The following is a 72,089-nucleotide window of genomic DNA, read 5'->3' as shown; positions in this document are numbered from 1 at the left end:
TAGAATCCAGAGGAAAGGATGGAAATCCAGAAGTTCAGGGACCATCCCAACCCACTGTAAGAAAGAGCAAGGAGAAAAGAAAATAGAAGTGGAAAGCAAGGAAGGCTAACACTGCATAGAAAGCCAAAGCTTCATGTACTCACTGTAAAAAGGAGGGGCATGATGATGAGCATTGTTGGATTCTGCATCCAAAGCTGAGACCTAAGAAGTCTGAGGGAAAGAAGAAGAAGGCAGCTACAATATTCAAAGAGATTTGGGGTCAAACTCGGGAGATGAAACAACTATAGCAGCCACAGGTAAAAAAGGTAATAATTCTGAAGCATCTACTAGTAATTTTGCTCAATCTGTTATTGATGAAGAAAATAAGAGAAAAAAACATGAGCTTTTCCATATTCAAGTTATTTCCAAAAATCAAAAGATTGATACTTTGTTTGATAGTGGTTCACAAGTAAATTTGATTTCTGAAGCAATTGTAAAGAAATTCAGATTAGAAACTACACCTCACAAGAAACCATACCCATTAGGATGGTTGAATGATAAAGCACAACTACAAGTGACTAGACAGTGCAAACTCAAGTTTTCTTTTGGGTCAGCATTTGTAGATGAGGTTGAGTTAGAAATAATTCCTTTGGATATATGTGGAATTGTTTTAGGAAGTCCTTACTTGTATGATAGAAAGGCTATTTTCTATAGAGCTGAGAACAAGTATCTACTTCTTAAAGATGGAATCGAATACTTTGTAAGAGCTCATAAGCTCAAGAATAATTATACTCTCATAAACTCAGGACAGATGAAAAGAATGATAAATTCATGCAAACAATTCTTACTGATGGTTGTAAAGGAAAAGAAACCTGATAAAACCAATGTATTTGAGGGCTGTAATGCTGAACAGCAAGCTGATATAGAAAAGGTTGTTTCAAAGTATGATGTCTTGTTTCAAGAACCTAAAGGTCTGCCACCCAAAAAGGGAATAGTACATGATATTATTTTGCAGCAAGATGTTCCATTGCCTAACATTGGGATGTACAGGTTGTTTGCTTTAGAGAATGCCGAAATCAGGAAGCAAGTGCAGGAGTTGCTCGAGAAGGGCTTCATCAGGCCTAGCACATCACCATGTGGGTGACCAATCATTTTGGTGAGAAAAAAAGATGGCTCTTGGGGAATGTGCATTGGCTACCAAGAACTGGATAAGATAACAATAAAAAATCGTTATTGCCTTCCTCGCATAGATGATCTTTTAGATCAATTAAAAGAAGCTATTTATTTCACCAAGTTCAATTTGCACAGTGGATACCATTAGGTCAGAGTTGCAGAGCATGATGCATGGAAGACTGCTTTCAAAACAAAGCAGGGATTGTATGAATGGCTGGTTATGGCTTTTGGATTAACTAATTCTCCTGCTACTTTCATGAGATTAATGAATGATGTTCTCAGACCTTTTCTTGATGATTTTTTTATTGTGTATCTGGATGACATTCTAATTTTTAGTAAAACGTGGGAAGAACATTTAAAGCATGTTAAGCGGACATTCGATGTTTTGAAAAGAGAAAAACTTTATGTTAAACTCTCAAAATGTGAATTTGGAAAAACATCTCTAAACTACTTGGGTCATATAGTAGGGGGAGGTGAACTGAAAATAGATCCCTCTAAAGTGGTAGTCATTGTGAATTGGCCTAAACCCAGGTCTACTACAGAAGTGAGAAGCTTCCTAGGAGTAGCACAGTATTGGAGGACGTTCATTTCTAACTTCTCCTCGATTGCAGCTCCCTTACATGCTTTACCAGGATTGAATAAGGTGTTTCAGTGGGGAGGCAAACATCAGAAAGCCTTTGACATCTTGAAAGAGAAAATAAGTACATCACCTGTACTAGCACTGCTAGATCTGGAAAGACCATTTGAGATCCAAACTGATGCCAATGACTATGCCATGGGAGCAGTGTTGACACAATACGGCAAACCCATATGCTATCATTCTGAGACTTTTAATCCTGCAGTAGTTAACTATCCTACATATGATAAAGAATTGTATGCATTAGTTCAGAGTGTGAAAAAGTGGAAACATTACTTAATGGGAAAGGAGACAGTAATACATACTAATCATCAACCACTTCAATATCTACACTCTCAAACTAAGTTGCAGAAATCAAGACATTATAGATCGATGGGTTTTCTACAACAGTTTCACTTAGTCATCAGATATAAAAAGGGCATACATAACAAGGTTGCAGACATGTTATCTAGACCCATTATAAACACAACTACCATACTTAAGCATAATTCTATGCTACATGAAAGCTACATAGAACAATATGCTCAGGATATGGACTTTAAAGATGTATATGCAACTTTGAGTCAAGGAAAAAGAGTAGAAGAATTGGGATATCATATAAAAGACCGACTCTTATACCATTGTGGGAAACTCTGCATTCCACAAATTGAGAGGATAAAGATAATTAGGGAAGCACACACTTCTTTGATATTAGGTCACTTTGGGGTAAGTAAACAGTTGCACAGCTGCAAAGATTCTGCTATTAGCCAAAAATGAACGAGACAGTTTCTAGATATGTAAGAGGGTGTGTCGTGTGTGCTAAAAGCAAGCCCAGCAATAAAAAACTAGGCTTGTACACTCCATTGTCAGTTCCTTCTAACCCTTGGGAAAGTGTTTCCATGGATTTTGTTGGAGGACTGCCTAAATCTAGGAAAGGTCATGACTACTTATATGTTGTTGTGGATAGGTTCAGTAAAATGTGTATTTTGATACCTTGTACTAAACAGATCACAGCTGAACAGACTGCAAAATTGCTCTTTAAACATGTATGGGTTCATTTTGGATTACCCACTTACATTGTATCTGATCGAGACACCCGATTTGTGGGGAAGTTTTGGTGTAGTCTGTGGGAACTGATGGACACCAATTTGAAGAAAAGCACAGCTTTTCATCCACAAATAGTTGGCCAGATAGAAGTAGTAAACAAGACAGTGATCCAGTTACTGAGAGGATATTGTAGTAAAAATCCTAAGCTTTGGGATGAACACTTGTGTTATGTGCAGCATGCTTACAATAGAGCCAAACACTCTTCTACACAGAGATCTCCTTTTGAGACCTGTTTTGGTTTCACACCAAGGTCTCCTTTGGATTTTGTCTTTGGTAAAGATACCATGGTTGATAGACACAGTGATGTGCACAAGGAAACTAGGTTCATTGAACAGATCCAGGAGATCCACCAGGTAGTACAAGAACAGCTGGAAAAGATCCAGACCAAGTATAAGGCTAGGCATGATAAGCATCGGACGGAGCATAGTTTTCAAGTTGGAGACCAAGTCTGGTTGTATATCAGCAAGGACAAGATGCAAGGTGAAGGTAAAAACCTAAAGCCTATCAGGGATGGACTTTTTAGGATACTTGAGAAGATTGGTGAAAATGTGTTTTGCCTTGATTTACCAGCTTACATGCACATCTACTCAGTCATAAATGCATATTGCTTGAGATTGTTTGAACCTTCAATGATTGAGGACCCTGAAGAGCAAAGTCAATTGCCTTCTATTGATGACATGCTACCTGAATACCTCAATGAGTTGCAGGAAGACACAGTGTTGGATAGGAAGGTGAGGACAACGCGTAGGGGAGAAGTTGAGTACCTCAAGATTGGGCTCAAAGGTTCAAACTCGAGCAGTGCAAAGTGGATTGAGATTGGACAAGTGAAGAAACAGTATCCTCACTTTTTCGATGCTTGAAAACCAACTTTTGGTGCTCCAAAATATTTTTCAGTGGGAAGGCCGTGATCCGAATCGGATCCATGAAAGAGTGTCAAAGAACCATGACTGTATCAGATCGAACAAATCTCTAAAGAAATCCAAAACAACGATAAAAAACACGTTGAACCAGTGGCGATAGCAGCCAACGTGGAATGAAGATGACCTCGGTCAAAGCACACTAATCGAGGCCCATGGAGACCATGCAGGAGGCCAAAGTAGCCCCTGGGAGCCCCAGAATGGGAAAAGGAAGTGATTTTTGATGCACGATTAGTGCATCGCTAGGCGAACAGGGCTGCGAAGGAAAAGGGAAAACACTCGGTCACGTGGGGGAACGGGAGGACCGCGGACGGAAAAGGGAAAAAATGCTAAACTTAAATGGCAGGACCCACGCTCTGGAAACCAACGATTTTGATCGAGGCGCCCTTAAACGGTAAGAGGTTTTGGATGAGAGCGGAATGATTCCATACATCGATCAACACGTGGCAGGCGAAGGTGAGAGAAAACCATCATTGATCCTGTGCTATCGGTCGAGCAAGTCAACCGCACAAAACATGCATATGGCGTCGGATTTGGAGGGCCCAGAATGGATGGCGTAGATCACGCCCGATGGAGGAAGCGGAATCGACAGGGAATTAAGCCATGTTTTAAAGGGATTTGGAATCCATTTGACCACCATGGTGGGAGGAAGAATGCATCCACGCGTAACTGAAGAAACGAACCGACGAAGCATGTTGGCGCCATTTAGAGGAGGACATGTAGCCACTCAGTGAGCGTTCATGATGACGCCGAACACAGGGAACTCCAAGCGCAGCTGTAGAAGGTGAAGAGGCATAGGCAGAAGAGGAACCAAACAGGCATAGGGGTCGAATGGCTAAATCCATGAACATAGACAGTCGAATCAGTCAGAGAGTAAGGGAGAGACGAAGTGTAACAGTGAACCCTGAGCGGAGGACTAAACATGGAGAACAGTAAAGCAAAGCAGAAGAGACAAAGGGCCAAGCTGACCAAAGGCAACATCGAGCACCAGAGAGCTTGAAGATTCAAGCCTTCCTATAGAGGAAATCTGTCTGGACTGAGCATCATATTTGGCTCTTTCCACTATAGACCAGAAGGTCACAAGGCTGGTAGGAAGAAGAAGAGTCTGTGCACTCCAGTGGCTTGGGGAATCCAAGAACCATCCTGCCAAGCAAAACCTGCTTTAGGAGAACTCACATTGAGTCCCTGTATTGTAATTTCTCTGCTTAAAGGCACAATAAAACAAGGCCACCATTGAAAGCTGGACCAGAGACGTAGCCTTGGAGAATAGGGTGAACTCCTTATTAAAATTGTTTGTTTCTTTGTGTTGCTTACTATATTTCTCTGGTGTATTTTCCATTTTAATGTCTGTGTATTGGAAATCTGATCGATCCATTGCTTCAATAACATAGAACACACACCAGAACATGAGTCTGTAGTACCTTTGTTTAATAAATCTTTAACTGGTGTCACTCATAGGGTGAATATCATATCAGGGACACTATGCTCAAACTCAACCTTCAGGGTTCCCTAAGAAATACCTCAACAGTACTGCAGTTGGCAGACCACTCCACCGTGACTCCTGAAGGGATTGTGGAAGATGTCATGGTCTCCATTGATTCCTGGGAGTACCCTGCTGACTTCTTGGTTCTTCAGCCAAAGGCAAAGCTCACTAGGTATCCTCTCATCCTAGGAAGACCTTGGTTAGCTACTGCAGACACTTACATCAGTTTTCGAGCTGGGAGCATGACCATCAAGAATGGGCATATGTCAAACAACTAATCATATATCCTCCTGCCCAACCTCTGCTAGAACATGACTTACCTCTCTGGTTGGAGGAGGAATATGAGGATGAAGTCTACTCTGCACCATTGTGCACAGTGGAAGCTACCAAGGGGGGTCCTCAAACTGAGGATGATCTTTTTGAGAATTTGATTCAAAATCCACCCCCCAATTTGTTTCCATTAGAAGAGTTGGTGGAAGAAACCTAAGCCAATGATTTAGTTGATCTCTATATGGCTGATCCAACCTCTCTCCAAGTTAAGAATGTGGAATTTGGTCTAGAAATAACCTTGAATATCAAATCATCCCTATCCACCTCTCAGGAGAAAGAATTTTGTATCTTATTGAACAACCATTTGGATGCTTTTGCTTGGAGCTATAAGGAGATGAAGGGAGTCCACCCTTCAGTCTGTTCTCATCACATTTACATTAAATAAGATTGTAAACCAGTCAGGTAGCATCAAAGGAGGATGAATCCAGCCCTTAAGGACATTTTCAAAGAAGAACTGCAAAAGTTGCCGGATGCAGGATTCATCTACCCCATCTCTGACAGTGAATGGGTTTCTCCTTTGGTGCTAGTGCCAAAGAAAAATGAGAAGTGGAGAATCTGTGTAGATTATCAAGAACTCAACAAGGCCACCAAGAAGGACCATTTCCCTTTGCCTTTCATAGATCAAGTGTTAGATGGATTGGTAGGGAAGAGGTTCTTTTCCTTCCTAGATGGGTTTAGCGGGTACAACCAGATCCAAATTAGCCTGGAAGACCTAGATAAGACCACTTTCACTTGTCCATGGGGTACCTTTTCCTACCGGGTCTTTCCCTTTGGGTTGTGCAATGTTCCTGCCATTTTCCAGAGAGCAGTACCGAGCATATTTGCTGAAATGGTTCATAATTTAGTGGAAATCTATATGGATGACTTTACCCCTTATGGTTCTAACTTCCAAGAAGCTTTGACTAACCTGAGGAAAGTTTTAGCCAAGTGTATTGAAATGAACCTATCCCTCAGTCCTGATAAATGTGAATTCCTAATGACTGAAGGGACTGTGCTAGGTCATACAATTTCTCAGCAAGGATTACAGGTGGATCCCAACAAGATTGCTATCATCCAAAGGGTTCCACCTCCTCAAAAGGTAAGAGATGTTCGGAGTTTTCTAGGCTTAGCAAGGTATTATAGAAGATTCATTAAGGATTTTAGTAAGCTAGCCTCTCCATTGTTTGGTCTTTTGGGAAAAGACGCTGAGTTCATATGGACTGACAACTGTCAAGAGGCTCTGGATGCCTTGAAAGGTAAGCTGATAATTGCCCCAATTTTGAGAGGTCCAAACTGGGCCCTACCTTTCCACATTCACACAGATGCCTTGAACAAATCTATAGGAGCAGCCTTAGGACAAGTTGAAGAAAAACTACCGTATGCCATATATTTTTTCAGTAAAAACCTGTCCAAGGAAAAATTAAACTACACTGTAACCGAAAAAGAGCTCCTGGCTGTAGTCCATTCCCTAAACAAGTTCAGACACTACATCACTGGCTATCAAACATTCGTACATACTGATCATGCTGCAATTAGGTATTTGATGAATAAACCTGATGTAAATTCTTATATCATTAGATGGTTACTTTTATTGTAGCAATTTGATATGACCATTGTTGATAAGCTAGATAAGGAAAATTTTGTTGTTGATTTTCTGTCTAGACTAGATCTGCCTACAGGTGAAGAAGGAATGGTGGATGATAAAATGCCAAATGAACACCTATTTCCTATTTCAGTACTCTCTCCATGGTTTGCTAATATAGCAAATTATTTGGTTTCAACACAGTTTCCACCACACCTGTCCTCAAAAGAGAAGAGAAAGATCGTGAGGAAAAGTGCACCATTCACTTGGATTGGGGGCAATCTTTTTAAACCTGGCCCAAATCAGATTTTGAGGCAATGTGTCAGGGAGGAGGAAGCTTTTGACATCCTCCTAACTTGTCATGATGGGCCCTATGGGGGCCACTTTGCAGCAAAGAGAACTGCCTTCAAAATTCTGCAAACAATTTACTATTGGCCCACTCTTCATCAAGATGTCAGGAGATACATCAGCCAATGTGACCAATGTCAAAGGATGGGGAATCCTACTCCAAGGGATGAGATGCCCCTGCAGCCTCAAGTGAATTTCGAGCCATTTGAGAAGTGGGGCATGGAATTTGTGGGTCTTATCAACCCTCCTTCAAAACAGAAGTCTTACATCATTGTGTGCACGGATTACCTGACAAAGTGGGAAGAAACAAAGGCAATCAAAGCAGCAACAGAAGAAAAAGTAGCTGAGTTTTTGAGGGAAAATATCTTCTACAAGTTTGGCTATCCAAGAGAATTAGTCATAGATCAAGGAAGTCATTTTACCTCCAATTTGATTGAAGACCTGCTCACACATCACAAGATTAAGCACAGAACTTCCACCCCTTATCATCCACAAGCAAATGGACAGGTGGAAGTCACTAACAAAGCTTTGGAAGGGATTTTGACTAAGGTAGTGAGCAGTAGTAGAAAAAATTGAGCAGACAGATTGATTGAGGCCACCTGGGCCTACAACACTACTTGGAAAACCACCACAGGTTTCACACCCTATGAGCTGGTCTATGGGAAGAAGGCTTTGCTCTCCATAAAATTTGAATATAACACATTAAGGATGCCAACTCAACTAGACCTAGATCTCAGCCATGCACAAAAGGAAAGATTGCTTCAGCTAAATGGATTAGATAAACATAGAATGCGGGCCCTTCTCCACTCAGAGGTAGTCCAACTTCAAAGAAAAATATGGCATCACCGACACCTCAAAGAAAAACAATTTCAGCCAGGAAATTGGGCACTATTGTATGATTCTAGATACAAGGATTTCAAGGGCAAGCTGAGGACAAGATGATTGGGACCATATACAGCAGAAAAATGCAATGACAATGGTTCAGTCCTTATCCATACCATTGATGAAGAAGTCATCCCCATGCTCGTCAATGGACATAGATTGAAGATCTAAATGAAGCCCCTTTCCAAGCAGGAGTTCATTGAGAATTTGGGTAAATAAGTGTTGGTAGTGGAGCAGGTCCCTGTCTCCACTCCAACCACACCCTGAGAAAAAAAAAAATAGAGAAGAAATAAAATGGAATAAAATATCCCTAGGTGAAAACCTCTTGGAGGTGCCCAGGGCAGGCAGTGAGGGTGAAAACCTCCTAGAGGTGCCCCAGCTGTCTCAAAAAAGAAAAGAAAAACCTAACTTCTTTTGAATAAATTGCAAGTTGCAGGAAGGTCATTGCAGGTTGCAGGAGGGTCGCACAAGAGGAAAAAGACATGGCCAGGCTGCATGCACCCTTCACAGTCCATCCCCCCATCACCATTATCCTTTCCCAAGTTTTGGTCTCATTTGTTCTGAAATTTCGCATCCTACAGGAAACTTTGTGTATTCTACAGGAGGATCCTGTAGAAACTACAGAAAGGCCAAAATCAATCTCAGAGAAGGACCCGAGAGTTGAAAATGTGTCTGTGAGGCCTGTGAACCTCCCTACCACCATCCATATTCCTATTTCGCCATTCCATCCCTGTACACCCACATTTCCACTCATTTTTTTTGTCCCTGCATAGCCACATACAGAAATTCTATTTCTTTTATTCTGTAAACCCAAAAAAAATGATGACAAATAAAAGCAGCAGCGTCCTTACTCATTCCTACCTGATACCTTCCCGCTGCTATTTCTTTTCAGTCAAGACCTTCTTCAACAGTTTTGTTAGCCCTACTCAAGTATTAGCCTGAATTTCAGAAGGAGAAGCAGCTACAGGAAATCCTACAGGATTCCTATAGCAGCTGATCCCTTTGAAAAACATACTCCAGAGACAGGGTCAGCGCAGCAAGACATATGAAACATGCAAGGAGCAATTTTTGAATGATAGATCATCAACATAAGCTCAAGGCTGAGCATGCAGAGCGTCAGCAACAACAGCAATGAGGAAATTAAGTGCCAAAGTCTGAAACATGCATAACACAGCAGCGACTGAGCAGGTAAGTGCCAAAACCTATTCATTGATTGCATGAATAATATTTCAAAACTGCATGAACTGTGGGAATTGTCACGATTAAGCGGAATCGGTTGCCAGCTAACTGGCCACCCTCATGGAATTCAAATGAGCCCCGTCAAATTCAAACTGCCGATCAGATACACAGTGAGCACGTGTGGTATGTTAACTAGAGAAAAAACATTCGGGACTGGTAGTGGTGGCGGCGTATAACGGGAGTAAGGGAGGTGATGGTGGTTAGGCAGCATGCAGAACCATTATGACCGTGACATAGGACCAACGGTCTAGTAGGGATAACGTACCCATCCAGCCACCTCACCTCCTCACCCTGGATTACACCAACAGTTAAAAGACAGTGTGGTCTAAGCCTCCGCCACCCTTTGTTTCATTCTTCATTCATGACTTTCTCGACTGCAGTACTTACCTACCACCTTTAGAACAGCAAACCAATTATCTTCCATCAGTTTTCTGCCAGTTTTTCAAAACCCTCCCGCTTATCAGGCTCTACAGGAGCACTGCTGCATTCTACAGGAGCCAGAAGATTTCTACAGGAAGGGCAGAGAGCAGCTCTGTAGAAGGAAAACCTAAGATTTTTGTCAAAATTGAAGCTTGAAACGAAGTAGGCTCGGGAAACCTCTCTGCATATGACCTATTTGTATAAGGTGGTAGATTAAAAACACAGCATTAGGTTGAAAGAAAGGAAAGTGAAGCTTAAAAGTCTGCCTGCATATTTTCTCTGAGTTCTACACAGTTCTCTGTTTTCTTCTCTACATTCAAATTTTGTCTTCTTCTTTCTCACATTCTACCATAAAAGAACCCACATGAAACCGTAGAGACCAGCCTATGAAGAAAAAAAAACCAAATTTGCAAGTCTGTATACTCTATGAAAAATCCCTGTGTTATTTATCTTCTGTTCTGTCAAAAAAAAATCTTTCCAAAAGCCGAGAATCAAATTCAGGATAAAAGAAATTTGAAACAAGGGAAATATTGCAATTTGATGTTGTAAGGAGAAAGCACACATGAAAATTCCCTATCTGGTTTCAGAAAAAGACAAAATTAAGCTATCCCTTTGTTTTCAGTTTTGCCTGCTTTCTCACTTGAGCATTTTTAGAAATCACTCCACACCATGCTAGGAGGTTTCATGAGAAAAGAACCTTTAAACTCCAGAAAATTGTATGAGCACCCTGAGGTGGTGGCCCTCTTCACTAGGGCAAGCTAGATGTCCTTATTTGAAAGAATTCATGGATATGATGAGGAAGTGACTGAAGAATTTTTGATGTCCCTAATACCCCTTCGAAGACTCATGCTAAAGTCAGTTTTAGGGGTCTGACCCTAGATCTTACACCTGATTTCATCAGTAGAATCACAGGTCTTCCACTTGGGCTCCCTTGGAGCAAGGAGGAGAAAACATTGGGATAGGTTGCTAAGAAGACATTTTTTCAGCCTGAGGAGCATCCTATAGAGGATAAAAATGGGGTCAGAAGGACAAGCTTGCCTCCTCCATGGAGTGAATTCAGCTACCAAATAATGAAGTATATCACATGTGAAGGGAGGTTCAGTGTAATTTATGGTTATCACTTCAGGTTATTGCATGAATTGAGATATGGGATGGACCTACCTCCAGCTAGAAAACTCAGTCTCCCATATTTCCTCCTCTAGTCTTTGATAGAATGTGGCACCAAGCTAAATGCAGGGGTCCCAGACCAGCTGGCCCACCATGGGCTCATCAAACTATTGGTAGAAGATGCCTTACACACATATACCATCCCCATAGCTTGGGAAATTTTTCAGGAATATGTCCAAAGATGATGACATCAAAACTTTGACTGAGGACATTAGCCAATCCAACAGCGAAGAGGAGGAGAAAAACGAGGAACTTGAGAAGAACAATAATGAGGAAGCACGAGACATTTAAACAGAAGGAAAAATAGAGGAGAAACTAGAAGAAAAGGAGAAATTTGACAAAACTACTGCTGAGCCTAAGGCAGAAAAGAAGACAACCTCAAAAATAGAGAAGAGAAAAAGGACAAAGGCTGAGAAGAAAAAGCCCAAGAAATCCCAAAAGAAGACTGCCACAGGCAAGGTAGGGACCCAACAAGAAAAAGAGAAGACACCACCAGAGATAGCAGAGACACAAGAAAAAATAGCAGACATAGGAAAGACTGCAGGAGATGAAGGAAAAGAATAGCAGGAAGAAACATCCCCTGAAACATTGGCAAGGGAAGCAGCAGTTGTGCTTGCTGCATTAAGCACTCCAGCAAAACAAAAGGGAAAAAGAAAAAGGAAAACCTCTATGTATTTTAAAGCCAAAAGGAGCACCAGGATTAAGGTGGGCAAGCCCCAGCCACCATCAAAGGAACCAATTGTCATTGAGGATACACCTACTGAAAAGAAGGCAGAATCTCCCTCTAAGATCTCTATCACCTATGAGAGAGGAAGTCCCAAAACATCCACCTGGAAGGAAAGAATCAAGTTGATGGACTCCAAAGCAGTCCTACAAGAAGCTGAAACATCTCTACAGGAAACAATAGCCAAGCTGAAAGAAACTGAAAAATTAGAAGAGAAGGCAGTAGAATAATCACAAGGGGAAGGCAAGGCCAAAGAAATACCTGAACCAAGCCCTCGGCCTAATTTAGGCTCCTATTAAAATATGCTATAAGGTGGGAAGATCATCACACAAAAATTCATTGTGCCTGTTTTCTTTGAATTAGAAAAAGAAAGGGTCAGAACCCACACCTGGATGCAAATTTCTAAATCTAAAGGAGTTGAAAACATATCGCACATGGAGGACAAGCTGAAAGAATTAAGAGGGGAGTTTGCCATGGTAAGGCACATATAGAGCAGTAAAAGAGCCCAAATAAAGGAAGAAAATGAACTGCTAAAAAAGCAGTTACAACAACGTGAAATTAAAAAGGAAGACAGGTTGCCAATCTTGGGAGGGTAGAAACAGCAAGAAGGTCCCCTAACAGATAATGAAGCAATAGAGAAACAACAACAAGAGGGAGAGCCACAGACTGATGTTGAAATGCTAATGAAATAGCTGCAAGAAAAAGAGTCTCAGGCAGCAGCTGAAGTGCAGATTTTGAAACAGTAGTTGCAGGAAAAAGAAGCCCAAATGGCCTGCATGGCCAGCTGGGTAATGGAAGCCTTGCAATGTAGACAACCAGCTAGATCCTATGCATTGTATCCTAAAGACCAATGGCTCCAATTCCAAATTAAAACATTGGCCCAAATTAAAACATTTATGTGATAGTAGCTCAACTGAAGATAAAACCAAGTTAGTAGAATTCTATTTACACAACCTGGCACTTCCTAACATGAATCTATGGGATCCAAACGCTGCATTAGGAGACCTACAACTCATGGCTATGGCTTCTTGGTTGAGCCATGAGGAAAAGAGAGCAGCAGAAATTCAGAAGATCATGACAAAGGAGTTAAGTGAACCCCTCCTGATAAGGGCCGAACCAGAAGATCCCTCAGCTCTCATATATGCCCACCAGCACCTTGCAAACAATCCTCAGGTTGCCCCTGACTATGTTGAAAGGCAAGCACAGGCTATTGCTCACTTTGAAGATATGGAGAGACTGTTTGGTGATAACTGCCTTCATGCTTGCACAAGAAGATGGAATACATTGTCCCATAGCCTAAACATAAGGGAGTATCACTCCCCAACTAGAATGACAGAAGTTATGAGGAGAGTACCCCTATACAAGAAATCAATGCAAAACTTGAAAGCCAACTGGATTGGTCTTAAGTTTAGTCCTCCACTACTGCTAGGACTGTTGGAAGGGGTTAAGGAGGAGGAAGAACAGATAAAATGGGAGGAAGTGGACAGAAAATTGAGTTTTCATGACAGAGAAGAGGACATCACCTCAGAGGCCTGGGATGTCAAGGAAGTTGTTAAAGCCATCAAAGATGAAGAACTAGATTAATTGCTCAGAGGATGAGCAACACATTCAGCAAAAGGGGTGATGATGAGCCCCAAAAATGGGTAACTATATGGGCTCATTCTACCTATTATTTTCTTTTAATCCACCATTCTCCATATTTTTTTGCATGTTTTTGAATATATTTATGTCAATAGAGTGAATGGGGATAGTCACTTTGCCACGCATTTATGAGCAGATTGGCAGCCAAACTCGAAGAAACAGGGCTGAGGACTTATAGGAGGGGTGTCTCCTTCATTAATTACCCCTTCCTCGAGTTCTCTGTCAACAACTTGGAGTACAACAGCCCACAAATGATGATTCCAAGGGGCAACTGAGCAGGTCTAGTGAAGTTGCTGTTATCTGCAGTTTTAGGCAGCCGAGTTCCTAAAGTTTAAGAGGATTGTTGGGAGTCCTCACTTGTATAAATAAGAAGGCTTCAAGCCTCAGTAGTTTAGCTATTTGATAGTCTATTTTCGCACTTTAGTGTAGCCTTGTACTCAGCTCATTTTCGATCTCTTTTTGCAGACAGTTTTTTGATGTAACTGTTATTTTTTTATCAATGAAAATGAATCCAGCTTTGAACCAGCACTAAACTTTCCTAGGGGGCTATAGCTCTTGGGGTTGGGCCCAAACCAAGTGCCCAACACCTCCTTTGTGTATTTATATGCTTTTTCTTGCATTCATGAAATAATTTCTGTTGTTTAGGTTAAATCTTGTTTTGTTAATTAGGTTGTTTTTAATGATTAGAAAGTTGTTATTGCTTTAGGTTGATTAGATATTTTTCTACAATAACAGAAAATGATCCAAAAAGGCTACCAAGTAGGCCTTGATCTCCTTTCTCCCTCCTTGAGACCATGAATTGAGACCAAGGCACTCTTGCTGCCACCAAAAACATTGTTTTGGCTTTCCAATGCAATTGCTAGTGTGAGATTTCAAGTTGGAGAAGTTGATATCAGTTGGATTTACATGCTTAGATCATTTCATGTTCATTTCCCATGGCTCTCTTGCATAATTTTTTGTCCATAGAGTTTTGTTCAGCATTTTTCTGGTTTTTAGGTCAGAATTAGGTTAAATAGGCAAAACTCTATTTTTTTAGTTCTTTCTTGGGTTAGTTTTGGAAAGTAAGTGTGCAGCTCACTTGTAGAACACTCCAACTTATCATTCTTTCATCACACAACCTGCTCCAGTTCATCTCCCAAGATTCCCCCACCCATTCGCCATACTTTCCCAAACTACCCTAATTTCTATGTTTTTGTGCAAAATTGCTTTCTTGACCTTTGAACAAATCCAACCATCTCTTTCATTTATGATCTTCATTGACAAAGTCCTAGACCCTTTCACACCTCCATCCAACCTTCATTTCCCTTTTCCCATCGTTTTTTTACCTTCAAACCTCCAAAAACCACTTTCAGCCTCCTCTTGTAGATCCTCCTGTAGAACCCCCTGTAGATACCCTACAGCCTCCTGTAGAAGTTCATGCAAGTGATTTTTCAAAGTCTGATCACAGTGGAAGTCTCCAGAAGGGTATTAGGGACTCCTTAGGTCCTCTCCACACCTTCCTTATCTCCTGCAAATTCCCACTCCATCTCCCTTCGCCACCAAACCTTTGCATAGTCACAAATAGTTAAAACACAAGCATAATAATTCTGCATAAAATTGCTCAAAAGTACAAAAAGATGATTTTCCCATATTTTCCTTCAGAAGTAGCTTGAATACATGAATTTTACCTTTTTAGTAGTCAATGGCATCAATTTCACTAGTTTCATCTCTTTTCTTTCAAAAGTAGGGTTAGTGGGTAAAATTAGGGTTTACTAGGGTTTGTGTTTCCTTTCAGTTTTCATATTCTTTCTACAAATAGACTAGCCTCTTTCGAGTTAGCTTTCTTCCATCATAGTTAAAAGCTTCTTCTGAGAACTCATAGAAGTTTCTTTAAGCTCCTAGTGAACTTGTGCCAGCTGATCAAGTGACAGCCTGCAGTAAGAGCTAGTACTTGTGCATACAACACCGTCGCTTCCAAGTTTGTTACAAACTACCGAGTTGATAAAACTAAAGTAGGAAGCCCCAGGAGTTGCAGCATCATTGCTGCAACATTGGAGCTCGCTGGCTTCTCTAGTTGTGACTGCTCCACAACCTCCTGAAGCTACTTCACCAATTGTGGCTCCTCCACAATTGTCTGAGGCTTCTTCTGGCGCTGCATGTTGAGAGGTAATGTACTCTCCCTCTCAACCACCAAGTCTCCAGTAGTTGCCTTGCTCCTCAAGGCTTTCCATGCATCTTGAACCTCAAGAGCATACACGTTCTTGACTCATGAACCACTTTGCTTCACCTATCTCGTGGTGACGTGTCTAAGGAAAACCTTTCCCTTATTGAAGACTACATCATAGCTTTTGTCTTCTAGCATAACGACAGACACAAGATTATTCTTCAGACCCGATACATACTTTACATCAGTCAGGGTAATGCGAGCTCCATGCTCCCTCTGAAAATAAACCGTGCCCACACTTGAAACACTATACTTTTCATCATTACCCATCACTATGAGTATTTGAAGGTCTTTATCCTCCAAGGTACTGAACAAACTCTTATCGCCGGTCATGTGGAATGAGGCTCCACTGTTAAGAAACCAACCACAACCCATCATCAATGAAACCATGCATGCGATGAGGGTAAAATCCAATTCGAACTGAGAGGCCAATCCCTCACCTTCAGATCCTTCCTTAGATCCCATCTTAGATTTCTTCAATGGACAATTTTGTTGCATAATGGCCCACCTCATGACAATGAAAGCATCACACTTTCAATTTGTCAATCTTCTTCACACCATGGGAAGAACTAGATTTGGAATGGGATGCCTTCCCTTTCCCCTTCCTCACCTTACTCTCTAAGGCTAGATTTTCTTCATCATATTGCTTTGATGAAGATCCATCTCTGGTGCTTCTCCTTATCTCCCCCTGCATCAAATCCGACCAAAGTCGTTCCCAATTTGGCAATTTCTCTCTTCCATTTACCAAGTCTTCATAGCTATGCCAGCTCTTAGGAAGACCAAGGAGAGAAAGACTCACCATGTCATCATCGGCTGTCATGATCCTTACACTTCCATGCTCATCCCTGCAAGTGGTGAGCTTGTTCAGATATGTAGAGATCGTGTCGCCCTTTTCACACTTGATTTTTCGAAGCTTTTCTTTCACCGCCAGCTTCCTCTGATCTCTGTTGTTCTGATATAGATCCTTCAATGTTTTCCACATTGAAATGGTGTCTCCTTCCCATGGAGACTCGAGACTATGTGGTATCGAACTCCCTCCAAAAGGATTATCCTTGCTCTAACCACACATTTCTTCCATTCCGCCAATTCTATAGCATTAGCTGCTACTGGCTTGGGGACTTCTTGATCAATGAAGCCCTTCAAACCATTTTCCTCTAATATTGCTTCCATGTGATTCTTCCAGGCTATATAATTCGAGCTACCATCAATGGCATAATCGAGTCTTATACCATTGAACGCCATTGGTAAAATTTGAGATGTGATAAGAATTTGAATTCTATAATCATGAACTTGAAACTTTGAACTTATCCCTTCTTTGTATATTTTTATTTTCTTTGATCACCTTTGCTCTGATACCATGTAGAAATTTCACCGTAGATCACCTGATAATGCAATATACTAAAGCAAAATACTTGATCTACTTCTACTATCAAACTTTGTGAAAGCTTAATCAATTTTGAGCAAGATCAATCGGAACACATATAAAAGAGAAGAAGAAATCATACACATGAAACACATAAGAATACTCTGGGGAAAGCCTCCACTAAAAACCTCGATCCCTGTATTATCATACAAGTGGAAATATGTTCGGATTACACAAAGCTTTAACTCACAAGCTATCCATCTCTTAGTCTAATCCCTCTACTACTCATAGACAGACAAAGGATTTTCACTAACCTTCTCCTCTGCCCTCCAAGCCTCCTATTTCCTTGTGCAGTTTCTCATGGGGTCCAATGCTGCCACCTATGTGAATTTACCTCTCACACTGCTCACTAAACTCAGAAGTAATTGTGAAATCCTAAAGGAGATAATTCCTTCTGCATGGATGAGTTTCCTATATAGGAAAAATCCTCCAACTGATAGTACATTGTCCCTTCCTCTGATCTCAACTAGGTCTCTGGCTGAACTAACATGCATGAGTTATTTATGAGAGAATATTCAGTTATCTGAAGTGTAGCAGTTACATGCATGCATGCATTAACTAACTGAACTCACAATTAATTCCACAAATTGTTGGAACTAATCTAACTGGACTTAACTCAGATAACTGAGCTAACTAATTACAACTCAAAGTACAACTCATCCTGATCTCCTTTAATCAAGGGATAACTTCCTCAATCAATGGAGAAACTATTGCATGTCTTTACATAGACTTCATGTTTGATTTCCTACAACTAATTAACTCAAGGTGAATTAATTAATTATTTTACAAACAACTGCTAAGATCAAATTTGAATTTTACTTCTCAATTTTAGTTTACCGACTAACTAAAATTGGAATCTATCCCGAAATAATATTTATAGCAATGATATTTTTAGCATTTCCAGTTTTCATTCCTTGTTGCTATGTCCAACACTGGTACCTGAAATTCTATTTATAGCAATGTTATTTTTAACATTTCTATTTTTATCATTTCTTGTTGCTATTTCCAACAAGCCCAATGGTAAAAGGCATCCCTCTATCCATCTAAGTAAGTGATCCCACCACCAAATTCAAATCAAAAGCCAAGTACAATCATAACTAGCCTAAAATCAATTAACTAAACAAAGTTAAAACATAAAGAGAGAGCCCTCTCTGAGCATTAGGAAGGCTAGATCCTAATCTCTAAAGTAGGTTTGTGGTTACCTCTATCATTTCTTTCTCATCAACTCAAAATAAATTTTGGAGTGATAACAGTGCTCAGGAACAAAGTGTTGCACTCAAAGCAGAGACGTTGCGCTCAGAAGAACTGTGTTGCACACAGGCGATGTGCTCAGGAACAAAGCATTGTGCTCAGGATAGAGTGCCCATAATTCACCCAAAACTCTCCCAAATTTCATTTTTTGGCTTGATTTCATTGACTTCTAAGCCAAGATACAATTAAGTACACCATCATTATCCTTCATTTTCTTTTCAAAATCATCCCATGTCAATGATTCTTCAAATTAGGGTTTATAGTGAAATTTTGCATGGGAAATGATAGGGTGATAGTGGCCATTTTTATTTTTGGTTCCTAAAACATGTAAAATGTTGTCCTACACCTACATAAATGTTTAAAAACCATTTTAACCATTTAATACACCTCAAAATAAATTTCTTCCCTTCTAAAAGCAAAACCCTAGCTCATTCCTAGAGGTTTTTGGGCATTTTTCATTACAAACCCTGTTTTTCCTCCTTGCAAGAAGATCACTCTTCCACTGTTTCTTCACTCATTTTCATTAGCCTCCAAAGTTCATATCCACCTTTTTCAAACCTCCTCTATCATTTTGTCAAAATCCACCTTCACATCACTTCATTTCCATTCATACCTCACACTTTATTTTTCATTGCCTATTGCTAGGGTTTTTTGTCATCATGGAGGCAAAATCTTCACCAGAGAGGAAAAGACATCATAAGGGAGGGAATATCCTTAGATATGAGCCACTAAATTGTAATGAAATCAACTCATATCCTTTCATCAAATAGTGCTTCGAGGATGTACATTTCTTAGAGTTTTTCAAAAAAGTGAGTGAGGTGGAGTTTCATGAACAATTAACAGATTGGGTGGCAACTCAGTTGAAGGGTGAAAGTGTTGTCATCGCTGATGTTCAGTTCATTTTTTCAGTGGCCTCCATATCACTTGTAACAGGGTTACCAGACAATGGTCACTATTGGTTCAAAGGAATGAGCCTAGATCTTGAATCCTACAAGCCTTTCTTAAAAACACCATATAGGGAAAAACATGCTCACATTATGCCTTTCAGAACTTATTGGAGAAATATGCCCATTTGATGAAGGTTCTCATGAAGCTTTTTACATATGAAGGAAGATTCTCCAGGTTGTACGCTTACCATATTCACCTCATGACGCATTTCACCTCTCAAAAGCCACTCAACATGTGTAACTACCTATCCAGGAGCATTTCCAAAATGTCAGAAAAGATACAACTAAAGAACAAAGAGCACTCCCCAAGCTTGTTTCATCACAATCTAATCAAAACTATTGTCCTTCACCAACTTGCAGAGAAAGGTATGGCTTGGGAAGCCTTCTTGGAAACAACCTTGAAATGGCATGAAGCGAATGTAGCAGCTCAGTCTTCTAGTGTGCCAAAACAGCAAATGGAGGTGGGGTCCTCTAGCAAATCAGTGGAGAAAACTCAATTACCTAAACCTGAAGTGACTAAAGTGTAAAAGAGAGGACAAAGGCTCATGTTTTCTTCTCATGGAGAGAAAGGGTCCAAGCCTTCTTCATCGACAAAGTAGGGACCGACAGCGAAAGATAAAGACACAGTTGAGCATGGGTTTGTGCTAATTGATTCAAAGGCAGAGGACCAGACTTCAAGCATGCAACAGACAATTAGAGATAAATACTATCAAATCAAGGAGCTAATAATCAATATGGAAAGAGCAAAACATGTCATATCATTTCTTGAACAGGAGCATAGTCAACTCAAAGAAAAGGAATTGATCATGGAAAAATAACAAGCCAAGTTATTGCAGCAGGTTGGCAAGGGAAAATAGATCATAGAATCAAGTGAGCCTAAAGGATCAAAAGGGAAAGGAAAGAGGAAAAGGCCAAGAACAAAGGTCCTGAAGAAAGCTTTGCAAGAAGAGGAAAAACACATCCTATTGAATGAAGACCTTGACCAAGAGGGTAGGATTGCCCTTGAGGTCAATAAAGACAAGGAATATTCATTGAACAGGGTGAATGAACACTTGGAGAAGCTACTTGAGAAGTAAAATAGAGATAATCAGTTGCTCAAACACATGGCGCACCACTACCAGGCTCAAAACATGATCGCCAATGTCAAGGTAAAGCAACTTGAAAACAAGCTCAAGGAAGCGAAAAAAGACCAAAACGATGAGGGAAACTTGGAGATACTTGCTGAAGCATCTATGAAGGTTTAAAAAACATATTTTTACACATTCCATCCAATTTTGAGCAAATTTTGGGCACTTTAAGTTTTTTGAGAATTTTTGGTGTAAATTCATAAAATCAACTGCTCCAGAAGCGCAATGCCTTGGAGCTGTGCTTTTTCCTCAGGCCTCCATTTAAGGAAAAGGTATACATTTTTGGAAATCTCTTTCCATCCTCTAAAAACTAATTTTCTCAGATTTTGCAGAGGTGGCTCAGTTTTGGAGAAAAGTGCAAAAAAGTGGCAAAAAACTAGCATTCTGGACCCTTTTTTGACAGGCGCTACGCACAAGGAGTGACCTTGGGAGAATGGATATTTTAAGGCCTTCCCATGGTCAAAATTCAAACATTCAAACCGTTCTAGAAACTATACTTGAATGGTTAGTTGACCATTCTATCAGGTTTTCATTTTGACCCCTTCAAATCACCTAAAAATCAGCGCAAATTCGACACTGCACTTCTGCACTTTTCTGTGTTTTAATTTGTAAATTTAACTGTGTAAAATTTCTAGTTTCTAGTTTGACTTAGTCAAAGTCAAGATTCTCTATGTAATGGCACTATTTTAGAGGTTAGGTGATGTAGGCATGAATAAATGTACATCATTGGTTGTTTTTTATGTTTATTAGGCCTCATAAAGGAAGAAAACTCCTAAACAAACTCTCCATGAAGTGTTTGAGTATCACCTTCTCACTCTCACCTATTTGTTGAGAGAATCTTGAAGTCAGTTCCTCCACCAAGGAATTCGACTTTTTGTGAAGGAGGCTTGCATGTAATCATCGTTTCAGCTAATATAGAGACAGGTTGCAGCTATTTTCAAGGAACTCTAGCCCATTGAGTTCATGGTGCTTATTCTTCATTCTATTTGTTTTATAATGGTTTAAACATATTTATCTACATGATATCTCTTCTTTCTATGGATACCTTACAGTGAAATATATAAAATTTTTGTTTTTCAAGCTCTGTTATCTAGTTTTCATAGTTATGTTTATGTCTTCCTAAGCTAATGAAATCATGTTTACTTATGCTCATTAGTTTATTCTATACTGTATCCTCTATAATACACTGACAATATTTTAAATACACCATGGCTTTTGATATCTAGCTCCTTCTCATATTTTCTCTAGCACTTCTACAACCTAGACCTATTTGTGGCTCCAAACCCTAGGTTCAGCGAACCCTAAAACCCAAATTTTTAGAAACAAACAAACAAAATACACATATCTAACCTAAAATTCATTTGCTTTAAAGTCATATCACTAATAGGAGACTTAGAGAGATCCCTCTCATGCTCAGTAGGGCTAGCTATTGAGCTGAAGTGGTTTGAGGTTACCCTTCTCGATTTCCTTTTCAGTCTAGGAGATTGTAAGGAATAACAGAACCTTCATCCATAAGAGGACAAAGGCGAATTGGATGATTATATTCACACAACTTATAAGGAAATTTGAATTTTCCCTTTTTCCCATGAGCTTTACTAGTTGAAGGTTTATCACCAGCATGATCGCCAAAGGATGATAACAAAGGTTGATGTGAATCTATGGACCACACTTCTAAGACCTTGGGAATACCAGGACAATCACGAAGAAGGTAGTCACCCTTACATAACATGCAAAGGAATTTTACTTTTTGGAGCTGGTTGGAAGATTGCTTCATTAGTTTCATCAGTAGCAATGGCTGCTTAGTTTCCCTTGAACTTATTTTGCTTCTTCTTCTTCGTCCTCTTCTTCTTTTTCTTAGCTTCCTGGTTACTAGAATCCAGACTTTCACTAGGCGAAGAGGAAGAATGGAGTGAAGAAATAGGCGAAGAAGGTGAGGGGTCAACTTTAGGATCAACATGAGGTTCATTTTGTTCAGGTGGAGGAGAATTTGGTTGAAAAGTAGTTTGGACATTTGGAGTCAGCGGGGTCGAAAACAACCAAACTAGCAGACCAATGGTCAATCTAGGTGTTGGCTTATGGGGGCCTGACCCAGGTTCAAAGTTATTTAGCCAAACAAATCCCTACACTACTGGCCCTTTTAGCATTAGCCCATGGAGCACAGACTGAAGTCTCGCCCGAAGTAGTATGGGGGGATGTTGGAACCAAGTTTCCACACCCTTGAGATGTCTGTGATCTTGATTTAGTCCAACTAGATCTTCCTTCACACAGGTCTCTTCCCGCACTGTTCCAACCTTCAATACCTTTACGATCTATTATAGTTGTCTTTTGTGCAACCCTAACCAGGGGTTGAGATGCTTTTGCACTGCTATGGCAGCGAACTATGCTATTTCCCCAAACTACACCGCATATCTTACATATCTTCTTAACAAATCTTACTTATCTCTGCGTAAAAAATTATTCTAACTTGCGTTAACTTAATCAACACAGTTATACACATTTGCGTATCATATAAGCATTAAAAGTGCAATTTATATCCAATGTAACAAATGCATAAAACAGGTAATAAATACGTAGAAATGATAGGAAAATTATCTTTATTAATACTTCCAACTATTACAGACTCGACTCACCCTATGCACTCAACTGCAGGGGTCCGCGCACTCAACTACGGACTACTAGGCCTCTGCACACTCAGCTGCAGAGCCTTCTCCTACTCTATGACCCAAAACTAGAGTCTTCTCCACAGATATTACTCAACTCTTCATCCTTATCGTGATCTCTTAACTACTTAGAGCCTCGCTTTATTTATACAATCCCATGGTCTGCGGGCCATTGGTAGATCTTTACAGCCGACATTAAAATAAAAAATTAAGGGTGGACAACCCTATGACTCTTTTACAAACTATGCGCTCTGCACCCACAAAATGTGGAATATTTACATCGGAATTACAATCTTTGACCAAAATCTGGGCTCTAAGCCCCAAAACTTCCCTTGGGGGATCCCCCGCCCAACAAGCCCCCAACAGGAACATCATCACTCGTCCTCGAGTCACTCTGTCGGTGTAGAGATCTTTGCACGAAGACCTCCCAACTTTGACTGGATCGCTGAAAATTCGGCAACTCACTGAGCAGCTACCTGTTTGTTGGGTCCCTATAATACTAGTGATTACCGCATTACTATTGTAGTTATACCCCTTATTTATATTGTTGTGCCCCTATTACCCCCATATTGTTATTTCTGTGCCCCATAGAATCCCTCTATTGTTATTTTTATGGCTTTATATTATTATTGTTAGGTCGGCTGGATTATATTGTGACTCCCTAGACTCCTATATATAGAAAGGAGGTTTTGTCATTCGTATCATCCAAGAATTGTTAATTTATGTAATTTAAAGGAGGTTTCCCCCCTCGAAGAGGCTGAATTCTAAGGCGTTGATCTATCTTTTCTATCTCTTCTTGAGCTGGTTTCATAACATTTGGTATCAGAGCTTTGGATTCTAGGGTTTCGCTGCTCCAAACAGATCATCGTGGCATTTTCGCTATTACTTTTTTTCTGTGACGTTTCAAATGTCACACAAAAAACCCATTTGATAAGAAATTGTGCTGAACCTTGGGTCCGAATTTCCGAGATTTTCGCGCGATATTTGAGGAGATATGATCTGAGGAAGTTGGAATTTTTACAGACTACTGAATTACATTCAAAACAGGTGATCGGAGGAAAATCGTCATAAATTTCTCTCTGGGGATCGGATTGAAATTTCGTCAGAAGGTACAGAAAGAGGATGGATTATAGTTTCTAGTGTGTGTGTTTCAGATTCAAAGGTTGAAAGAGTGACTCGTGGCACGTCGCACAAGTTCGCTCTACTGAACCAGTCTAAAAACAAGTCACTGTGGGAGATTTCACATAACTCCTCCTTGGAGAATCCAATTTGGCTCAGACTTGTGGCATTGGAAAGAGGACGCAGAAGGCTACTACAGGTAGCAATTTCAGAATTGGATGATCTAAAATTATAGAGATACATCAGATTCAATATCAGGCTTCTATAAAGTGAAAAAAGGTGTGTAGTTTTTTTTTAAATTTTTGTGTAAGCTTGGTTTAACGGAATTCAAAGGGCATAGTAAAGCATTATTATCGGTAACTGATGCCCCGAGGAAAGAAAATGCAAACCTCTAGTAAGGAACCTGAAAGCTCTAGCATGACCCATGAAGAAGAGGAAGAAATGCTACATGATCTATCAAAATTACAAGAACAAGTGCAACAAATGTCACGCTCACAAAAGCTAACAGAAGCTAAGATAAGTGGCGTGGAATCTAAGATAAATGGCGTGGAATCTAAGATAAAGGGCATAGAAGCTAAGATTAATGATTCGAAGATAGATTTGAAGAGAGACATGGCAGATTTGAAGATAGATATGAAGACAAACATGGAAGAATTGAAGAAGTTGCTACAAGAAAGGGTCACTAATGGTGAAAAGGTAGTAAAGGAAACTCATGATGAGAACAAAAGAAGTGTTAATCATGATTCCATAGATGCTAATGTTGGATCGAAGAATCACCATATTCCAAAAATCGATATGAGGAAGTTTGATGGCAAAGATCCCGCCACATGGATATTACAGATGGAGCAATTCTTCGATCTCAATAATGTGCAAAATGCACAAAAGGTACGTATGGCAACTGTATATTTGGAACCAAATCAGTTTGTATGGTATCAATGGCTTTGCTCTCGTAAACAATTGATCACTTGGGCAATTTTTACGGAAGAATTGATAGCACATTATGAAGATACAAAAAGCAACACTTTTTTTAGCCAATTGATAAGTCTCAAACAAAAGGGTTCAGTAATGGAGCACATTGAGGAGTTCCAAAAATTGAACATAAGGGTAAAAGATATTCCAGAGGAGCATAGGATTGATGTGTTCATAGGGTCTTTAAAGGATAATATCCAACATGATGTTCGCCTTTAGGAACCTGATTCATTAGAGAAGGCATTCAGGTTAGCAAGAAAAATGGAAAGCAAAATTATGGCAACCAGGAAGCATACCACTCACAACTATAAAGACGGAAGTGTTGTTGCCCCTAGTCTTCCACAACCTATAAGGTTGACACCACAACAATTGGAAGAAAAAAGAGCAAAAGGGCTTTGTTACAGTTGTGATAGCAAATACACAAAAGGTCATAAGTGTGCTGAGAAGAAATTATTCTACATAGATTGTGAAGAGGAAGAAGAAAAGGAGCAAGAAGGGTCAAAAGAAGAAGATATACTTCAGGAACAAAGCCTAGATGAAGAACAAATAAATCCGACCATATCTTGTAATGCATTGGCGGGAATTACCACTCCTCAAACCATCAAGATAGAAGGACAAATCAAGAAGAAAAAGGTAATAGTGTTGATTGATTCAGGAAGAACCCACAATTTTATTCATTGTAGGGTAGCAAAAGAATTGAATTGCTTCCTATATCCAGCACCAGAGTGTCAAGTGATGATTGCAAATGGAGGAACAATAAATTGCTCTGGAAAGTGCCATAATATCAAGCTATCCATGGGAGAATATGTATTGACTAGCCCAATGCTTTCCATTCCAATGGGAGGTGCGGATGTTGTACTAGGAGTCCAATGGCTACAATCCTTGGGTACAATAGCTTTTAATTTTCAAGAAATTTTCATCAAATTTTCTACGGAAGGAAAGGAAGTTGAATTAAGGGGTATTGCAGGGAAACGGGGAAAGATAATAAGCTCTCATGGTATGACAAAGCTTATAAAAAAGGAGCAAAGAGGTGTAATTGCACAATTATGCTCGCTAGATGTTTCCACATTGGAATCATCTATTTCTCCAGATCTCCAAAAAGTCCTGGAAAATCATTCCAAGGTATTTGAGACTCCCAAGGGTCTCCCACCTATGTGTGATCATGATCATGCTATTCATCTGATTCCAGGAAGTGTTCCTCCAAACATCAGGACGTACAGATATCCCTATGTCCAAAAAAGTGAAATTGAACGTATGGTTGCAGAAATGCTAGAGGCTGGTATAATTCAACCGAGTCAAAGTTCTTTCTCAGCTCCAGTAGTATTGGTGCACAAGAAGGATGGATCATGGCGCATGTGTCCGGATTATAGGGAGCTCAACAAGCTCACTATTAAAGATAAGTTCCCCATTCCTGTTATTGATGAATTACTGGATGAATTGCATGGATCAATTTACTTCACCAAGTTGGATCTTCGTTCGGGATATCATCAAATCAGAATGAAGGTTGAAGACATTCCGAAAACGGCATTTAGAACTCATGAGGGTCATTATGAATTTTTGGTCATGCCTTTTGGCCTTACCAATGCACCTTCAACATTTCAAGGTTTGATGAATTCAATTTTCAAACCATTCCTTAGAAAATTTGTGTTAGTATTTTTTGATGATATACTAATCTACAGCAAGTCTTGGAAGGATCATGTTGAACATGTTGACAGGGTGCTACAACTATTGGAGGAGAAACAATTATATGCAAAAAGATCCAAATGTTCCTTTGGAGTCCAGGAGGTGGAATATTTGGGTCATATTGTATCTCATGAAGGAGTTAAGGTAGACCCTAGCAAAATTAAAGCCATTAAGGAATGGAAAATCCCCACATTGATAAAGCATCTGCGAGGATTTCTTGGGTTGACAGGGTTAAGAAGGAATTTTTTTGGAATGGCCTTAAATCAGATATTCAAAAGTTTGTGGCGGAATGTTTGGTTTGCCAGCAAAATAAAGTTGAAACAATTAAGACACTGGGTCTATTACAACCTTTATCCATTCCAAGCCAACATTGGGAGGAGGTTTCAATGGATTTTATCACATGTTTACCCAAGTCTGAGGGAAAGAGTGTCATCATGGTGGTAGTTGACAGACTTACCAAGTATGCACACTTTTGTGCATTATCACATCCATTTAAAGCCAGTACAATTTCTACTGCATTTATGGAAACAGTTCAAAAGCTACATTGAAACCCAAAGATTATTGTAAGTGACAGAGATCCCATTTTCACTGGAAATTTTTGGACAGAATTATTTTCTTGTCTTGGTACTCAGTTAGCTCATAGCTCATCTTATCATCCTCAATCTGATGGGCAAACTGAGATAGTAAACAAATGTTTGGAAGGATATCTTCGTTGCTTTGTATCTGATAAGCAGACACAATGGGTCAAATGGTTGCCTCTGGCTGAATGGTGGTATAACACTTCCTTCCATACAACAAAAAAAATGACCCCATTTATGGCACTTTATGGGTATCAACCACCATCCATCACATCATATTTAAGAGAAAATTCTAGGGTTCAGGCAGTGGAACATCACATCGAACATCAACAACAAGTCCTCCAACTCTTAAAGGATAACCTCGTATTGGCACAAAATAGAATGAAACAACAGGCAGATCAACATCGCAGCGAAAGAAGTTTTGATGTAGGTGATTGGGTATTCCTACGGCTACAACCATATAAGCAAATGTCCCTAAAGCAAGCTAAGAAGGATAATAAATTATCACCAAAGTATTATGGTCCGTACAAGGTGTTGGAAAAGATTGGTACTATGGCATACAAATTGGAGCTTCCTGCAGCTTCTCGATTGCACCCAGTTTTCCATGTTTCATGTTTAAAGAAGGTTATAGGTGACAAGCTCCCAATTCAAACAATATTGCCAGAACTTGACGAGGAAGGAAAAATTATATTGGAACCGGAAGCAGTCACAGAAACAAGAACTCGACAGCTACGAAATCGATCAATTTCAGAGTATCTTATCAAGTGGAAGAACTTATCCGCTGAAGATTCCACATGGGAGGATGAGAATTTCATGTAGAAGTATCCAGAACTACTCAAGCGTTGAGGACAACACTTTTTTGAAGGAGAGGGGCATGTTGGGTCCCTATAATACTAGTGATTACCCCATTACTATTGTAGTTATACCCCTTATTTATATTGTTGTGCCCCTATTACCCCCATATTGTTATTTCTGTGCCCCATAGAATCCCTCTATTGTTATTTTTGTGGCTTTATATTATTATTGTTAGGTCGGCTGGATTATATTGTGACTCCCTAGACTCCTATATATAGAAAGGAGGTTTTGTCATTCGTATCATCCAAGAATTGTTCATTTATGTAATGTAAAGGAGGTTTCCCCCTCGAAGAAGCTGAATTCTAAGGCGTTGATCTATCTTTTCTATCTCTTCTTGAGCTGGTTTCATAACATTTGGTATCAGAGCTTTGGATTCTAGGGTTTCGCTGCTCCAAACAGATCATCGTGGCATTTTCGCTATAACTTGTTTTCTGTGACGTTTCAGATGTCGCAAAAAAAACCCATTTGAGAAGAAATTGTGCTGAACCTTGGGTCCACATTTCAGAGCTTTTCGCGTGTTATTTGTGGAGATATGATCTAAGGAAGTTGGCATTTTTGCAGGCTCCTGAATTACATTCAAAACAGGTGATCTGGGGAAAATCGTCATAAATTTCTCTCTGGGGATCGGATTGAAATTTCGTAAGAAGGTACAGAAAGAGGACGGACTGTAGTTTCTGTTGTGTGTGTTTCAGATTCAAAGGTTAAAACAGTCACTCGTGGCACATTGCACAAGTTCGCTCTACTGAACCAGTCTAAAAACAAGTCACTGTGGGAGATTTCACATAACTCTTCCTTGGAGAATCCAATTTGGCTCAGACTTGTGGCATTGGAAAGAGGACGCAGAAGGCTACTACAGGTAGAAATTTTAGAAGTGGATGATCTGAAATTACAGAGATACATCAGATTCAATATCAGGCTTCTATAAAGTGAAAAAAGGTGTGTAGTTTTTTTTTTTTAATTTTTGTGTAAGCTTGGTTTAACGGAATCCAAAGGGCATAGTAAAGCATTATTATCGGTAACTGATGCCCCGAGGAAAGAAAATGCAAACACCTAGTAAGGAACCTGAAAGCTCTAGCATGACCCATGAAGAAGAGGAAGAAATGCTACATGATCTATCAAAATTACAAGAACAAGTGCAACAAATGTCACGCTCACAAAAGCTAACAAAAGCTAAGATAAGTGGTGTGGAATCTAAGATAAATGGCGTGGAATCTAAGATAAAGGGCATAGAAGCTAAGATTAATGATTCGAAGACAGATTTGAAGAGAGACATGGCAGATTTGAAGATAGATATGAAGACAGACATGGAAGAATTGAATAAGTTTCTACAAGAAATGGTCACTAATGGTGAAAAGGTAGTAAAGGAAACTCATGATGAGAACAAAAGAAGTGTTAATCATGATTCCATAGATGCTAATGTTGGATCGAAGAATCACCATATTCCAAAAATCGATATGAGGAAGTTTGATGGCAACGATCCCGCCACATGGATATTACAGATGGAGAAATTCTTCGATCTCAATAATGTGCAAAACGCACAAAAGGTACGTATGGCAACTGTATATTTGGAACCAAATCAGTTTGTATGGTATCAATGGCTTTGCTCTCGTAAACAATTTATCACTTGGGCAATTTTTACGGAAGAATTGATAGCACATTATGAAGATACAAAAAGCAACACTTTTTTTAGCCAATTGATAAGTCTCAAACAAAAGGGTTCAGTAATGGAGCACATTGAGGAGTTCCAAAAATTGAACATAAGGGTAAAAGATATTCCAAAGGAGCATATGATTGATGTCTTCATAGGGTCTTTAAAGGATAATATCCAACATGATGTTTTCCTTTGGGAACCTGATTCATTAGAGAAGGCATTCAGGTTAGCAAGAAAAATGGAAAGCAAAATTATGGCAACCAGGAAGCATACCACTCACAACTATAAAGACGGAAGTGTTGTTGCCCCTAGTCTTCCACAACCTATAAGGTTGACACCACAACAATTGGAAGAAAAAAGAGCAAAAGGGCTTTGTTACAGTTGTGATAGCAAATACACAAAAGGTCATAAGTGTGCTCAGAAGAAATTATTCTACATAGATTGTGAGGAGGAAGAAGAAAAGGAGCAAGAAAGGTCAAAAGAAGAAGATATACTTCAGGAACAAAGCCTAGATGAAGAACAAATAAATCCGACCATATCTTGTAATGCATTGGCGGGAATTACCACTCCTCAAACCATCAAGATAGAAGGACAAATCAAGAAGAAAAAGGTAATAGTGTTGATTGATTCAGGAAGAACCCACAATTTTATTCATTGTAGGGTAGCAAAAGAATTGAATTGCTTCCTATATCCAGCACCAGAGTGTCAAGTGATGATTACAAATGGAGGAACAATAAATTGCTCTGGAAAGTGCCATAATATCAAGCTATCCATGGGAGAATATGTATTGACTAGCCCAATGCTTTCCATTCCAATGGGAGGTGCGGATGTTGTACTAGGAGTCCAATGGCTACAATCCTTGGGTACAACAGCTTTTAATTTTCAAGAACTTTTCATCAAATTTTCTACGGAAGGAAAGGAAGTTGAATTAAGGGGTATTGCAGGGAAACCGGGAAAGATAATCAGCTCTCATGGTATGACAAAGCTTCTAAAAAAGGAGCAAAGAGGTGTAATTGCACAATTATGCTCGCTAGATGTTTCCACATTGGAATCATCTATTTCTCCAGATCTCCAAAAAGTCCTGGACAATCATTCCAAGGTATTTGAGACTCCCAAGGGTCTCCCACCTATGCGTGATCATGATCATGCTATTCATCTGATTCCAGGAAGTGTTCCTCCAAACATCAGGACGTACAGATATCCCTATGTCCAAAAAAGTGAAATTGAACGTATGGTTGCAAAAATGCTAGAGGCTGGTATAATTCAACCGAGTCAAAGTTCTTTCTCAGCTCCAGTAGTATTGGTGCACAAGAAGGATGGATCATGGCGCATGTGTCCGGATTATAGGGAGCTCAACAAGCTCACTATTAAAGATAAGTTCCCCATTCCTATTATTGATGAATTACTGGATGAATTGCATGGATCAATTTACTTCACCAAGTTGGATCTTCATTCAGGATATCATCAAATCAGAATGAAGGTTGAAGACATTCCGAAAACGGCATTTAGAACTCATGAGGGTCATTATGAATTTTTGGTCATGCCTTTTGGCCTTACCAATGCACCTTCAACAATTCAAGGTTTGATGAATTCAATTTTCAAACCATTCCTTAGAAAATTTGTGTTAGTATTTTTTGATGATATACTAATCTACAGCAAGTCTTGGAAGGATCATGTTGAACATGTTGACAAGGTGCTACAACTATTGGAGGAGAAACAATTATATGCAAAAAGATCCAAATGTTCCTTTGGAGTCCAGGAGGTGGAATATTTGGGTCATATTGTATCTCATGAAGGAGTTAAGGTAGACCCTAGCAAAATTAAAGCCATTAAGGAATGGAAAATCCCCACATCCATAAAGCATCTGCAAGGATTTCTTGGGTTGACAGGGTTAAGAAGGAATTTTTTTGGGATGGCCTTAAATCAGATATTCAAAAGTTTGTGGCGGAATGTTTGGTTTGCCAGCAAAATAAAGTTGAAACAATTAAGACACCGGGTCTATTACAACCTTTATCCATTCCAAGCCAACATTGGGAGGAGGTTTCAATGGATTTTATCACAGGTTTACCCAAGTCTGAGGGAAAGAGTGTCATCATGGTGGTAGTTGACAGACTTACCAAGTATGCACACTTTTGTGCATTATCACATCCATTTAAAGCCAGTACAGTTTCTACTGCATTTATGGAAACAGTTCAAAAGCTACATTGAAACCCAAAGATTGTTGTAAGTGACAGAGATCCCATTTTCACTGGAAATTTTTGGACAGAATTATTTTCTTGTCTTGGTACTCAGTTAGCTCATAGCTCATCTTATCATCCTCAATCTGATGGGCAAACTGAGATAGTAAACAAATGTTTGGAAGGATATCTTCGTTGCTTTGTATCTGATAAGCAGACACAATGGGTCAAATGGTTGCCTCTGGCTGAATGGTGGTATAACACTTCCTTCCATACAACAAAAAAAATGACCCCATTTATGGCACTTTATGGGTATCAACCACCATCCATCACATCATATTTAAGAGAAAATTCTAGGGTTCAGGTAGTGGAACATCACATCGAACATCAACAACAAGTCCTCCAACTCTTAAAGGATAACCTCGTATTGGCACAAAATAGAATGAAACAACAGGCAGATCAACATCGCAGTGAAAGAAGTTTTGATGTAGGTGATTGGGTATTCCTACGGCTACAACCATATAAGCAAATGTCCCTAAAGCAAGCTAAGAAGGATAATAAATTATCACCAAAGTATTATGGTCCGTACAAGGTGTTGGAAAAGATTGGTACTATGGCATAGAAATTGGAGCTTCCTGCAGCTTCTCGATTGCACCCAGTTTTCCATGTTTCATGTTTAAAGAAGGTTATAGGTGACAAGCTCCCAATTCAAACAATATTGCCAGAACTTGACGAGGAAGGAAAAATTATATTGGAACCGGAAGCAGTCACAGAAACAAGAACTCGACAGCTACGAAATCGATCAATTTCAGAGTATCTTATCAAGTGGAAGGACTTATCCGCTGAAGATTCCACATGGGAGGATGAGAATTTCATGCAGAAGTATCCATAACTACTCAAGCGTTGAGGACAACACTTTTTTGAAGGAGAGGGGCATGTTGGGTCCCTATAATACTAGTGATTACCCCATTACTATTGTAGTTATACCCCTTATTTATATTGTTGTGCCCCTATTACCCCCATATTGTTATTTCTGTGCCCCATAGAATCCCTCTATTGTTATTTTTGTGGCTTTATATTATTATTGTTAGGTCGGCTGGATTATATTGTGACTCCCTAGACTCCTATATATAGAAAGGAGGTTTTGTCATTTGTATCATCCAAGAATTTTTCATTTATGTAATGTGAAGGAGGTTGCCCCCTCGAAGAGGCTGAATTCTAAGGCGTTGATCTATCTTTTCTATCTCTTCTTGAGCTGGTTCCATAACACTGTTGTACCTCCTCTACCCGCTATTTAGTGACCGTTGTGGTTGAATTGCTGCTCTGGATCCTCCCCTGTGTTGCTTGTAGCTACGTGAGCTTTTCTTCAATGGAGACTGTAATGGTATATGCCTCATCAATCCACAACTGTAAGTGCACCTTCAAAACTGCTTCCTTATGCCAAGCAATGTCCACCTAATCCTTGAGAATTTTAGCCTGTTGCATCCTCGCGAGCCTCTGTGTGAGGGAAACTATCTGCGTGGTCCCTTTTACTTCATCGTATCTTTGTTGTAGCTCGCGTACCTCTGTCTCTAAGCGATGTATGTTAGGGTCCTCCAGTAGGGTGGTGAGGACCTCGAACAGCTGCTCGAACAATTTTGTGCAATCTGTCACTGCACTGTTTACCACCACCATTTCTGTGGCGATTATGGTGGCACGCTATTCCTTAACCTCTCATGGAGTTGAAGGTTGCGCCCTCAACTGCAGTTCTGTTATCTGAAGGTTCAGCTCCAGCTGAACCCTGGCCATTTCTTCCTTTTCCTCACGCACTCGTGCTGCTAATTTTTGGACACGCACCTCAACTGGTTCTTCTACTTAGATGGCCAACTCTGGGACCATCTAGCATGCTCCTCCACCACCTACACTATTTTTCTATTTTTCGCCACTACCTCGTCATGCTACAGGCTCAACTATTCAATTTTGATGCATTGCTCGCTCATTACTTGGAGTGTGCGACCCTCCCTGGCTCGTAGTTCTACAGTGACTCCATCCTACGAAATATTGATTATCTCCTGAGGGAGTACAACCACGTTTAATATGATTCCCTTCAATGAGTGCATCATCTGGAAGCACTATTGTGTTAGTCATCTTAGCGCGCAACATTTCCTTGGCCGCCCACGAAGATGACATCGTCGATCGCAAAATAGGGTAACTCGCATCACGTCTTCATGGGGTCCTTCCGTGCGCTGATGTAGACATGCTAGAAATCTACCTTAAACTTAACGAAGCTCTATAGACTATTATAGACTGTGTGAGATAACCGCGACTTGTAATTACTCCCAATTTTTATATTCATCTCCATGAGCACCCATAATATTTTGCTCTCCCTTATCCTCTGCGCATCCCAGGTTGCCCACAACGAAGCGTACTTTGATGACTCTAGAATGTCTCGCGCGATTATCGGGAACTGGCTATCTTCGGGAAATTCCCATGCCACCAGTACTATTGACAAAAGAAGCCACGCATAGTGAAAATTGTTTCCCTGCTCCTGTACCTCACGACAGTTCTCAAGGAACTCTCCACATAAATAGTTTACCGAGTTAAACTGGACCCCTTCTACGCATTGTGATGCTAATGCAACCACCGACGCAGGAACCTCATCCACGTAGCACTTCCACATCACCTTCCTTGCCAATATCTGCATTGCAACCTTGACCGCAGGGTTATTGATGCTGGAAATGGTGTACCCTCACTTCTTCTTCTCTAGTTTAAATTTCTTCTTCATGGCCTCTGCGATGGCCAAATCATCACTCTTTCCCTCCTAGATGTTTTTTGGGTCCTCCACTTTGCAAGGGAGTCGGTTAATTCTGTGAATTAAATGGTCTGTGAAGGGTATGGGCTCCTCGAGCCACAAGCACTAATCATGCAATGTTGGGCATGGAATCTCCCAAAGGCATGTTTTGGGGCTCAAAGCCCAAGTTTTGACCTAATATTGTTGTAAAGTTCTGCGAATTACAGGCGCATAGTGCAAAAGTATGATAGAGTCACACGATTGTCTGCCCTAGTTTTTGTAATGTAATGTTGGCTGGATAGACCTACCCATGGTCTGCGAACCATGGGATTGTATAAATAGAGTGAGGATCTAAGTGGAGATGGAAGAATAGAGGATGAGCATGAGAAGATAAAGTAATTGAGTCGAAGTGTAAAGTGTGTCTTTGGGTCGTAGAGTAGGAGGAGGCTCTACAGCTGAGTGCACAGAGGCCTAGTAGTCCGCAGCTGAGTGCGCGGACCCCTGCAGTTGAGTGCACAGGGTGGAGTCAAGTCTGTAACTGAGGAAGGAATTAATAAAGAGAAGTTATATCATAATTTTGTGTATATGTTCTTGGGTTAATGCATGTTTGATATAATTGGCAAATATACTATTTATTTACTGCGCGCACTTGTATGAATGATTTATATTGTTAAGTATAAATTAAAGCACGCAAGTAGGCTAAGATAATCAACTAACATTGGAATACCAGTAAGATCTTGGGTAATAATGCATAACGCAATGCTCATCCCCTGGGTAGGGTTGCACGAAGGCAGTGTATCAGGTTGCGAAGTATGGGAAAGTGCGCAAAGGAACCTGTGCGCGGGGTCAAACAACGGACCTCGTGACCTCATCAGACATCTCTAGGGTGCGGAAACATGGTTCTAGCACCCTTCCATTTTACTTCGGGTGAGACCTTAGTCCGCACTCTGCGACTATTTCCAAAAGGGCCAATAGTACCTAGATTTGTTTGTCTAACTCAACTCTGAACCTGGGTCAGGCCCCATTAAGCCAACATGCACCAAGCAGAGCAACCACCTAATGACAAAAATAGTCACTGGGGCATGATGAAAATGTGGCACCCAGAGTAGGTTTAACAATCCTACCTTCTTTACACCTCTCAACCATTTGTGCAGCTCCAACACTATTATCCCAGTCGGTGCATCTTTCTTCTGGTGCACGAGCTGCGTGGTCGCAAGATGCGGGAACTTCTTGTGGTTTGTGAGATCCCAATACTCAAAATTTTGATGAGCCTAGGTATTGCAACAAGAATTTTGCAACTCGCGGGACTACCAACTTTACTTATTAACCCAGGGTTCGTACAAACTTGGAGGTGACAGTGCTATATGCACAAGTAAAAGTGAAGGTCCTGCCTATTGTCACTATTCATCTAGCAAGAGACCCCAGGGGTTCCGAGCGAGATTTCTATAGGGCTAGAAGAAGCTTGATTCTTTGATGGAAGAAGAGAAAATATATTCTAAGAGAGAGGTGCTCTACTGCAGTAATGAAGAAAACAACATGTAATGCTAACTCACACCATAACCTAATTAACCATTTAAACAACTATGCTAAGAAGAATTGCTAAATCAACACTAATCTAATGCTGCTATCTAAGTTGTAGAAGTAAAGAGCATCAACCCTAAGAATGTGTAAGCAAGGAAACTAAACTAATCTGGTGGTAGCGTTTAACTAATACACAGAACAAAGTTCGGGAAGGAGTCAAGCGGAAGAGAAGTCGAAGGACGAAATCAATGAAAGGAGGATGAAATGAAAGATGAGCGACAGAGATATTATCGCAGGAGATTACGTAGATAAATGAGTGAACAGGATTAATGAACAAGATGAGCAGTGGAGATCTTATCGCAAGCGGTTTAGTGAATAGATGAATGAATAGGGTTAATGAACAGGATGAACAACAGAGATCTTATCGCGGGCGATTTAGTGAATAGATGAACAAACAGGGTTACCGAACAGGATGAACGGCGGAGATCTTATCATGGAGACTTAAGTTAATAGATGGATGAACATGATTAATCAAAAGATGGATGGCGGAGATCGTATCACGGAAAAAAAAACGTGCAGAAATGATGGAGCAGGTTTAAAAGGCAATAACCAGTTTCTCGCGCACCCTCAAAGCTGTAAGTGGGATTGTGAAATTTCACACGATTAGCCCAACTGGGTGACACGTAGCATGGGAAAACTGCATTTCTTGCGTGCTCTCGGGCGGATAACGACCGTGCAAGAATCCGCACGAGATTGCACAATAGTCGTTGGATCAGGCGTGACTGATCAACAGTGGATATTGGCCAAGATAATTGGCGAGAAGATGACGCAATAGCCATCAGATCAAGCAAGGCAGATCAATGGTGGGGGTTTAAAGCGCATAAATTATTGAGGTGACACGATAGTTGTTGGATCAAGAGACAAATCGACGGTGGAGATTGGAGGGAATAAAGTAGGTGGAAGACTTCACACGCAATGGTCGTTGGATAAACTAATGAATCGGATGGTGATTAGTCAGGTTTTTTATAGATCGGATGGTACAGAAATTATGCATGAAGAAAGTGCTGAAGGAGATTTCAATGAAAACAACAAAAACTGGTGATGGTGAGGGTGGACCGAGAGTGATGGAAAAAGAAGACAGTGAAACGAAACAAGTAACTGCATCAAACAAAAATCTCCAAATCTCATGCAAGAACTAGAAACCTATGTTTTTGAGGTTGCTGAAGGGTCTCTTCCTCAAGTCATGGTCCCAGAGGGAGGTGGTGAGGCCGAGACACCTGCGGAAAACCTTATGGTGATCTTTTTCTCCTAGCTAACCTGCTAATGGAACGAAGGCACAAATGGAAGTAAAGTAAATCACAACTGATCTACTCTACACTAGTGTAATGGGAATGTTGTTACTTAAGAAAATGAAAAATTAAAGCATGAATCATCTACTCTATACTGCTGTAATTGAAATGCAACTACTTAAGAAAATGAATAGAAAACTAGGAATCTATGCTATATTATTGTAATGGAAATGCAGCTATTTAAGAAAATGAATAGAAAACCAGGAATCTATGCTAGCATACATGTACAATAAAGAGGAGCTTTGACTACTTGGGTTGGGCCCTAACCCAAGATCTTCAGCCCTCTAAGTTAACTTAGTGTTGTCTCAAAACAAAACTCATTCTTATTATCAAAACCATGGATTACACAACAAACTATCACAAGTCTTGCAACTCAGAAATAAAGTCGAGTTATACAATAAAAATCTGAATCCTCATGAGGTCCTAATCCTCTCTACTTATATATCTGAAGTCTCCAACGACTTCCGTCAAATTAGGGAGGCTCAGCTCCCAACTCAAGATAAACTGGCTTCTGTCACTTTCACTTGCTCGGTTGCCTTCTAGTCATCATGATTTGGTTGTTTGCACTCCAAGCTGATGGAGGAATATTCGAATTGTTGGGTAGTAAATGAGGAGGATTTACTTCCTATAATTCATCTCCCTTGTCCCATTTGAGTTTTTACCAAGGTCTTTGCCATAGTTCATTGCTTTTATCCTTTATTCCTACATTAAATGCACATTAGACCACAAAGCAAAATATCCAACTCTAACTCATCTCATAAACAAAATATGATCAAAAGTATGCAATAAGTTGTGAGAATAGTTGTTTTAGCTAAGCCAAAAGGTGAATTAAGGCCCATATAATCACCCAATGATGAGGATCATCATAACCCCCCTACTGAAAGTGTTGCTCATCCTCTGAGAAACTTAGTCAATGTCCTTGTCCTTCATAGCTCTGGTAGCCTCTTTGACATCCCATGCTTCTGTTGTGGTCTCTTCTTCCTGTTCATAGAAGACTTCTTTCCTTTCTACTTCTTCCCATTGCCTCTTTTCCTCTTCTTCTTTTCGCCCTTCTAGTATCCCTAGGAGTAGTGATGGACTGAGTTTTAAGCCTATCCAATTGACCTTCAACCTTTGCATTGATTACTTAATACATAGGTGTCCTGTTGAGTGCCTCTCTCAACCATTGAGGGGAGTGATATTCTATGATCTTCAAGTTGTGTGGCAGTGTGTTCCATCTCCTTTAGCAAGCATGTATATTATCATCTCTTAGCAGCCTAAACATATCCTAAAAATGTGGAATTTCTTTCTCTTGGGTAGCAAGATATCTAGGTGCCAACTGAGGATCATTTGCAATTAGATTATGGGTGATCTGAATTGGATCCTTGGAAAATTATCAAAGTTTATATGACAGTTTCAAACTATGTCAGACTCCAAAATCTTGTAAACAATGAGCTACTAGGAAGGACCTCCAGATAGTGGTAGTTGTAGCCAACACAGAACAACGAGGACCCTCGGTCAAAGCGTGCTAACCGTTGGCCCATGGAGACCGCACAGTGGTGCAAACTAGCAAAGAGAGAGTCCAGATAAGAAAACAGAGGCCATTTCTGATGCGCGATTAGCGCAAATTGCACATTGCAGTATAAAAACCTCAGAGAAGGAAAAGCCCTGTCACCCAGTCATGTGAGAAATGGGTAAAACCATGGGAAAAGCGCTAAAACCGACAGGCGGGTCCCGCGCTCCAAAACCGGTGGAATATCAGAGGCATTTCGGGTGGTAAGCGGGTTTGTCAGAGGACCGAGCGATGCCATATATTGAATGATGCGTGTCTGACAAATGAGAGAGAAAATTGCTCTGATAGCGGGCTAACGGTCGAGCAAGTCAACCGTGCGATAAAAGCAATGACTGTAGGATCTAAAGTCCCCAGATCAAACAACGGAGATTGCACCCGATGGGAGACCGAATTTGACAGAAGAATAGGCTAAGGGATATGAAATCTGGGGTCTGACATGACCGCTAAGCTGATGGATGAATCATTTCACAGATTAACCGAAATAATAGCCGTTCGGGGAAGAGCTAGCACTCAGTTTGTAAGGAGACAAATGGCCACCTCCTGTGAAACGTTACACAGTGGAAATGACACAGAAGTAGGAAATTCCGAGCAGATAGAGGCCGGTGATCCAAAGAGCCAAAAGAGGAAGCGAATATTCAATGGACAGATTGGATTTAAGCCATGAATAGACAAAGAATGGGGGGGGGGGACAGTGAGATAGAAGAGCAAGAAGCATAGAACAAAGAAGTCGAGCTGACTGGCAGAGCTAAGGCAGCATCGAGCAGACAAAACTGAGAAGGCTTGAGAGGTTCAAGGAATCCCTGTGAGGATATTTGTCGGGAATTGAGTACCAAATTGGACTCATCCCATGAAGACCAATTGAGGTCGAGACTTGGTAAGGGGGATTCTATGTACTCTAGTGGCTTGGGGAATCCAAGTGCCACCCTAGTAAGCATCATCTGTTACTGGAGACTCAAATTGAGCTCCTCATTGTAAAAACTCTGCTTAAAGACACAATAAAAAAGGCCACCACTAAAAGTTGGACCAGGAGACGTAGCCTAAGAGGATTGGGTGAAATCCTTATTAAATTGTTATGTTTTTTCATTTGCTTGCTGTGTTTCTCTTACTGTTTTCCAATGCCTGTGTATTTCGCAATCTTATCGATCCGTTGCTTAAAATAACATAGGCACACCAACACATGAGTCTATAATACCTACATTAATTAACTGAAATCATACATAAGTGATTTTCAGATCAAGTGGTATTAGATCTTTAGGCTGTTAAGGTTAAACAAGCTTGTGCTGGATTTAGCTGTTGAATGCTAACTAGATAAAACCTCGAATTAGGAGAAGGAGAGTTGCTCGAAACTAATCCTGAGATTGGAAGAGTCTATCCTCAGAAGACAATGTCAGAGGAAGGTTCTGTGGGGCCAGACCCTCAATTTATAGATAGTTTCATGGCCATAAGGTTCATGGTAGAGGAAATGTATAAGGATTTTAGAAAACATAAAGATGAAGATTAATCAGGCTCCAAACAAGATAAAGGAGAAGAAGAGTCTCTCCTCCATCACCACTCGAAAGGCAAGGGGAAAGAAGAAAGCTTTCTCACACCTCCTAATAGCCCTGAACATAAAAAGAAGACATATTTGATTAAACTAGATGTTAAATTTGATTTACCAATATATGAAGGAGAGTTGAATGCAAAAAAGTTGGACAATTGGATTAGACAAATTGATGTTTATTGCAGAGTGCAGAGTATCAATTTAGATAAGAGCAAGATTCAGCTGGCCAGCCTGCACTACCTTGGTTTTGTGGGAAGGCAGGACCCAAGCTGACATGAAGAGACATGGTAAGACTCTTTCTATCTGCAGTGAATTTGTTTCTGCAATCAAAAAGCAGTTCTATCCACTGGCCTACATGCAACAAGCCATGATGAGCTAGCAAACTCTTCGACAGTTGAAAGGGTAAAGTGTACAAGGTTACACCCAAGAAGTTAGGAAGAGAGCTTTGATTCTAGGAATCTCATTAGACTCACCTGAGACTCTGTTGAAGTACATCGGTGGTCTACACAACTACATGAGGCACACTATCCTCATGTTTAATCCCACTAGTATAGATGAGGTATCTGTTCAAGCTACGCATCTAGAAGCTAGAGGAAAGAATGGAAACCCAGAAGTTGGGGAATCATCCAAACCTACTGCAAGAAAGAATAAGGAGAAAAGAAAATAGAAATTGAAAGTAAGGAAGGCCAATACTGCACAGAAAAGCAAGTCTTCATGCAATCACTGTAAGAAGGATGGGCATGATGATGAGCACTATTAGATTCTGCATCCAGAGCTGATACCTAAGAATTTTTAGGGCAAGAACAAGAAGATTGTTGCAGCTATTCAGAAAGATTTGGGGTCAGACTTAGGAGATGAAACAACCATTGCAGCCACAGGTATAAAAGGTAAGAATTGTGAAGAATCTACTAGTAATTCTGCACAATCTACTATTGATGAAGAAAATGAGAAAAAAAGACATGAGCTTTTCCATATTCGAGTTATTTCCAAACATCAAAGCATTGATACTTTGTTTGATAATGGCTCACAAGTAAATTTAATTTCTGAAGCAATTGTAAGGAAGTTGGGATTAGTGACCATACCTCACATGAAACCATACCCATTAGGATTGTTAAGTGATAAAGCACAACTACAAGTGACTAGACAATGCAAACTCAAGTTTTCTTTTGGGTCAGCATTGGTAGATGAGGTTGAGTTAGACATAATTCCTTTGGATATGTGTGGAATTTTTTTAGGAAGTCCTTACTTGTATGAAAAAAAAACTACTTTCTATAGAGCTGAGAACAAGTATCTACTCGTTAAAGATGGAATCGAATACTTTGTAAGATCATAAGCTCAAGAATAATTACACTCTCATAAACTCAGGGCAGATGAAACGAATGATAAATTCATGCAAACAATTTTTACTGATGGTTGTAAAGGAAAAGAAACCTGATAAAACCAATGTACTTGAGGGTTGTGATGCTAAACAGAAAGCGGATTTAGAAAAAGTTGTTTCAGAGTATGATATCTTGTTTCAAGAACCTAAAGGTCTGCCACCCAAAAAGGAAATAGTGCATGAAATTAATTTGCAGCAAGATGCTCCATTGCCTAACATTGGAATGTACAGGTTGTCCGATTTAGAGAATGCAGAAATCAAGAAGCAAGTTCAGGAGTTGCTCGAGAAGGTGTTCATCAGACCTAGCACATCACCATGTGGATCTCCAATCATTTTGGTGAGAAAGAAATATGGCTCGTAGAGAATATGCATTGATTATCGAGCACTGAATAAGATAACAATCAAAAATCGTTATCCCCTTCCTCGCATAGATGATCTATTAGATCAATTGAAAGAATCTATTTATTTTTTCCAACTTAGACTTACATAGTGGATATCATCAGGTCAGAGTTGCAGAACAAGATGCATGGAAGACTGCTTTCAAAACAAAGCAGGGATTGTATGAGTGGCTGGTTATGCCTTTTGGCTTAACTAATGCTCCTGCTACTTTCATGAGAATAATGAATGATGTACTTAGACCTTTTCTTGATGATTTTGTTATTGTATATCTGGACGACATTCTGATATTTAGCAAAACATGGGAAGAACATTTAAAGCATGTGAAGCAGACACTAGATGTTTTGAAAAGAGAAAAACTTTATGTTAAACTCTCAAAATGTGAATTTGCAAAAACATCTTTGAATTATTTGGGACATATAGTAGGGGGTGGTGAATTTAAGATAGATCCCTCTAAGGGTGTAGTCACTGTAAACTGGCCTAAACCAAAATCTGCTACAGAAGTTAGGAGCTTCTTTGGAGCAGAACAATATTGGAGAAAGTTCATTTCTAACTTTTCCTTAATTGTAGCTCCCTTAGAGGCTTTAACAGGATTGAACAAGGTGTTTCAGTGGGGAGGCAAACAGCAGAAAGGCTTCGACACCTTGAAGAAAAAGATTTGTACAACACCAGTACTAGCACTACCTGATCTTCAAATACCCTTTGAGATCCAAACAGATGCCAGTGACTATGCCATGGGAGCAGTGTTGATACAGCATGGTAAACCCATATGTTATCATTCTGAGACATTTAATTCTGCAGTAGTTAACTATCCCACATATGATAAAGAATTGTGTGCATTAGTACAAAGTGTGAAAAAGTGGAAACATTACTTAATGGGCAAAGAGATAGTAATACATATTGATCATCAATCACTTCAATATCTACACTCCCAAACTAATTTGCAGCAATAAAGACAATATAGATGGATGGGTTTTCTACAGCAGTTTCATTTAGTCATCAGATATAAAAATGGCATACACAATAAAGTTGCAGATATGTTATCTAGACCCATTATAAATGCATCTACTATACTTAAGCATAATTTTGTGTTACATGAGAGCTACATTGAAAAATATGCTCGAGATATAGACATTAAAGATGTATATGCAACTTTAAGTCAAGGCAAATGAGTAGAAGAATTGGATTATCATATTAAGGTCTGACTCCTATATCATTGTGGGAAGCTATGCATTCCACAAACTGAAAGAGTAAAGATAATTCAAGAAGCACACACTTCTCTAATATCAGGTCACTTTGGGGTAAGTAAAACAGTTGCATCACTGAAAAGGTTTTGTTATTGGCCAAAAATGAACGAGACAGTTTCTAGATATGTAAAAGGGTGTACTATGTGTGCTAAAAGCAAGCCCAGCAATAGAAAACTAGGCTTGTACACTCCATTACTAGTTCCTTCTCATCCTTGGGAAAGTGTTTCCATGGACTTTGTTGGAGGACTGTCCAAATCTAGGAAAGGTCATGAGTATCTATATGTTGTTGTGGATAGGTTCAAAAAAATGTGTATTTAATACCTTGTAATAAACAAATTACAGCTGAACAAACTGCAAAACGGTTCTTTCAAAATGTATGGGTTCATTTTGGATTACCCAATTCCATTATATTTGATCAAGACACCTGATTTGTGGGAAATTTTTGGTCAAGTTTATGGGAACTAATGGACACCAAACTAAAGAAAAGCACAACGTTCCATCCCCACACCGATGGTCAAACAGAAGTAGTCAACAGGACAGTAATCCAGTTACTCAGAGGATATTGCAGCAAACATCCTAAGCTTTGGGATGGACATTTGTGTTATGTGTAGCTTGCTTACAACCGAGTCAAATATTCTTCCACACAAAGATCTCCTTTTGAGACCTGTTTTGGTTTCAAACCAAGGTCACCTTTGGATTTTGTCTCTGGTAGGGACACAACAGTTGAGGGACACAGCGATGTGGACAGGGAAACTAGGTTCATTGAACAAATCCAAGAGATCCACCAGGCAGTACAAGAACAACTGGAAAAGAGCCAGGCCAAATACAAGGCAAGGCATGACAAGCATCGGATGGAGCATAGTTTCCAAGTTGATGATCAAGTCTGGTTGTATATCAGCAAGGACAGGATGCAAGGTGAAGGTAAAAAGCTAAAGTCTATCAGGTATGGACCTTTCAAGATACTTGAGAAAATTGGTGAGAATGCTTTTCGCCTTGATCTACCAGCTTACATGCATATCTACTCAGTCGTAAATGTAGATAGCTTGAGATTATTTGAACCTTCACTAATTGAGGATCCCGAAGAGCAGAGTCAATTGCCTTCTATTGATGACCTGCTACCTGAATATCTTAATGAATTGCAGGAAGACACAATTCTGGATAGGAAGGTGAGAACGACGCGTAGGGGAGATGTTGAGTACCTCAAAATTGGGCTCAGGGGTTCAAAGACAAGTAATGAAAAATGGATAGAGATTGGACAAGAGAGACAATTGTACCCTCACTTAGTCGATGCTTGAAAACCAACTTTTGGTGGTCCAAAAGCTTTTTGAATGGGAAGGCCGTGATCCAAATTGGATCCTCGAAAAATTATCAGAGTTTCTATGATTGTTTCAAACTATGTCAGACTCCAAAATCTTATAAACAATGAGCTATCAAGAAGGACCTCTGGACAGTGGCAGTTGCAGCCAACATGGAAAAACAAGGACCCTCGGTCAAAGCGCGCCGACCATTGGCCCATGGAGACCGCGTAGTGGCGCAAACTAGCAAATAGGGAGTCTAGATCAGAAAACAGAGGTCATTTTTGATGTGCGATTAGCACAAATCACGCATTGCAAGATAAAAACCTCAGAGAATGAAAAGCCCCATCACCCAGTCATGTGAGAAATAGGTAAAAGCATGGGAAAAGCGCTAAAACCAACAGGCGGGTCTCGTGCTCCAAAACTGGCAGAATATCAGAGGCATTTCGGGCGGTAAGCAAGTTTGTCAGAGGACTGAGCGATGCCATACATTGAATGACGCGTGTCCAGCGGATGCGAGAGAAAACCGCTCTCATCGCAGGCTAACGGTCGAGCAAGTAAACCACGCGATAGAAGCGATGACCATAGTATCTAGAGGCCCCAGATCAAACGATGGAGATTGCACCCGATGGGAGACCGGATTTGAAAGAAGAATAGGCTAAGGCATATGAAATTTGGGGTCTGACATGACCGCTGAGCTGGCATATGAATCATTTCACGGAGTAACCGAAATAATGGCTGTTCAAGGAAGAGCTGGCCCTCAGTTCGTAAGGAGACAAGTCGCCACCTCCTGTGAAACGTTACATGGTGGCGATGACACAAAAGCTGGGAATTCCAAGTGCACAGAGGCAGGCGATCCGAAGAGTCGGAAGAGGAAGCGAACAGTTAAGGGATGGATTGGCTTTAAGCCATGAACAAACATAGAACAGAGGGGGGGACAGTGAGATAGAAGAGCAAGAAGAAGAGAACAAAGAAGTCGAGCTGACCGACAAAGCTAAGGCAACATTGAGCAGACAGAGCCGAGAAGGCTTGAGAGGTTCAAGCAATCCCTGTGAGGTTATCTGTTTGGAACTGAGTACCGAATTGGACTCATCCCATTAAGACCAATTGAGATTGAGACTTGGTAAGGGGGAGACTGTGTACTCTAGTGGCTTTGGGAATCCAAGTGCCACCCTACTAAGCATCATCTATTACAGGAGACTCAAATTGAGCTCATTGTAAAAACTCTGCTTAAAGACACAATAAAAAAGGCCACCACTGAAAGCTGGACTAGGAGACGTACCTGTTACACAAAAATATCGTCACCATGATTATTTGCAGTTAGTATGGGTCTATCATCACTTGTACTGTCCTCCTAAGCAAGTCTCAGACCTCAGCTCTTCAAGTCAAGCTTTGAAAATAAGAGAAAGACATTAAAAATCAATGAAACTCTGGTTCCGCACTTTCTCTCACTGTTACCTGCGGTCCAACACCTTCTTTTTACAAAAACTGCGGACCTGCCCGCTCTGTCCCTAAAGTTGTGGGTGCGGACCCTTGTGAAAGTCAAAAAGGCGCAAGTTTATTCTAAAAAACTCACTTTGGGTTAATTCTAGATGATTCTAGAAGGAATTTTGATGTGGATTTGCCGCTCTTAGGTGGTTCATGCATCCCAAAAGAGAAGGAGCTAATCCCTTGATGAGAGGAGCTATCCCTTTGAAGGAGGGCTTTATCCCTTTGAAGGAGGACCTAGTAACTTCCCTCCATTGCAGTATAAATTCAGGCATTCAGCTGGTTGCTAAGGAGGTTAGAAGCTGAACATTGTTTAGGGTAAATACTGGTGAAATTAAGACTTCCTAGTTGAGATTAAGAGGAGAGATCACATACCTTTTTGGCTTTATTGGGAAGTGAGTGAAACTTGTCAAAGTAGAGGAGACTTCTTGCTAGACCCTGGGAGGAGCTTGTATAGCGTCAAAGCACAGGTTGTAAAGTTCTTCCTCTTTTGAATTAATACAATCAAACTCATTTTTCTCAACAAGTATCTCATGTTATTTGTTTCATGAACTCCTTGACTTTCATGTTAAATATGTTTTATGATATTGGCTTTTCAAGTGCTATTTAATTTGTTTGCTTGTTTTTGTTTGCAGATTCGCGACAAAGGAGCTCATTGGGATCGAAGGAGCGAGGGCATCCACAAACTTGCGTTGGACCTAAGGTAGGCCCTAAAACACTTGTTTGCCTTTGTTTATAAAAGCATATTTAGAGAAAGATAGTATCTGGTTGGTTTGCTTGTCATTAGGTCTTCTTTAGATTCTAGGAAGGTCTATCTTGTCCGAAAGATCGACTTATTCCGTGTGACAAAATGGCGACTCCACTGGGGACTTGATTTTTTCCTTGTTTTTACTTTGACCTGAGAAACTGTGTTTTTGTTTTTGTTTTTGGTTTGTTGTGTGTAAAATTGGGTAGAGTTTGTATATCCATGGTTATTTTTCGTTTTTCATAGCTTTGGGAGAGGACCGCACCCTATCCTTTTGACACAGTGCATACCTATCCGCACCTTTGCTTTTAGCACAGAGCGGGACCGCACCTGTGTTAACTGTGGGCTTGCGAACCCTGTCAAAATTTTGAAAAACCTAAGATTTCCTCCGTTAGTCAGCTTAGGTTTTGTTTAGAAATTGTTATCCACTACCCAGACCTGCATATAACTTGTCAGAAGCTTTCCTTAGGTTGATTTCATTAGTGTTAGGGTTTTAGGTGAAATTCCCAGGAGTTTTGCTCGTTGGGCTTGTTTTTCATTTTGGTCTTGTAGTGGCTCTGAACATAGAAGCTGTAAGGACCTCAGATCACCTTGGTGTCTACCAGCCTTCTTATGAGTATGACCATTTATGAAATCTCCCCTTGTTGAGGAATCCGCTTTGAGTTTTCTCTTTACAAAACTTCGAAAAGCTTGTGTTTAAAAGTTTTGATTTTCATTTTCAAAAAGAAAACAAAATTGGTTGTTCTTGACTGATTTGTGATTCTGCATAAATTGGTCCTTAGCTTACATCTAGCTAAGTAAAACATCCTTAAAAAGACATCTTGTAGGCTTTGACTTCAAATAGGTTTTTATAATTTATAGATCTCAAAGTTAGTCATTTGCATAGTTTTGAGTGTTTTATAAAAAATAAAAAAATCTCTTTTGGAAAAAGTTTGTTTTTTGTAGTGGTTGAGTGCTTTGAAATGAAAAAGGGAAATTTTTTTCAAAGAACTAGTTGTCTCGTTTTGAGTGCATTGGTGTTATAGACATTTTTGTGCCTTACAACATAGAGCATGAAATTTCAATAATCTAAGGGATCCAAAGTCCCTAAACATGTTGTTCTTACCCTTAGAAGAACAAGGTCAGCAAACCACAGCACTACAGTTCAGTTCTCCACTGAAAAACACTCAAAAACAGGTCAATTTTGGATCAAAGCAGCTGCTCCACTAGGCATCTGCGCTGCATAGCAGGTACAACAAAGGCTACCTGTTATGCATAGCAGGTAGAACAAAGGCTACCTGCGCTGGGCGTACTTGGACATGTGGAGGAATCTTTTTCTCAAAGTGCCAGTGCCCAGGAAGCTTCTAAAAAGACACTTGATCATAAGATTCGCCTAATGATGAGTTAAGAGCTTCTAAAACTCCAAGTGGAAGGCAGAAACTCTGAGTGAAGGACTGAAGAACAACTGGAGTTGAAGAGGACAACAAGTCACACATCAAGATGACTTACCTTCACTCCAAAACTCTATATAAGGATCTCATCCCATGGGATCTGGGGGCCGAAATTTAGCGCGAAGAATTGCTGTTGGTTTACAGTTGTGAGCATTGGGTGATTGCTTGAGGGAGGTGAAGAAGAGATTTCTCTCCGTCGGGAAGGTGATGCTGGATTGGACCTCTCATGGTTGTATCACCGCCTGAACCTTACTTCCATATATTAATAAAGCATTTGAGGTTCTTCTATTCGCATGTGTTTCAATAGTGTATTGTCTTACTTGCGTCTTTGATTTATGCTAATCCTTGAATCAGTTATGCATGCATGCTTCTTGTAGTTTCCTTTTCTTGTCTTATTTGCAGGATCTCGTGTAGCTGGGCCCGTGAAAAGACTTGGAGCTGGGAGCAAGCGGCAATCAAAGGAGATTGGATCGACCATTTGCACAAGACATCGGTAAGTGGATCTATCCTTTTTATCTCTTGCATGTCATAAAGAAGAAACATTAGATAGCTTTGCTTTCAGCTGTTGCTAAGGAACTGTCACCCTTAGAGTGGGTTAGGGTCATTCCGAGTTGGATACTTTCCCCCACAACAGACTGGCGACTCCGCTGGGGATCGTGTCTTGTTGGTAGCTTGTGTTTCTTGCTATTCATTTCTTAAACAAAAGAGTACCGAATCGAACTGCATGCGAGTCCTTCGAATGCAAAGTAGAGGGCAGTTACTCTGGCCCAGTGCTGGGCATGTCTATGATTTGAAGAGCTGATCCACAAGGACTCTTTTTAGCTCTTTGTGATAGTGTTCATATTCCTTTAATCATCCTCTAGAGTATACTTGACTGATAGCAACTGATTTGGCCAAACACCGCTCATTTTTTAGCAAACTGTGAGCCGGAATCTGAGAGAGAAGAGAGTTGTCTCATCAGTGCAGCTGCAACAAAGGCTACCTGCACTGACATCGCAGGTCCCGAAGGGGCTACCTGCGCTGCATCACAGGTTGACAGTTCAGCACTTGCGCTGATCCAGTTTTGCCTTGTGCAACTGGGGTTCCCCACTGTCTGTTGCCCAGTTTTCAGTATTGTTTTTGCAGCCTATTGTCAACCTGTATACCCAGCTGAAACCACTTCTCTTTTCCTTCATTCCGCCTCAGTTGTATGAAGAAACCGTGATTGTTCTTACTGTATTTCTTGCTGTCATTCACAGTTTCCCATAGCGAAAGTAAACTAGTCTTGCTATGACCTCTTGGATCTAGACCTATGTGAAAGTGTCGTTGTGATTCTAAGAGCTAGTTTATTGCTGTTCATAGCTACTTGAGCATTTGCTTTCGTTATATGGTTCGAATTTCAGTATTTCTTGTGTTGAAACGAGTGAAATCTTAAGGTGTTCTTTTGATTATTGGACAAACACTTGTTTGCTTTCGCTTGAAATTGAATTCGAAATCGTACAACAGCTTTCTTTTTGTCATACACCAAACATTAAGGAAGAAGAAAAGAAATACTTGCATTGTGCATGTGCATTTTGACAGCTTGCATGTCGATTTAGGAAAAGTGCATCAGTGTGTGCTCTATGATCTGTTTGAAAAGATGATGTCTTTCTTTTCCTTCAGTAGTTAAGGTTTTCATAAGTTGAAAGAATTGAAAAAGCTTGCTTATCATTCTTAGACTGCATTTAGGAGTTGTATCATACATCACGTGGTGATCCATAAAGGCAAACTGCTAAGCAAGATCAACCTAAAAAGAACTGAATTTATCTAACAACGCTTTGAAACATAACGAAACACAGTAGAGGTCTAGGTAGAGACGTGAACCGGCGTCTTTAAACATAGTGACTGTCGATCTCTACGAAGGTGGGTGATTCCTCCTGAGGGACGATAGCACTAATACGGACTTGAACCCCCGCGTACCGTCGCGTATATTGGGGGACCCCTATAGGAACAAAGCCTTTATCCATAGGAAGCCGTGTCGACCGCCCTACTGATCGCGATGCAGTGAACACAGCATTCATGAAGATCGACCACTCGTACCGTAAAACGTATTCTGTGGTTTCGCGAAAGGTTTGGCACACCCTTGCCTAGAACTCCAGAGTAGTTTCTTTTGGCCTTTTTCAAACTCTATAACTGAAAAAGTCCATCCGAGCATTTGTCACTTCGGGCTCGTTAATACATCGAAGGAGACTAGAGTCATCTTTAGCTTTTTCTCGACTCTTAAAAAGTGAAAAAGCAAGTTGTGTCTTAAAAAAAAGCGTCGTCATATAAAATTCATCTTAAACGGAACATAATTACCCCTGATTCCTACGTTGATCTTAAAGTTGAGAACATGGAACACACCAACAAAGGGATTCCACATGATGGGACCCCTAGCCCTTTCTCCTCTTGGGGAGAATTTGGTGCGCCCCACATGGCCACATTGTCGCTTCCAGGACTGACAATTGGCCTGCCAGTTTGGCTATTCTCAACCGCTGTAGTTCAGACCACCACGGTTCCTGAACAATCGAGTCAACAGTTAGACCAGTCTAGAGCTACCCTCCAACCTTCCACTTCTTATGAGCCTTCCTCCGATCCTTCTTCTTCGAAAGGTCAAGCCGCCAAAAGAGCGGCTCCCATAGAAAAGAAGAAGGAAAAGAAGAAGAAAGAAAAGAAGCAGAAGCAGCCAAAGGCGCCTGGGGGCAAGCAAAAGGTATCTAATGAAAACCCACACACAGCACGGACCGGGTCCAAATTGCCATGTCTCATATGTAGAGGAGACCACTTCCACAGTGATTATCCCAGTATTCCCTGGATACTACTGGTCCCCTCGTTTGCACGATTCGGAAGCGTCAACCTCTGACAACCAGGATGAATGCTTACCGTCGACCAACGAAAGTGAAGGTCGCAGACGACGAAGGGGAATGAGATTCCCTTGCGAACTGTGTGAAGGCAATCACACCCTTCGCCGTTGTCCCTTTTTAGACGAAGCCAAGAGAGTTTTGGAAGATCAACCGGTGGCACCGGTGCTACTTCCTCCTGGATATCAAAAACTCGTGCCAAGTCCTTCGTTGGTTGAAAATACAGCTGTCCCGCTCATAGGGCTAGCTGAAGTGTCAGTCACTGAAAGTGAACCTACTGAATCCAGACTGGACGGAAGTCCAAAGGTCGAAACGGCAGTTGACCCGGTTCTCCCTTCAGAAGTTTCATCTTCAAATACCACAGTCGCTGAGGATTCATCTTCAGTTGACAACCCCACCGAAGAGAATAAGGATGACACCGTCCATATTCTTTTCGTCAACACCGATCCTGATGAGCATCTGGGCAATGCGCCCACTCCTTTATCGCAGGAAGGAGCATCGTCAGGATCATATCCGGCCATATATTCGGTCCCACCACCAAGCAACCTAGTTGCGTCCTTTAATTGGAACCAACTAGGCAGACCCCGGTTACCAGCCAGTATACCATTTAGAATTATAGTCCAAATATACCAAATGGTGATGGCTGGAACTATCATTGATGAAGGGGCATCTGTGAGTATTCTGTCCTCTATTGCTTGGAAAGCACTGGATTGCCCGGCGCTTTTGCCTGAGACAAGAAATCTCTCGGGTTTTGACAGAGGAACCAGTCGACCATTAGGGATTCTACCTAATCTGCCTATTACCTTGAAAGGGAAGGCCGTCAAGATGAATTTGATGATCATCCAAGGACCCTTGGATTATAACCTACTCCCTGGACGGGACTACATATATTGCATAGAAGCAATAGCCTCCTCTCTCTTTCGAATAATGTGTTTTCCATACGAAGGAAGAATGGTCAAGCTCGTAGACCAACTTTCATTTCCGGGATCACGCATCGCAAATAGTCACATACCTACCCTGAATGGTCTATTTGATCAATTTGATCAAGAAAGGTCTCTACCTCCGGTTCTTCTTCCTGATGAAGGCGAGTGATTCGGGAAAGGAAGGCCGGAACCCAGGGGGCATGCATCCTGGTCTGCTCTGGAGGCAGAAAAAACCTTGGGTGTAAAGTAGAATTTCCGCGGGAGAATATGACTAGTCCGTACCCCGTCCCCTCCTTCATCTTTGAAAATCTTCCTCTGAGCCATCTTCGTAGAGAAGAAGGACAAGAAGACAAAGAGAGACTGGGAATCTCAGAAGGGGCTGTTAGGAGTGGGGTTGTTCTAGAATAGGATTCTTCTGTCAAGGTTACTTGTTTGACAAAGGTCATTCACCTTTGTCTAGATAGGTAGGCTCTACCAAAGAGGGGGATCCGTTTGCGGCAGCAAGTAGTAACCATCTTTGGATAAAAGGCAAGCCTCACCCATTAAAACAAATGTTTTAGAGGATAAGTAGGGGCAGCCTCCAAAGAAAGAGATTCTATTGCTGCAACAAATTGTAACCATCTTTGGATAACCTAATGATAGACATCGCCGAAGAAAGATTCTGTTTAAAAGAATTAACAGAACAATCTTTGGGTAACCAGAAAGAGGTAAGCCTCCCTCAAACCTACCAATGTTTTGTCTATTGAGAAGTGTTCTTCTCTTGTCGCAAGTAGCTGTTCTCTTGTCGCAAGTAGCTGTTCTCTTGCGATCTCTCGAAGGTCAGTTAAAAATTGGGCTGACGAGAAGAAAAGTACCGCGTAAGACCCGTCAAAAATAACGAGAAGACAAGTATCGTTAACATTAGGACTGACGAGACGACAAGTAGCTGTGAACACCCAAAGAAAACCAAAAGTAGGGGAAAGGAGGGGCAACCTTGAAATTATACTTTATACCTGGGGGCATGCAAACCTCTTGGAAGGCAAGCACGGGCGGCTTTTTAGTTTTAGGTAGGACTAACCCCTCTAACCCGTAGGATAGGCCGATACCCAGCTTGCATGAAGAGAGGATATGGAGCAAAGCGTAGGGAGATGAAGCTCGTTAAAAAATATAGATCTTCCATGAGACCTTCCTACTTTATGACTGGTAAAAACGAGCAGTTTTGGCAAAGTTCATGCTCGTTAAAAAATAAACGCAAGATCTGAGCAGTTTTAATGTGGAAATTCATGCTCGTTAAAAAATAAACGTAAGCTTGTGAGCATGCTTCCCCCAGTGTTCAAGCTCATTCAGAAAAAATGAACCGGTAAATAACCATTTGAGACCGTAAATTCATCAGCCATAAAAGCCTTGGTCGTGTTTGTGCACCGTCACCTCCACTTGTCATTTGGCCGATCATTCACATCTACTTGATTGTTTACCTATTTTGAGGAACAGCTGCGAAGAGTGATTTCACCTAGCCATCCTTGTGACACTGCCGTGATTGGAAAATTCCAACCTGTACCTGGAATCTGCTGCTATCCTTGTTTATCACTCGTTCCTCAAAAGACGAGTCTTCTTTGAGCTCTTTTCACTGACTCGTAAAATATGAAAAGTTTGCCGAGTTTTGGCCTTCCAGCTCGTTAAAAGGACCGGAAGAGCTATCCCTCCTCTAGATTTTAATCTTTTTGGACCTGAGGGATTATTGCACAAAAAGATCGAGCGCTTGTCTGGTTCGGCTCGATAAAGATATCGAACATTCATCCCTTCTGTATTGTTTTATACTTTTTCGGACTTAAGAGATTAGATGACGAAAAAGGACACCTGGAGTCTACTTTATGTACACTTTTCAGACTCTCTAAAAATGAAAAGGACCGAGTTGTCTTTGTCGCTGGACTCGTTAAAAATATTAGATAGCGACAAACTTGTCTTTAGACGAGAACGAGTTTCCCTATCGCTAAGCTCGTTAAAAACATAGCGATGGGCTTGCCCGAAGGGCAGGTTATAGATCAAGCATATGTTATCCTCCTCAAGCTTGACAAAAATAAAGAGGTACTGGTCAGAAATGACTGGGGAAAAATTGGGAAGAACCTCAAAGCTTAATGGTAGCAAGTCGCTCTTGAACATGACACTTTTGCCTCCGTAAATATCGGGTTGGGTTATTATCATTCACCGGTCCCTTCACCATGGTCTCGCCATACCATCCATAGATGGGGTAATGCTACCGATCCATCTCATCAGTGTCGTTATATGTTCAAGAGATATCATTCAGAAAGTGTCAACCGGGTCCCATCCACTACCGTACATCATCTTTCATCCTTCCATGACCGCCACCCTGAATCATATTTCACAGATCGTTTTCACCATCATCACTAGCTCCGTTCCGTGTCACTGATGTGGGATTCATTAAGGCCCTCCTTTGACGGATCACTTCTTGTCGACATCAGCTCACTATCCAGGAAGTTGATCTAGGAACACCCCCTCAGTACTTTGAAGCTTGCATGCCTCAATGGCAAGTTTCTCACTCCCGGCGATAGGTATACATTAATGACCTTCGACCAGGAGACTTTGCGTGGTGTTCGACGTCAGATCCTATATTCACACCACGTGAATTGTGCTGCAGTACCTTGAGGGTCATCATCATTATCGGTGATTCCTCTCGCGCTTGTTAACAGTTTACATTATTGACTGGTAATCAAGCGATGTCTTTCCATGTTCGACTTCAAGAAATTCTCACATGGATCGACTTGTACTAAAGTGAAGATCGGATAAGTTTGAAGACCCCAGATCTAGTTTCATCCATCCGGGCTGCGATATATTTTCAGGAGATAAAAACATAGACATGTGCAGCAGATGATTATCCTACTAAAAGGATGATAATTAAAAGCAGAGAATTATCCGTCTCTTATCAGACGATCGTCTGTTTATGTACAGCAAATGTATTTATAAAGCTGAGCATGGGAAATGCCCGCCTCAGCTAGATCATGAAAAGAAAGTATGAAAAGATAATGTATTGTATTGTATTTTGTTACAGGTCACCTCCCGGCGATTGAATGAACTTCGGATCCTCCTAATAAAGCATTTCACCCGATAAACGACCTCATACTTTAGGGGGCAACTGTTATAGACATTTTTGTGCCTTACAACATAGAGCATGAAATGTCAATAATCTAAGGGATCCAAAGTCCCTAAACATGTTGTTCTTACCCTTAGAAGAACAAGGTCAGCAAACCACAGCACTACAGTTCAGTTCTCCACTGAAAAACACTCAAAAACAGGTCAATTTTGGATCAAAGCAGCTGCTCCACTAGGCATCTGCGCTGCATAGCAGGTACAACAAAGGCTACCTGCTATGCATAGCAGGTAGAACAAAGGCTACCTGCGCTGGGCGTACTTGGACATGTGGAGGAATCTTTTTCTCAAAGTGCCAGTGCCCAGGAAGCTTCTAAAAAGACACTTGATCATAAGATTCGCCTAATGATGAGTTAAGAGCTTCTAAAACTCCAAGTGGAAGGCAGAAACTCTGAGTGAAGGACTGAAGAACAACTGGAGTTGAAGAGGACAACAAGTCACACATCAAGATGACTTACCTTCACTCCAAAACTCTATATAAGGATCTCATCCCATGGGATCTGGGGGCCGGAATTTAGCGCGAAGAATTGCTGTTGGTTTACAGTTGTGAGCATTGGGTGATTGCTTGAGGGAGGTGAAGAAGAGATTTCTCTCCGTCGGGAAGGTGATGCTGGATTGGACCTGTCACGGTTGTATCACCGCCTGAACCTTACTTCCATATATTAATAAAGCATTTGAGGTTCTTCTATTCGCATGTGTTTCAATAGTGTATTGTCTTACTTGCGTCTTTGATTTATGCTAATCCTTGAATCAGTTATGCATGCATGCTTCTTGTAGTTTCCTTTTCTTGTCTTATTTGCAGGATCTCGTGTAGCTGGGCCCGTGAAAATACTTGGAGCTGGGAGCAAGCGGCAATCAAAGGAGATTGGATCGACCATTTGCGCAAGACATCGGTAAGTGGATCTATCCTTTTTATCTCTTGCATGTCATAAAGAAGAAACATTAGATAGCTTTGCTTTCAGTTGTTGCTAAGGAACTGTCACCCTTAGAGTGGGTTAGGGTCATTCCGAGTTGGATACTTTCCCCCACAACGGACTAGCGACTCCGCTGGGGATCGTGTCTTGTTGGTAGCTTGTGTTTCTTGCTATTCATTTCTTAAACAAAAGAGTACCGAATCGAACTGCATGCGAGTCCTTCGAATGCAAAGTAGAGGGCAGTTACTCTGGCCCAGTGCTGGGCATGTCTATGATTTGAAGAGCTGATCCACAAGGACTCTTTTTAGCTCTTTGTGAGAGTGTTCATCTTCCTTTAATCATCCTCTAGAGTATACTTGACTGATAGCAACTGATTTGGCCAAAAACCGCTCATTTTTGAGCAAACTGTGAGCCGGAATCTGAGAGAGAAGAGAGTTGTCTCATCAGTGCAGCTGCAACAAAGGCTACCTGCACTGACATCGCAGGTCCCGAAGGGGCTACCTGCGCTGCATCGCAGGTTGACAGTGCAGCACCTGCGCTAATCCAGTTTTGCCTTGTGCAACTGGGGTTCCCCACTGTCTGTTGCCCAGTTTTCAGTATTGTTTTTGCAGCCTATTGTCAACCTGTATACCCAGCTGAAACCACTTCTCTTTGCCTTCATTCCGCCTCAGTTGTATGAAGAAACTGTGATTGTTCTTACTGTATTTCTTGCTGTCATTCACAGTTTCCCATAGCGAAAGTAAACTAGTCTTGCTATGACCTCTTGGATCTAGACCTATGTGAAAGTGTCGTTGTGATTCCAAGAGCTAGTTTATTGCTGTTCATAGCTACTTGAGCATTTGCTTTCGTTATATGGTTCGAATTTCAGTATTTCTTGTGTTGAAACGAGTGAAATCTTAAGGTGTTCTTTTGATTATTGGGCAAACACTTGTTTTCTTTCGCTTGAAATTGAATTCGAAATCGTACAACAGCTTTCTTTTTGTCATACACCAAACATTAAGGAAGAAGAAAAGAAATACTTGCATTGTGCATGTGCATTTTGACAGCTTGCATGTCGATTTAGGAAAAGTGCATCAGTGTGTGCTCTATGATCTGTTTGAAAAGATGATGTCTTTCTTTTCCTTCAGTAGTTAAGGTTTTCATAAGTTGAAAGAATTGAAAAAGCTTGCTTATCATTCTTAGACTGCATTTAGGAGTTGTATCATACATCACGTGGTGATCCATAACGGCAAACTGCTAAGCAAGATCAACCTAAAAAGAACTGAATTTATCTAACAACGCTTTGAAACATAACGAAACACAGTAGAGGTCTAGGTAGAGACGTGAACCGGCGTCTTTAAACATAGTGACTGTCGATCTCTACGAAGGTGGGTGATTCCTCCTGAGGGACGATAGCACTAATACGGACTTGAACCCCCGCGTACCGTCGCGTATATTGGGGGACCCCTATAGGAACAAAGCCTTTATCCATAGGAAGCCGTGTCGGCCGCCCTACTGATCACGATGCAGTGAACACAGCATTCACGAAGATCGACCACTCGTACCGTAAAACGTATTCTGTGGTTTCGCGAAGATTTGGCACACCCTTGCCTAGAACTCCAGAGTAGTTTCTTTTGGCCTTTTTCAAACTCTATAACTGAAAAAGTCCATCCGAGCATTTGTCACTTCGGGCTCGTTAATACATCGAAGGAGACTAGAGTCATCTTTAGCTTTTTCTCGACTCTTAAAAAGTGAAAAAGCAAGTTGTGTCTTAAAAAAAAGCGTCGTCATATAAAATTCATCTTAAACGGAACATAATTACCCCTGATTCCTACGTTGATCTTAAAGTTGAGAACATGGAACACACCAACAAAGGGATTCCACATGATGGGACCCCTAGCCCTTTCTCCTCTTGGGGAGAAGTTGGTGCGCCCCACATGGCCACATTGTCGCTTCCAGGACTGACAATTGGCCTGCCAGTTTGGCTATTCTCAACCGCTGTAGTTCAGACCACCATGGTTCCTGAACAGTCGAGTCAATAGTTAGACCAGTCTAGAGCTACCCTCCAGCCTTCCACTTCTTATGAGCCTTCCTCCGATCCTTCTTCTTCGAAAGGTCAAGCCGTCAAAATCGCGGCTCCCATAGAAAAGAAGAAGGAAAAGAAAAAGAAAGAAAAGAAGCAGAAGGAGCCAAAGGCGCCTGGGGGCAAGCAAAAGGTATCTAATGAAAACCCACACATAGCACGGACCGGGTCCAAATTTCCATGTCTCATATGTAGAGGAGACCACTTCCACAATGATTGTCCCAGTATTCCCCGGATACTAAGGGACTGGTCCCCTCGTTTGCACGATTCGGAAGCGTCAACCTCTGACAACCAGGATGAATGCTTACCGTCGACCAACGAAAGTGAAGGTCGCAGACGACGAAGGGGAATGAGATTCCCCTGCGAACTGTGTGAAGGAAATCACACCCTTCGCCGTTGTCCCTTTTTAGACGAAGCCAAGAGAGTTTTGGAAGATCAACCGGTGGCACCGGTGCTACTTCCTCCTGGATATCAAAAACTCGTGCCAAGTCCTTCGTTGGTTGAAAATACAGCTGTCCTGCTCATAGGGCCAGCTGAAGTGTCAGTCACTGAAAGTGAACCTACTGAATCCAGACTGGACGGAAGTCCAAAGGTTGAAACGGCAGTTGACCCGGTTCTCCCTTCAGAAGTTTCATCTTCAAATACCACAGTCGCTGAGGATTCATCTTCAGTTGACAACCCCACCGAAGAGAATAAGGATGACACCGTCCATATTCTTTTCATCAACACCGATCCTGATGAGCATCTGGGCAATGCGCCCACTCCTTTATCGCAGGAAGGAGCATCGTCAGGATCATATCCGGCCGTATATTCGGTCCCACCACCAAGCAACCTAGTTGCGTCCTTTAATTGGAACCAACTAGGCAGACCCCGGTTACCAGCCAGTATACCATTTAGAATTATAGTCCAAATATACCAAATGGTGATGGCTGGAACTATCATTGATGAAGGGGCATCTGTGAGTATTCTGTCCTCTATTGCTTGGAAAGCACTGGATTGCCCGGCGCTTTTGCCTGAGACAAGAAATCTCTCGGGTTTTGACAGAGGAACCAGTCGACCATTAGGGATTCTACCTAATCTGCCTATTACCTTGAAAGGGAAGGCCGTCAAGATGAATTTGATGATCGTCCAAGGACCCTTGGATTATAACCTACTCCCTGGACGGGACTACATATATTGCATAGAAGCAATAGCCTCCTCTCTCTTTCGAATAATGTGTTTTCCATACGAAGGAAGAATGGTCAAGCTCGTAGACCAACTTTCATTTCCGGGATCACGCATCGCAAATAGTCACATACCTACCCTGAATGGTCTGTTTGATCAATTTGATCAAGAAAGGTCTCTACCTCCGGTTCTTCTTCCTGATGAAGGCGAGTGATTCGGGAAAGGAAGGCCAGAACCCAGGGGGCATGCATCCTGGTCTGCTCTGGAGGTAGAAAAAACCTTGGGTGTAAAGTAGAATTTCCGCGGGAGAATATGACTAGTCCGTACCCCGTCCCCTCCTTCATCTTTGAAAATCTTCCTCTGAGCCATCTTCGTAGAGAAGAAGGACAAGAAGACAAAGAGAGACTGGGAATCTCAGAAGGGGCTGTTAGGAGTGGGGTTGTTCTAGAATAGGATTCTTCTGTCAAGGTTACTTGTTTGACAAAGGTCATTCACCTTTGTCTAGATAGGTAGGCTCTACCAAAGAGGGGGATCCGTTTGCGGCAGCAAGTAGTAACCATATTTGGATAAAAGGCAAGCCTCACCCATTAAAACAAATGTTTTAGAGGATAAGTAGGGGCAGCCTCCAAAGAAAGAGATTCTATTGCTGCAACAAATTGTAACCATCTTTGGATGACCTAATGATAGACATCGCCGAAGAAAGATTCTGTTTAAAAGAATTAACAGAACAATCTTTGGGTAACCAGAAAGAGGTAAGCCTCCCTCAAACCTACCAATGTTTTGTCTATTGAGAAGTGTTTTTCTCTTGTCGCAAGTAGATGTTCTCTTGTCGCAAGTAGCTGTTTTGTGCGTGTTTTAACTCCTAGATTCTTTAGGCGTGTGATTTAAATTTGTTTGGTTCTTTAGAGGCTTTAGGTGGTTTTCATTGAGATTTTACTTTGTTTGCATGTGAAGTAGTTAAAATTTTTTAACCATGGCTGAATTACCGAGGAAGTCCCGTAAACTTTGGGGCCAACCTCCTGAGTTTTCACCGAGCCAGCTTGAAGGCTTGAAAGTCCTCGTAACTCCTAGAGACAGTAGAGTTGGGTCACCTGAAGAAGGAGAGTCTTCTTTGATAGTACATCCTGATTTTCAAGCCTTAGTAGCAGATTATAATCCACAGGCAGTGTCTGTTTCCGAAGTTACTGGTAGCTTTTCATCTACTAGTGATATAGGTGAGGAACCTGAAATATCCGAGCCTGAAAGTGAATTTGCTGCTACTCTGACATCGGGGTTTGCTTCTCCAGCTTTTAGTGGTCCTGGTTCACCTAGGGTAGAAAGAGTAATCACCCAAGATCTTCCTTCTGGACTTATAGCTATTGAAGAACTTGCTACTTCGAAAGAAGAAGTAGGCATCCCTATCCCTGAAAATCAACCTGTTATTGAACTAAGGGAGCGTGAGTCAATTTTTTACAGTCCACCTAAAACCAGTACTTGGTATCTTTCTTTGACTAATTCCTTAGAAAACCAGGGTTAAGTTTTTCACCACCTCGCATTCTTTATCACCCAACACCTAGAGGTTATTATCCTCCGTTAAATATGTCAAGACAGTCGTCCATGTTTACTCAATCGCTCGAATCCTTATTGTACGACGGTCCTTTTGTTCCCTCTGGGTATCAGTCACTTTCTGGTACTTTTTCGGGAGCATCTCCTCAACCCATTGAGCAAGGGTTATTAACTGGAAGCAATGGTCCTAAGCCGTTGAGCGTAGAAGACATTCTCATGATGTCAGGTTCTATTCCCAATCCTCAACCTCAAGGTGGCCAGTTACCGCCTGGGGGGCAGCCTCAATTATCGCCTGGGGGGCAACCTCAAGGTACCCAATTTTCATCTGGGGGGCAACCTCAATGACAGTGCATACCTACGGGACAGTACGTTCCTCAAGGTCAACCCCAGACTCAATATGTACACCAAGGTCAACCCAGTATCAATTTATACCTCAAGGTCAACCCCAGTATCAGTACGTGCCTCAAGGGTATCAACCCCAAGGTTTCCAACCACCCTCCGGTCAAACGTATGTTCAAGGAATGGGAAATGTACCTTTAAATTATCAATCCTACCCTCAACCCGGTTATGGTCCTCAATATTCTCAACCTGTTATGGGTCCGTACCCCGAAATGAATATAGTGTGGGATCCATCGCAAACTCAACAGGTGTTGTAGCCAAATGTATAGTTGTCATCTCAAACTAGACAACCCTTAGTTTCTGGTACACCCCAGCAACCAATCCAGTCTAACATTCAAAATTATGTACCTTCGGTAGTTTCTCAGCCTGGGCCTAGCACGCCTCGTACTCCGCCTTAAACGACTGCTACAACTACCACAACATCTGTTCAATCTACCCCACCTACTTCCGGAGTATCAACAGCTCCAGTTTCTACTGTTCCTGTATCTACTCCTTAGACATCTTTACCACCATCTGGATCTACGATTCAAACTTCGGTTCAGATGCCTGTAGGACAACCTGGTTCAAGTACGGTTGTCACAAGTCAACCACAATTCACTTATCAACCGTACCAGGGACAGTACTAATTCGGTCCTGCTGTGTAGCAGCCAGTCTATCAGTATCAACTGTACCCTGGGTACACTTATCAACAACCTCAACAACCCTAGTACGATCTGGTTAATCCTGGTTTTCTGGGAGGATACAATATCCCAAATGCAATTCCTATTCCTAGTCATCCCGGATATCCTCCTCCTGGGGCTGTTCTCATGACCCAGAGTTTTAGGGACCCTAATCGTCAGTTACCATTTATCGCAACTTTGGACTTACCTGACTTGTCATGCCTAACGAACGATCCCATTAATTATCTTATGTTTTGGCCACCAATGCCGAATAAGTTGCCTAGTGACATTCCTAAGTTTGAAGGTAAATCAGGAGAAGACCCGTTGAACCATGTGATGACTTACCACCTCTGGTGTGCGTCTAAATCCATTTCTGATGATTCAATCCGTCTTAGACTTTTCCAGCGCACTCTAATTGGTCTCACGGCCAAAAGGTACATTGAGTTACCACGAGGCACTTTTTATAATTTTAGTCAGTTAGCTACCTCGTTTTTAACTCATTTTCAGTTGCCAGTCCGATATGACAATGGCACGGAATTGTTAACTTCGTTAAAATAATCGACGTCCACTTACATTTTAGATCATATTCATGAGTGGCGACGTCGACGAAATTTAGTGAAGGTTTTTATTCCGGATCAGATCTTGGCTGAGTGGTTTGTAAAATCTTTGTTTCCAAAGATCACTAAAGATGTAGCTAAAGCCGGAGTTGTTACTGAGGAGCAAGTAATTGCTCAAGCACAGTACCTTGACTTGGTCTGTACTCAGTCAGGTACGTTACATGAGAAAATCCCTGATCTTCCCAAGCAAAATAAAATCGCTGTAGCTCCTTCGGGATCTCATGCCGCCGATGGTATGATTGGTACGGTTAACACTAAAAGTAATAAGAAGAATTCCAAGAATTCTTCTCCTATCATAACCTTGCCTGATTCCCCAACAGGAGATTCTTCTGCAGAGATTTCTGCCGATATTCATGTTGTAGAGTCATCTGCAGCCAAATCAAAATCAGATGGAAAGAAGAAAGGAAAGAAGAAGAATAAAACGGACAAAAATTCAAAGGAGAAACCTGAAAAATCAGAATCCAATGATGAAAAGTGCAAACCTCGTTATCCTTGTCTCATTTGTGACGATGAACATTTTACAAGAGACTACCCTCATCGAGCAAAGGCTGCGAAGATTGTCAAAAGTTCCCAAACTCCTGCTGTTTTGAAGGATCCTTTTCCAACTCAAGACAGTAAGATGATAGGTTCTTTCTCGAGTGCCAATGAAGAAACCATACTGATGATTTCCCATGTTAGGATTGCGACTCGATCGCAAGATTATGGTAGTAAAAGTCCTGTTGATGGTAAAGAAGCAAAATCTTCTCATTCTAATCCATCAACCTCAGCTCCCGGTTCCGATCCACTACAAATCAAGAAACCTAATCTAGACTCGGTAATCAAACCGCCCGCCAAGGGTATACTTCGAAAGTCAGCTTTCAATCCACATGCGAGAGCGGCTCAGAACTATAACATTGTTGAGGATTTAGCTGTTTCACCCTCAACAATGTCGGCTTTGGAAGTGCTGCAATCATGTCCAGTACAACGCAAATTACTTTTGTCGGCTATAGGAGCTGTTGATGTTCAGGACTCGAACCTAATAATTTTCGATCTAGAAAATATTACACCGCGTTTACCTCATCAAATGGCTTTCCAAATTCTAGTGATAGTCAAAAACAGGCCTATTCATCGGACTGTAATTGATGAGGGAGCCTTGTTACACTAAAAAATGTCACCTTGACTACTTACAGTTAGTATGGCTCAAATCAACAGTCATGCTACCCTCTTAGGCAAGTCTCATGCCTCTGTTATCCATCTCAAACTCAAAGAAGAGAGAAAGTCTTGTAAAAACTATGTTTATCTCTGGGGTCGCAGGTTCTCTCTAGCCTTACCTGCGGGGACGCTGACCATGTTCACAAAATCTGCGTCCATGGACGCTCTGTATGTTAAGGGACAGGTGCGTCCCTCTGTAAAAGGCAAAATGCGCGAGTTTTATCTTGAAAAAGTTACTTGTGGTTACTTCTAGAACATTCTAGAGGTCGGTTTGATGAAATGGATGCGCCTCCAGTTGGTTCATGTATCTCTATTAAGGGGGAACTTATCCCATCAATAAGGGAGCTATCCCACCCAAAGAGGGGGATGATCCCATTGATAGTGGACCTGAATAACCTCTTTACAGCACTATAAATAAAGGCATTGAGCCAGAAGGAGAGGAGGTTGGAGCTATACATTTTCTTTGGGTAAATGCTGCAGGATTTAGGTCTTCCATTAGAGCCTTTGTGAGGAGAGATTGTCTTCACTTGATTCTACTTGGGAGAGGGTGAGCTTTGTCAAAGTAGAGGAAAACCCTTGATGGACCCTGGGAGGAACTTGCACAACACCAAGGCCAGGTTGTAAGAGTTTCTTTGTTTCGTTATTAATACAAACTGGTTTATTTTTCTCAATAGCTTGTGTTAATGAGTTATTTCATGTGTTCCTTGGTCTGCATGTTGAATATATGTTTTATTATATGAAATGCAAGTGCTTGGTAATTGTTTGATTGTTTGTGGTTGCAGGAATTGACTTGAAGGAGGAGCTCATCCGGATCGTCAAGAACGGACTTCAACAACAGCGTTTTGGAATAAGGTAAGCCTAAACACTTGTAGTTTTCATGTTGTAAAAGGTGTATTTAGAGAAAGATCACTCCATTTTGTCTTGTTTGTCATTAGAATGTCTTAGACTTCTAGGAAGGTCAGTCGTGTCCGCACCCTTGACAAATTCCGTGTGACAAATTGGCGACTCCGCTGGGGAATCCATTAATGAGAGAGTCTTTTCCTTTATATGAACTTTGCTTTGAGAAAATCATTTTTATTTTCTGGTTTTTGACTGTGAGAATTAGTATTTGGGTGGCTTAGCTTTAGATTTAGTTAGATTTGGTTTTTCTTCATTTTTCCAGAAGGACGCACCCTCTGAGTACTGCACAGTGCGTCTTTGGACGCGCTGTTGCCGTCTGCACAGAGCGGGGCCGCACCTGTGACAACGGGTTGCCTGCGTCTTCCTGTAAAACTTAAGAAAATTCCATTTTTGCTTTAAATTGCTTTTAGATTTTGTTTTTCCTTAGTGTTTTCTGCCCAGATCCTTTAGTACCCTGTCAAGAATTTTCACCTGAACTAGTTTTGTGAGCTTTGAGTGTTTTAGTGGTTTTCAACGAAGTTTAGACCTAGGGTTTGATTTTTGGAAAGGCTTTGTAGTGACTTTGATAGTAGAAAGTTGTCCAGCCTTAGATCTCTCTGGTTAGTCAACCTTCTTAGAAGTCGGGCCTGTCGTAAAGTCTCCTTTTGTGAGCAACTTGCCATTTGAGTTGTTTTGGGTCAAATTTCGAATTGCTTGTTTATAAAGTATTGATTTCCATTTTACAAAAAGAACAAAAAGATTAGAATTTTGTTTTGACTAGTTTTTGGTTCTGCAATAAGCTAGTCCTTGATTTGATTGTGATCAAGTAAAACACCTTAGAAATAATCATTGTTAGTTTTGGCCTCGTTAAGATTGCTTAGAGTAAATTTGCCTTTAGTTTGCTTATGAGTGCATTTTCATAGATTTTAAGAGTTGTTAAGATTGATTTTTGGTTATATTAGATTTATTTGCTTTATTAAAAGAAAAATACAAAAACATCTTCTTAAAAAGTCTTGTTTCAAGTAGCTTTTTGTTTTCGAAAGAAGAAAAGAGTTTTTTCGTGCATGTAAAGAGAGGTTATGTTTTTATGCTTGGAAAAGACAAACGAATTGTTTCTTTGATTGTCTTCAATTAAGAAGTTGCTTTTATAAAGATTGCATTCTCTCAACTTTTTAGTTAAGCAATTCATCGAAAAAGTAAAGTAGTGGATAAATCATTCTAGGTGCATTTTGTAGTGGTTTCGAGTCGAGTCAACACACCACTGGTTTCACTTCCATCACCTTTTGACTTAAGAAACAACCTTAAAAGTAACGCTTAAATTAAAATCAATCTAGTAATCTTTATTTTTCTAGGGCTCTGAAGCACCAACATAGCTTAGGCTAGGGTCTTGGAGTAGGTGAGTACTTAACTCTCCAAGACTACAAAACCAAACAGATAGTCTATCTTGAGTAGAACAAATCCAATTGTTTCAGTTACATTCTGGGAAAGCTCCTCTTAAAGGAGAAGCACGAGCTCGTGTCCGAACCAGTGAGGGGATCATTCCTCCCTCGTTGGGAACGACGCCAGGCAGTACGTATTACAAACGGTAAACCTCGGATTAACCATTGTCGAGGAGCCAGGGGTCACTTATCGGTAAACCTTGGATTGTTGTCAAGGAGCCGGTAAGGGGATTGGAGCTTGCTACTCTGCCCTTGCGTGCTGTCGGAGTTTAGACTGTTCCCCCAGGTGTAATTGTTGTGATTGGTAACCTTAGTGGCCATAATATCTAGGATTCTACCCAAGGTGACGGTGGAGGGAAGGTCCCACTGTACCTGGAGCAGACGTCGGTTATACTCACTTGGATTTTCTGGGGGGTTCGCTTCACTTCGAGACGGTTAAAGTGGAGGAACTTGGTCCAGTCTATTCATTAAGCAGGTTGCCGGGGTAACTGTTCCACCCACCATTTCTGTACTGAATCCTGCGAGGTTGGGCCTAATCACCAACTAGCGCTTTTGGTCCGGAAGACTACTGTTTGTGTGTGGTTTGACGCTCTAGATTATTTAGGCGTGTGCTTCAAATTTGTTTGGTTCTTTAGAAGACTTTAGGTGGTTTGATTTGAAATTTTTTACTTTGTTTTCGTGTGTTGTAGTTAAAATCTTTAATTGTGGCGGAATTACCGAGACAGTCCCGTAGACTTCGGGGCAAGTCTCCTGAGATTGTTACCGGAATAGATTTGTTAAGAAAACTCCGTAAATCGCGGGGTGAATCTCCTGAAGACATTCCGGGTCATTTAGAAGGGTTAAAGGTCCTTGTAACTCCTCCTAGTGGCAGTAGAGTAGGATCACCTGAAGAAGGAGAATCTTCCTTGGTAGTCCATCCAGATTACCAAAGTTTAGAAACAGGTTACAATCCCGAAGCTGTTACAGTTTCCGAGCTTGCTGGTAGTTTTTCATCTGCCAGTGAAACAGGCGAAGAACCTGAAATTTCCGAACCTGTTACTCCAACTCCTAGTGTTCCTGATTCACCAAGAATAGAAAGAATTATCACCGAAAATCTTCCTGTTGGATTAATTGCTATAGAAGAACTTGTTCCAGAGGAAGAAATAGGCGTTTCTGATTCTGAAGATCTAATTACCCTTGATCTAAGGGAGCGTGAATCCATCTTTTACAGTCCTCCTAGAAGTGAATCTTGGTACCTTGCATTAACCAATTTTTTAGACAACTCAGTAGGTTTTTCTACACCTCGTACTCCGGTTCCACCTAGAGGAATTCATTCTCCTGTAAATATGTCTGGTCAGTCATCTGTGTTTTCACAAAGTCCTGAATCATTTTTACATGGCGGTCCTTCTGTTCCTACTGGGTATCAATCACTTTCTGGTACCTTTGCGGGAGCATCTCCTCAACCCGTTGATCATGGGTTATTAGTTGGAAACAGTGGTAATGTACCATTGAGTATAGGTGACATTTATATGATGTCAGGTTCAACTCCCATTAACCAACCTCAAGGTGGCCAATTACCGCCTGGGGGGCAACCTTCGTTAATGCCTGGGGGGCAACCTCAAGGTACTTCATTCGTGACTGGGGGGCAACCTCAAGGGTATCAACCCCAAGGGTATCAACCCCAGCCTCAATATGTACCCCAAAGTCAACCTCAGTATCAATATCAACCTCAAGGATGGCAACCTCAAGGATGGCAACCCCAAGGGTATCAACCCCAAGGGTATCAACCTCAAGGATACCAACCTCAAGGTCAAGGTCAACCCCAGTATTCGTATTTACCTCAAGGTTATCAACCTACGGGTCAATACCCTGGTCAAGGTTATCAACCACCTCAAGGGCAATCATATGGGACTGCACCTTACAGTTATCAACCCTATCCTCAATACGGCTATGGATCTCAGTATCCTCAACCTGTTACGAGTCAATACCCTGGAATGTTAACATGGGATCCGTCACAGGGTCAACAGATGTCGCAACCAAGTATACAGTCGGTACCTCAAGCAGGACAACCTGCAGTTCCTGGTCCACCCCAGCAACCGCAACCTGTCCAGTCAAGTGTTCAGACCCCTGTAACTTCTGTAGTTACTCAGCCGCCAATTGCACCTGGTACTCCACCTCACACGGCTGCAGCAACTACCGCTTCATCTACCATGCTTACTTCTGGAGTATCGGCAGCTCCGGTTTCTACTGTCCCTGTAACCACTCCTCAGACATCTGTACCGTTGTCTGGACCCACGGTTCAAACCACAGTCCAGATGCCTGCAGGCCAACCTGGTACAAGTACGGTTGTTACTACTCAACCTCAATTTGTTCAACCTCCGTACCAGGGACAGTATCAACCTGGGCAAGCTGCCCAACAACCGGTTTACCAGTATCAACCGTATCCTGGGTACACTTATCAACAACCTCAGCAACCCCAGTACGGTCCGGTTAATCCTGGTTTTCCAGGAGGATATAATATCCCAAATGCGACTCCTGTTCCTAGTTATCCTGGATATCCTCCTCCTGGGGCTGGTATTGTGACTCAGAGTTTTAGAGATCCTAACCGGCAGTTACCGTTTATTGCGACTTTAGATTTACCCGACTTGACGCGCCTAACGAACGATCCAATTCAATATCTTCAGTTCTGGCCGCCAATGCCAAATAAGTTGCCCAGCGATATACCCAAGTTCGAAGGTAAGTCTGGAGAGGATCCGTCTAATCACGTGATGACTTACCACCTCTGGTGTGCATCAAATTCCATCTCAGATGATTCCATCCGCTTACGTCTTTTCCAGCGTACACTCATTGGTCTCGCAGCCAAGTGGTACATTGAGTTACCACGGGCCTCTTTTTACAACTTTAGCCAGTTAGCTACCTCGTTCTTAACTCATTTTCAGTTACCAGTCAGATACGATAATGGTACAGAATTATTAACTTCGCTAAAACAATCGACATCCACGTACATTTCTGATCACATTCATGAGTGGAGACGTCGAAGAAGATTAGTGAAAGTTTTTATCCCGGACCAAATCTTAGCTGAATGGTTTGTCAAATCATTATTACCAAGAATTACTGAAGATGTAGCTAAGGCCGGAGTAGTTACTGAGGAGCAAGTCATTGCTCAGGCACAATACCTTGACTTAGTTTACACTCAGTCGGGTACGTTACACGAGAAAATTCCGGATCTTCCAAAGTCAAACCAAATCGCTGCTGCTCCTTCGGGATCTCATGCCGCTGATGGTATGATTGGTATCGTGACTACGAAGAGTAAGAAGAAGTCTTCCAAGGCCTCCAATACTCCAATTATCACTTTGCCTGATTCTCCGACAGGAGAGTCTTCTCCTCCTGAACTTACCGCCGACATTCACGCTGTAGAGTCATCTACGGCCAAATCAAAAAACGGTGGAAAGAAGAAAGGAAAGAAGAAGGCTAAAGCAGACAAGGCTCCAAAGGAGAAAACGGAAAAGTCGGAAACCAATGACGAAAAACGCAAACCTCGATATCCTTGTCTTATTTGTGAAGAAGATCATTTTACGAGAGACTGCCCTCATCGGGCCGAGGTAGTGAAAATAGTCAAAGGTTCTCCCACTCCTGCTGTGTTAAAAAATCCATTTCCAGAGCAGGAGAATAAGATGATAGGTTCTTCTTCGAATGCCAGTGAAGAACCCATTTTGATGATGTCTCATGTCAGGATTGCGACTCGATCGCAAGATTATGGTAGTAAGGCTCCTGTTGATGGTAAGGAAGCAGAATCTTCTCACTCTAACCCATCAACCTCAGCTCCTGGTTCCGATCCACTACAGATCGAAAAACCTAACCCAGACTTAGTGATTAAGCCGCCCGCCAAGGGTGTACTTCGAAGGTCTGCTTTCAATCCACATGCGAGAGCAGCCCAGAATTACAACATTGTTGAAGACTTAGCTGTTTCACCTTCAGCAATGTCGGCACTCGAAGTGCTGCAATCATGTCCAGCGCAACGAAAATTGCTTTTGTCGGCTATTGGAGCTGTCGATGTTCAGGACCCGAACCTAATGATCTTTGATCTAGAAAGTAGTACACCGCGTCTCCCCCATCAAATGGCTTTCCAAATTCCAGTGATAGTCAAAAACAGGCCTATTCATCGGACTGTGATTGATGAGGGAGCTTCTACGTGTATTATGTCGATTCAATGTTGGAGATCGCTTGGTTCTCCTTCGTTGAACCAATCCCCCACCATCCTTAAGGCCTTTGATGGCCGTGGGTTCCGTCCGTTTGGTATTCTACAAGAATTGCCTATAGGGGTCGAAGGTAAAACCGTTAGTCTGGATGTGGAAGTGGTTGATGCCCCTCTAGACTACAACCTTCTTTTGGGTCGAAGTTGGTCATATGCTATGACAGCGGTCGTTTCATCGGTCTTCAGAGTCATTAAGTTTCCACATAACGGTAAGATCGTGACTATTGATCAGCTGACATACTTTTCATCCGACCCAACCTCTTCAGAAACTATCCAGCATGTTGGTAAAACGACAATCCCTTATAGGGACATTGGTGTAGGTTTAGTTAAGGATTCCGGTTTACTGGGAACTTTTCCTCTCCCTCCACTCAATGCAGACCCTTCGTTTGCAACAATTCATATGATCACGTCAGAAAACATTATTTATGATGATCCTTGGTATGTTCCCTCTGACTCTGAGCTAGACTCACTCGGTGATGTTATGCCGTTGAGTCCGTATGAGATTGCTTATGAAGCTCTTATGTCTTTTACCGACTTTCATTCAACCGAAACCGACCAAATGAATGTGGTCAGTGAAGAGTCACTTTTCACCTCACCCTTAGAACGGATAACGTTTCCCGAAGAAGTGTCATCTGACGAACAACTTCGCGAAATCCTAAGTGTAGATGATCTACCATGGGAAGATCTCCATCACAGATCTTCGTTTTTACCTAAGGATGATGCATTTGAAAATGATTTTTCATCTATCTTTACCGCTGAATATGTCAAAGACGCTCAGGATCCAACGAAACATTCTGATTCAGAGCTGAATTTAGGGAATATTTCTCGTACTATTCCCATTGATATTTCAGTGAAGCCCGGAATCGAGGAGAACATTCATATAGGTGCCGCATGTACTGAAGAAGAAATCCAAACTTACAAGGCCCTATTCCAAGAATTCCGCGACGTGTTTGCCTGGTCTTACGAGGAAATGCCGGGAATTGATCCTGCCATTGTTGTTCATGAAATCAAAACCTACCCGGATGCTAAACCCATTCGGCAACGGTTGCGTCAGATTCACCCTCGAAAAGCGGCTGCGATTAAAGCAGAAGTCGAAAAGCTGTTGAAAGCAGGTTTCATT

This window comes from Pinus tabuliformis, chromosome X (genome assembly GCF_031772625.1).
Source record: "Pinus tabuliformis cultivar Carrire ecotype Pingquan chromosome X, CPIR1, whole genome shotgun sequence".
Classification (NCBI taxonomy): domain Eukaryota; kingdom Viridiplantae; phylum Streptophyta; class Pinopsida; order Pinales; family Pinaceae; genus Pinus; species Pinus tabuliformis.
The sequence above is the reverse complement of the archived record's forward strand: the minus strand, read 5'-3'. Positions refer to the sequence as shown.